General features: G+C 41.3%; 5 protein-coding genes and 1 non-coding gene across 9 annotated transcripts; 3 read left to right on the top strand and 3 right to left on the bottom strand.

Annotated features, from left to right (window-relative positions):
- Positions 1-1,542: 1,542 nt before the first annotated feature.
- LOC102722474 (probable 6-phosphogluconolactonase 1) lies at positions 1,543-7,702 on the top strand. Of its 3 annotated transcripts, none has more exons than XM_015835628.2 (4): positions 1,543-1,871; positions 4,176-4,422; positions 4,532-4,667; positions 6,768-7,702. In XM_015835628.2, exons 2-4 carry the CDS (start codon positions 4,238-4,240, stop codon positions 7,278-7,280), a joined length of 834 nt encoding a protein of 277 aa, XP_015691114.1. In that variant the 5' UTR covers positions 1,543-1,871; positions 4,176-4,237; the 3' UTR covers positions 7,281-7,702. The 3 variants fall into 3 exon arrangements, with proteins under 3 accessions (XP_015691114.1, XP_015691113.1, XP_015691115.1); XM_015835627.2 differs by having other exon boundaries at positions 4,113-4,422; XM_015835629.2 differs by lacking the exon at positions 1,543-1,871 and adding an exon at positions 1,911-1,927.
- Positions 7,703-25,240: 17,538 nt separating this feature from the next.
- Positions 25,241-28,757, top strand: LOC102718819 (COBRA-like protein 2). The gene is made up of 6 exons (XM_006651443.3): positions 25,241-25,479; positions 26,717-26,796; positions 27,117-27,576; positions 27,651-27,804; positions 27,885-28,162; positions 28,245-28,757. Exons 1-6 carry the CDS (start codon positions 25,395-25,397, stop codon positions 28,565-28,567), a joined length of 1,380 nt encoding a protein of 459 aa, XP_006651506.2. The 5' UTR covers positions 25,241-25,394; the 3' UTR covers positions 28,568-28,757.
- Positions 28,758-28,843: 86 nt separating this feature from the next.
- Positions 28,844-30,839, bottom strand: LOC102722195 (COBRA-like protein 5). Its single transcript, XM_040521924.1, has 3 exons — positions 30,686-30,839; positions 29,548-30,600; positions 28,844-29,464 (listed from the first exon to the last, which is right to left on the bottom strand). Exons 1-3 carry the CDS (start codon positions 30,750-30,752, stop codon positions 29,172-29,174), a joined length of 1,413 nt encoding a protein of 470 aa, XP_040377858.1. The 5' UTR covers positions 30,753-30,839; the 3' UTR covers positions 28,844-29,171.
- A 9,662-nt stretch (positions 30,840-40,501) lies between these two features.
- LOC102718535 (mitochondrial import inner membrane translocase subunit TIM17-1) lies at positions 40,502-43,512 on the bottom strand. Of its 2 annotated transcripts, none has more exons than XM_006651442.3 (2): positions 42,764-43,512; positions 40,502-41,126 (listed from the first exon to the last, which is right to left on the bottom strand). In XM_006651442.3, the coding sequence occupies exon 1, from the start codon at positions 43,416-43,418 to the stop codon at positions 42,768-42,770; it is 651 nt and encodes a 216-aa protein (XP_006651505.1). In that variant the 5' UTR covers positions 43,419-43,512; the 3' UTR covers positions 40,502-41,126; positions 42,764-42,767. The 2 variants fall into 2 exon arrangements, with proteins under 2 accessions (XP_006651505.1, XP_040378510.1); XM_040522576.1 differs by lacking the exon at positions 40,502-41,126 and adding an exon at positions 42,533-42,693 and having other exon boundaries at positions 42,772-43,512.
- Positions 43,513-53,181: 9,669 nt separating this feature from the next.
- LOC102721909 (PI-PLC X domain-containing protein At5g67130) lies at positions 53,182-55,973 on the top strand. Its single transcript, XM_006650133.3, has 8 exons — positions 53,182-53,313; positions 53,402-53,524; positions 54,130-54,267; positions 54,362-54,460; positions 54,546-54,849; positions 54,936-55,159; positions 55,286-55,372; positions 55,494-55,973. Exons 1-8 carry the CDS (start codon positions 53,245-53,247, stop codon positions 55,521-55,523), a joined length of 1,074 nt encoding a protein of 357 aa, XP_006650196.1. The 5' UTR covers positions 53,182-53,244; the 3' UTR covers positions 55,524-55,973.
- An 11,911-nt stretch (positions 55,974-67,884) lies between these two features.
- Positions 67,885-67,956, bottom strand: TRNAD-GUC. Its single transcript has one exon. It is a non-coding gene; the product is annotated as a tRNA-Asp (tRNA).
- Between the last annotated feature and the right edge of the window lie 3,079 nt (positions 67,957-71,035).

Genomic DNA, 71,035 nt, shown 5'->3' with positions numbered 1-71,035 from the left:
ATAAAAGAATACTATTTAGGTTTGTGTCAATGATACTTCCATAATATATATTCTCTTTGTTTCATATTATAAGATTTTTCTTGTCTTACCTAGATTCATATGCGTACTAATAAATCTAAACACATATACAAAACATATACAATGATATATGAATGAATCTAGGTAAATCCAGAAAGTTATATAATATGGAACAGAGGGAGTACATTTAAACTCTATTTGGTCCACAGGAGAATAAAAAGGGGAATTGAATAGGTTTACCTAGAAATACCGTGGATTCATTTTTCGACAAAAAGTGGTTTCCTAGTATTGATAGCCAAATTTGGTATTAGACCAAATTTAGGCTAAGTTTAGAGGACATCAAGAGCCTTTTGTAGGGTGTCGAGTATGCTACGATAGCTATAAATAAAATTTCAACCGCATCTACAGGGATATCATGTAAGTAAAGGAGTCACACATAGTTATCACTCGACATGCAGAGTATTAGAAGTAGAGTTAGGTCTAAGATCATGACTCGATCATAGTCATGGTTAATATGTTGTGATGAACGTTAGTTTACAAATTAATTTATTAATATAAATTGGTTTGAAAATATTTATAGTGTCGATGTTGCGATATCTAATGTGCAATGTGGATCAGGTTGTGATATCTATGCTTTAAAACTGTTTGTTTATCTCTGTGTGTGTAGACAACTTGAGGTCAACCTTCTTTAATGGTGAGACCAGGATTAGGTTGAGAGAGAAACTGAGGTCTAGACGGTCGAGATGCTATATGACATGGTAGACTAGTTGGTTTATTTAATTCGGCCATTTTTAATTAAGGCAATTGGTTTAACTCCTCGCTATTTTTAGAAAAGAGTAAATTACATTATCGGTCCTTAAGCTTGTGACGTGATAACATTTAGGTCTATAAACTTAGAAAATACACGTTTAGGTCCATGAACTTGTTTTAATTTACCATCTAGATACATAAACTTATTTTAATATACCATCCAAGTCCATGAACTCGTTTTAATGTACCATCCAGGTCCATGATTTTAGACATTAAAACGAGTTTATGGACCTAAACATGCATTTTCTAAGTTCATGGACCTAAGTGGTACTGCGTCACAAGTTTAAGGACAAGACATGTACTTTACTCTTTGGAAAATATTGTTTTAGATACATTAATATTAACTGATATTTAAATAAGAATGGTTTTCCATAAAACACTTAAACCATAAAACATATCCTGGGCTCTTAAAGGTGAGGAAAAAACCAAACTAACATATTTGCAAACGAAAAATAATTTATGAATAAAATTTTGGTATATGTATTTTTAGCGATATAAAAGTTAAGACTGAAAAATAAACTCTAATAAGAAACTCTAAATCAACTCTAAATTTAGTGTGAAAAAATAAATTTTAGCTTATAAGTTTAAGCAGAAGAAAAAAAAATAAGGACGTTAAACTTTATCGTAGATTCCCCAAAATTTGCTTGTGAATATAAAAAGAAGCCAACCAGAGAGAAATGAGGATATTGAAGAGAAAATAGAACCACCTCGAGAACTCTGGGAGCATCCCCGATCAAAGGGAGCGAGAGGGAATCACGAGGGAGGAGGGGTCGCCAAGTGGTGGTGATAAGGATCACGATCACCCGCACGTACGTCCTGCGTTTCACTGCAGCTGCCTGGACCGCTTCTTTACTCCAAACCGCACCACCACCACCACTGCCTCTGTGCGCGTGCGCTTGCGCTTGCGCTGTGCTGGACACACCGGAGAGAGATCGAGAGAAGCATACACACACTACTGCTGCTGCTGCTACCAAGCTCACGCCAGAGGTGAATCGAAGATCCCATGGGAGCCTTTCTGGGATTAAAATAGTGAGCGACACAAGGTTCTCTTCTTCTTCGTTCTTCTTCTTCTTCTCCGGTTGCTCCCTGATGTCATTAGGTCACACCCGCTGCCTTTCCTCACTGAATTCTCCGCTCCCTCGACATGCTGTTTATCTTCTTCTTTCACTTTAGTTTCATCATCCTGTGCACATGTATACCTGCCCCGTGCGTGCGTGCGTGCGTGTGTTTTTTTTTAAAGAAAATAAAACCTACCTGCAGCTTTCTTGATTCGCTTGGCTTCTTTTTATTCCCCAGCTTTGTTCTCTTGTGCCCTCTTCTTCTTCTTCTTCTTCTTCTTCTTCCAGGCAAATGCTCAGCGCAGGTGGGTTCTTCACTTGTTGGGAGTTGGGACATGTGCTGTTCTTGGTTTGGATGGTTGGCTGGTCAGGTCAAATCAGTTCCAGTTCTTTTGATCTTGGGGTTCATCTTGATCCGGGAAAACCGGGGCGTACTTGTGTTCTTCGCCTGTTTAATTTTCAGTTCTTTTTACTCTTCTTCTGTTGCAGCATTTACATGGCTGCTTAAGATTAATGGTGGTAATGCCGGCGAATCGGTGGCTCTCTACTGGATTAGAGGCTGATTTGCCAAACAAGTTTGGATTTTTTTTTCAGCTTGATTCGTGCAGCTAAGCTTCTTCTCGTTTCTTGAGCAATGGCTGTTGGAAGCAGCTCAGTATTAGTTTCCTATGGTTCACTTGTATTACTATTTTCTCCCCTTGGGATTTTGATCTGAGTAAAGTAGGAGTAAAGTGAGTAGAATAGTTCCTTTTTTTTCTCTCTCTAGTTACCAGTTGCTGCCCTTTTGGATGCTTTTTTATGTGATTCTCGAAACAAAAAGCTTGGAATCTTTGATGTGCTGAGGCTCTCAGCCCAAATGATGGCTGCTAGAGCTTGCAGAGTTGCAGTGGCAACACACCTTTTCCTTTCTTTGCTTCCCTTCCCTTTTTTTTTGGTCCAAGTGCTGGTCAGCTTTCCTCCCTTCCTTGAGTTAAACATTTAAGCAAATTATTCTTCTTTTAATCCATCATGCTATAATCTGCTGGTCAAAAAACATTACTGATTCTCTGGTATTTTTCAGACGTACACGTCTTTATTTATTTCTTCGTTACATCTTTCTCTTTGGAAAGTTATCCAGAGGAATGATGCTCATGGCTTCGTCCTAACCTGCTATTGTTCCTGATTATCATTTCTGCGGGGATATGGAACGCAATAGATAGTTGTGTTGTTGACATTGTATTGGGAGTTCAGATTTTGAGTTACACGATAGTACTTGCGTTTTTGTAGTTGGCCTTTCTTGGTAATTCTTTTTAATAAACAAAAAATATGTGTGTGTTCACCAGGTTAGCAGACAATGCTATATTGCTGTCAGTTGTCACATCATAATCTTGAACAAATCTTGTTCACTAGTGGCATGTATCGTCATGCTAGTTATTTAGCGATCTTATACTGCTGAATTTCTTTTAGTAAAACTTCTAGTTTTTTCTTCTCTGCGGATGCATATATTCGTTTAGAGACGTTTTCTATTTATCATTGCATATTATTTAAGCAGCTCTCGGATGCTGGGGAGAAGTATGAAATTCTGGGTAGAACTAGTGGAGATATCTTTTTGGTCTTGGCTACAATGCTCATATTACTAGTATTATGTTCAGTAGAAGAATCTCGATCGCAGGTTTAACGTTCTATTACTAATAAAGAAAATATGCTACTACCAGTAGTTGAATCGCTGATTTAACATTCTATTACTAATAAAAAAAAATATGCTACTACCATAAATAGATCCGATCCATTATATTAGAAAAAATAAACAGTCTAGATTAATTTACTACCAATAGAGAGCACCGTAAACAATTTCCAGACTCAAGAGGCACATTATTTTTATGTTTTGTTGTCCTGAAAGAAGCACTTTGTTGTGTAGTTTGTTTATTTGTTCAGTCTATTGTTTCATCTTGCTGAAAATTTCCAGATTTAACATTTTGATAGATAGTGATAAGCTGTTGTCTTTATCAACATATAGTGGAGTACACAAGCTGTTACATCTAGGGCTAATATTGATCAATTGAGATTGACCGCATACATCATGCTTGGGTTACAAATATCTGTACTGATGAAGAAAACTCTAAAAAATTATTCAAAAGGATAAACATGGAGGATATTTGGTAGTCAAAGTGTTCGACATAGTTTTTTTTTTGTTTGGCATAACAAGAAAATCCACTACATCTGTGACATTGCTTCTTACTTGTAAAGGATTAGAAGCTGGAGGGTGTTTGTTTATTGATGTTCCAAGATCTCCTCGTACTTCTTGCATAGGGTCCATAGGGATGCTCAGTTGAAATAATAGTTGGACTGAAACTTCAAGTGCAATTAGAACAATGGAGAGGGAGATTGTGACCTCATATGAACCCAAGAAGAACAGCGAAATTAGGATGTTTGAGAGTTCAGACGAGATGGCAACAGACCTGGCTGAGTATATTTCACAAGTTTCAGAAATTTCTGTTAAGGAAAGAGGTTACTTTGCTATTGCTCTGTCTGGAGGGCCTCTTGTCAGTTTTATGCGGTAATTCTGTTTCCATAAGCTTCACTAACTAATATGTCAGTTGGTGTTTTCACAGCATCTGTGCCTTAGACATTCTGTATCTAATTTGCCTTTTTGTCCCTTCAAACAGGAAACTGTGTGAAGCACCATACAACAAAACTCTGGATTGGTCTAAATGGTACATCTTCTGGACTGATGAGCGTGCAGTGGCAAAGAACCATGTGGATAGTAACTATAAGTTAACAAAAGAAGGATTTCTCTCCAAGGTAAAGTACTCTGGGGTACATGTGTATTTGCTGCATCAGTTATTCTTTGTTTCGTGGATCTAAGTTAATTGCTGAGGGCTGATACTATGCAACTTATTTGACTAACCTAATAGTTCACTCATGGTTTCTACTTTCTGGTATTAAGTAAAGGAATTTATCACTAATAATGAGGCAACACATGCCGCTATACAGTGGGTTTTTAGATAAGATTATGTGGAAATTTATATCTGTCAATCTGAATTATGCTTGTCCCCTGGTTCAATATGATAATAATTTACTTGCCCTTCGTGTTTCATCCAGACATTGTAGTTGCATCAACTGCATTTTGATAACCAATTATGAAACCAATATATGTGCTCTGATCTGGTCATGTAATACTGCAATCTGTTCGGAAATAGATGCAATATTGTTTAGGCTGCGTTCGATTCAGCTATTGGCTAAAGCTTTTTCTTTGACACAACATGTTTAATTACGTATTAATTATTAAAAATTTTAAAATTGTATTTATTTGATTTTTTAGAGCAACTTCGAAGTTTTCGTACGAAACACGTCGTGTAGCAGTTTGAAAATCATGCTAATGGAAAATTAGGTACTTCTTCTGTTCTAAAATATAAGGATTTCTAGAATTCATACCATAATATAATCATTTCTGCATTGATTCCCGTGATATCAATCATTCCAATGATATATTCTAGAGCCAATCAGATGCTTGAAAGAGATTTTAATCAATTCAAAATTTAAAAATTGACCACTGAAATTACTTAAAGAAAATATTTTGACATCTCTTTAGTCTATGTTAAACCTAGAAATACTTATATTTTGGAACGATATAGTATAGGCTAAAACAAACCTATAAAAGCAAGTACAATATAAGGCTATAAGCTACTACAAGCATATATGGAGGAGAGAGTGAGAAATAAGGAGTATTGGTTCCTATGTAAGAGCTAGCTCTACACATACTCCAACATAAATGTCATTAAATACATGAGAGAAAATAGATAAGAGAAAAATAGTAGAGCCAATCTTATAGCTAATATATTATACATGTGAGCTCTAATATAAGTTCATTGCTAGTAATTGGCTCTACTATTAAACTTGCTCTAAAAAGAACGTGTCCTTAGTCCGAACGTGAAATGCTACTATACAAATATAGTTAGTTCATTGACTAAGTTTGTACCATGGGTGCTATTCCTATTATTCCGACTTCTAAGCGATATGTTTTGTTTGACTTGGGATGTGGTCTAGTCTTTGCAGATCATGCAAAATCCTTTTCTCAACAATTAAGCCACATTAAGGCTGCCTATGGCCTACCAACGGTTGTAGTGGTTCCAACTACTCTGGCCTCTGGGAGTGCCAGTTGCATGCTTTATGCCTACCACATATTTGGTCATCATTTTATTATTATATCCAACATATGTTATCCGATTGATGAACTTATCCAAATGAGTGTGCATAACTGGGACAGGAAAATATCTTGTCAGTGAAACCACACTACTATATATTATATATACCAGTTATTATGGTTCTTGGTTTGGTAATTTTGTACTGATAGTGATGTTTATAAAGCTTACAGCACAGTGTTAGAGTTCATATCTATACTGCATATTGTTAAAGTTCAGTAACCTGCCTGAACTTACAGCTGCTTAAACAGGGGCATTTTGTCCATTTGCACATCAAATTTGGATGTTGCATGGTTTGTGTTTCGTTGTGGTTCTGCAAACAAATGGAATCATTTACATTAAGTGTTTCTGTATGTTGATCTTGGATTTTATGTCAAGTATGTTTACCTCAGAACTTCCAGCTTTGTTGGAAATGCGGCTTATTTGTGACTTTGTTATTATAAGGCACTCTCAGGGCCTGTTTGGGGGAGCTTTATATTCTGAGAAGTAACTGTTTGGTAGCCAGCTTCTGAGAATCTGGAAAAGCTCCTAGACCCAACTTCTCCAGCTTTTAGTTTATTTTTCAGAATCTATAACTATAGATTCTCAAAAGTTATGGACCGTTTGGGGCAGCTTTTGGTAGAAGCTGCAGCCGAAAGAAGCTCTCCTAAATAGGCCCTAGGTTCCTTTTTGAGTTAAAACATTTATATGGGTTTTGTAGGTGCCTATTCTCAATGGTCATGTCTACTCCATCAATGACAATGCGACGGTGGAGGACGCAGCGACGGACTATGAATTTGTCATCCGTCAGCTTGTCAAGATTCGAACAGTTGGAGTTTCAGAGAGCAATGACTGCCCCAAGTTCGACCTGATTCTTCTCAGCATCGGCTCTGACGGTCACATCGCCTCATTGTTCCCCCACCATCCTGCACTTGAGCTGAAGGACGACTGGATCACCTACATCACCGACTCCCCGGAGCCGCCACCGGAGAGGATCACCTTCACCCTTCCTGTGATAAACTCGGCGGCGAACATCGCCGTAGTTGCCACCGGAGAAGACAAGGCAAAGGCTGTGTATTTTGCCATCTCTGACGGTGCTGAAGGTCCAGATGCTCCATCGGTACCTGCAAGAATGGTTCAGCCAACGGATGGTAAGTTGGTGTGGTTTCTGGACAAGGCAAGTGCCTCGTTTCTTGAGGCTAAGAATGATGCCTGTCAGGACCCAGAGTATTGACGAACTTGTCTTCCCCTTTTTGCTGCCTGTGAAGAGTTTGATCATGTAGTTGATGTGGTTTTTGTGATGGAAGATGTTTTCCTCCATTGCCTTGGTGGTAGTTCAGGTGCTAGTTTTGAAGGTACTTAGCTCTAGGAAGACGAAAAATTCCATGTCTTTTGCAGTTCAGTTGATCATGGTTAAGAGAGATGTAGTGTGTACTTTATGTTGAGATCTCAAAGGAGTTACTGTGAGTAGCTAAGTTCAAATATTGGCCAAACCTTGTTAGTGTCGTTTGGTGTGCACTCCATTATATATGAGTTTGAGTTGCATTCGTTTGTTATAGTTGTTCTTATCCATGGAAAATTTGCCGTGTTCATCAGAACATGTTTGGGTTGGAGCCCTCAACTGGGTTGTATTTGGATTAAGCTGCTCGTTGTGTCATTGTTCTTTGTTTGTTTAAAAAAACGAGGAAAAGAAAATCCTGTGTCTTTTACCTTATATTTTTTTAGGAATTTACATAATTAGTAATTATTTTGTTGTGATTTAATTTATTACTAAAGGAAGTTTAAGAATGATTTATAATTTACATATTTACGTAAATTTTTTGAATAAGATGAATGGTTAAACGCAGAATTAAAAGTTGACAGCATCAAATAAAAAAAGAAAGATTTTGTTTTTTTTTCAAGTTGTTAGCATGTTTCACAGCGGAAAAAGTCCACGGGAGTTTCCTGAACTTGAAACCGAGTTTATTTTTCATCCCTTAACCGAAATATCAGAAATGTTTATCTCTAAATTTACATAATCCATTTAAAAGAGATCTCTCAGTATTAACTTTTATCTTTAATTGATTTTATTGAGGTGGCATCGGTAGGTCCTATATATCAGGTTTTTTTTTTTCTTTCCCTTCTCTTCCTCTCATCGTTCTCTTCTTCCTATCTCTGTTTCCCTCCCGTCTTGGGGCGGTGGCAGGCGGGCTGGGGCGGACGACGGTGGGCAAGCGGTGGCGGGGCAGGGGCGGATGGCGGTGGGAGAGCGACGGCAGGGGTAGGCGGGCTGGGGCGCAGCCGGCGGCGAACTGAGGCGTTGTGACCGCTGTCGACGGCGGTGGACGAGCGACGGGCGGCGATCGGCAAACGAGAAATATGGTCGTGCGTGCAGCCCGTCACCGCCGCCGTCCGCCAGCCTCAGCCAGCGTCGGCGGAAGCGCCCGGTTGCTTGATGACTACCTCGAGCTCCTCCTCGACGAGGTACTCTGAGTTGGGGAGGGTGGGAAGAGGGTATGCGTGGACGGCGGCTCCCTCGGGTGGGGCGTTGACGACGACGGCGATGAAGTTGGTGTTGGAGCGGCGGCTGCTGATGCTGCCGAGCTCGACGCGGAGGAGCTCCGGGAGCGGCGGGTGCGGGACAACTTGATATCCACAGTGCTAATACTGTAATACATGAGGTAAGATGAACATGATTTACCTTTTTGGGTAACTAATCCTCTTGATCAACTTGATATCCACTGCAATTTCTATCCCTTTCCTCGTAGCTATGCTTTGTATATTCTATCTTTTGAGTGGTTGGCATCACGGCTTATACTACAAGTTGGTTTCCAAAACATATGATTTATCCCTTCTGTTTTTCTTGCCTAACCTAGTGTCATGTACCACATATTTCACACCCGCCAGCATTCGAGGACAGTACGAAGGATGAGGCTGTAGGATCGTAACAGAGTAAAAGAACTACCGGGGTAGCTAGATAAAAAACCAAATTTTTTTGCGGAAACAAAAGATTACCTTCACAAAAGCCTTACCAAAGCCTCCGGTCGTACTGCGAATGTACCACCGGTCAAACCGACGTTATATGGCCGGTCAGACCGCTCGTATAACCTCGGTCAGACTGACGTTGTGTGGCCGGTCAGACCGTCAGCCTACCTGTGGTTAGACCGTCGGGATCCTAAAAAAACGCCGATCGACAAAGCTTCAAGATGTAGATTGAATCTCTCGACTTTTATTGATCAACCAGTGTTTACAAAGTGCATAGAAAGCACTCCTAACCAAAACTCTCGATCTAAAATCGAAATATAGTCGAAACCCTAACGTTTCCTCTCAAACGGCACAAAAAAGCTCTTCGGGGGCATACCCCTCGGTACCTATTTATAATCTCGATGTGGGTATGCAAGGCCCACGTATCTGGCACGAATTAGGACTCTCAATCTCGTGGGAAAGCAATCATTATCCGTAACTAACCATATCTCTATCTCTAATACAACAAATCTTCTCAAATCCGGACTCTATCCGAACTCAACTTTCATATCCCATACGCACACAATATCTCCATCGTATTCCACATGGAATCTTCACCACCACGTGCATTGAACTCTAGCCTAAGTATCCCGCATGATATCTCGACCGCCGGACGTCAACTTATCTCCAAGTTGACTCCCGATCCATCACCGGCAATACTCTCCCGAAGCATCAAGTCACCTACACATAAATCAAACAAAGAAACCATATTCCGAGACCAAGCTATCTTCAACTTGACTCATGATTAGCAAAACAGCAGTACCCATACGTATAGAAACCAACTAGAAGTCGAATTCACGAAGAACAAATCCGAAACCGAAAAGAAAACCGAAAGCTAAATCTTTCGGGGCTGACCTGCCGGTCTGACCGCCAAGATACCTGCGGTCTGACCGCAGTTATCTGAAAGGTCTGACCGCCCATATACCTACGGTCTGACCGTCCGATCAATTTTCACAGAAACATTTATCTCGCAAACCACCAATTTGTTTATAAAAAAACATAGAGTTCACTCCTTAATCTTACAGAGGCTATCGCCAGGAACCATAGCACAACAAAGGAGGCCATAGCAGTAGGCACATCAGCGGGAGCATATTGTACTGTGCGAAGTCGCTCCTGATCGTGGAGTTGTCGAACACGATGATTGTCAGGACTTTGGCCTTTGCCGCTGCCGGCTCGCCGGAGAGGACGACGACAGACGTGCAAGAAAGTGACCGCCAACGCAAGAAACCACATGCTTTCTTCACCGGTCGTGCATCTCTTGCATCGGCGAGTCGCGTGTGGAGCACGTGCAGGTTTTCTTGGCTCGCCATGTGCACCTTTGGGAGAGGTCGGCGAGCTAACGGAGATCGGCCGGCCGCCAGCCCGCCACCGCCGCTCACCCCAGCTGACCGTCCCAGCCGCCATCGCCCCATGCAAAGTGAGGAAGAAGAGATAGAGGAGAGCATGGGAGAGAAGAAAGAGAAAGAAAAGAAGAAAACATTTAAGCTACTGACATGTGGGGCCATCTTATGCCATGTCTGTGAAACTAGTCAAAAATAAAGTCAACACTGCTGAGAGACCTCTTTTGAACGGATTAGGTAAGTTTAGGGGTACACATTTCTGGTATTCCGGTTAGGGATGTCAATGGGTTGAGTTTGGGACGGGTCTCAGCAAAAACCCACCCATCATAAAACCTGTGACGGTAAGATAAACCATACTCGTAAACCTTTATAGATGCAAAACTAAATCCGTACCCAATGGATATCCACTGGGGAAACCATGTCAAACAAAAACATCTTAATCCCATGAGTATACTAAGGTTTCTCAATATTTAATTGAAGAGAATAAGCAAATAAACATAGCCAATTGATTAATATAGCAACAAGAAAATAAGAAAATATACAATAGTAAGCAAGTAAAACTAAGCTTGACGAATTCTAATATTCAATCATCCAAACATATCGACAAAAATGGACAATCATGCCTCAACAATATTCTAATGCTCTCGACTTATAATACTAGACAATAAACAGCTTCATGCCAAATATTTAAAGGTATCGCTAGATTTTTGAGGGCTTAATGAGCACCCACGGGTTAAATCTAAAACCTATATCCAACCCATAACTTCACGGGTACCCATACCATAAATACATAGGTACAAATCTTCACCCATACCCACACCCATTAGGTAAAAAACCGTTGGGCCCTGGACCCGTGGGTCTAATTGCTATCCCTAATTCCGGTTAAGAGAAAAAAAAAACGAACTCGGCTGCAAGCTCAAGCTCAGATACCTCTAATGGACAATTTTCCTTTCACAGCAAGTGCAAAAATTAGTTTTACAAAAAGAAACGGTCGAAGAACTCCGGAGAAGACAGCCTGCCGTTATTCGATATCCGGCCCGTGTCCAACCGGTCAGCCCAAATACAACAACTATCTCACTTTCAGAGCACAACCACTCGCGGTTTGTGTCGAATTTCGCTCTTGTCAAGTTTCCAACCCGAAACGAGATTGCAAGTCAAACCCCAAAACGTTTGTGCAACATAGTTTTACAAAAGAATTAAGTCACTGTAGACATTTAGAAGCCAGAAACAAATTATCCCCCTTCTCTTTCTCTAATCGTGGTACTGTGGTTACATGTGATGTGATATGAATATGGATAAAGAGATAGCTCGGTTTGTTTGGCCTTGTTATCTTAACGAGCCAGGCCGACTCTACTCATTAATCTTAGCAAGCTAAAAGATTAACATGGTTTGGTTAGCGAGCTAGCTCGTTAACGAGACCTCATTTAAATAATATATATGGTTTTAAATCTACTAATTTATCTTGTGTTAACATAATAATATACGCTAGCTCATAAGGACGGACTAAATATAGATATTTTGGATTTATTATAAGACTAAGCACTATATTGTTTATACTAAAGAGCTAGTCTAAGAGCAACTCCAACTGATTAACAATATCCATATGTAAATTTACCTAGTATGGAGATTTGTAAAAAGATAAAAAGTTTGTAAACAGGTGTATAATCCAACAGCCTATCCAAAATCAGGACCCTATATATTTTTAATCTATTCCACATTATCACTTGTGGGCCCATAGTGATTAACAATAACAGAAACCACTGTCCAGAACCGGGAGGCGCGGGGGAGGGAGGTGGAGCGGTCGCAGGAGGAGCACGGGAGGGAGCTGCCGCGTGCCCGGGAAAGAGGGAAAGCGAGCGCCTCTCACTCTGGATAGATGCCGAATGGGAAAAATTTTTAACCGAGTAGGATATGGAGCGAGACAAAATAGCAATTCTGTTGGATGCTTCTTTTTGGACATTTGTTATAAATTTAGCTATCCAAATTCTTATACACAATTTGTTGGAGTTGCTCTAACTTGGCTTAAGAGAACGAGTTTAAGTTAATATGAGTCGAGCTTAATACGAGTAACGAGTTGATACGTGCTCTGAGTTTTAAGCTTTTTGCCTACCCCTAGGTGTTATGTGTAGTTGATTATCACCATTAGAGTCTTTAAAATGGTATAGATAGATGCAAAAATCTTACTTTGTGCTTCATGTACAGAGTTTTTTTTTAAATACTCAGAACTAAAACTTTCAACTGTGATTATTTGAATCGTTTCACTCATATTTTAAAACTTTTAACTCATTTTACTATTTATTATATTCTAATCAAAAGATCATTAAATTTGAACGATGATAGTTAGTGCCAATTGTGCCGCTTGTCGTGCATCCAGTAGGTATGTGCGCATACTCGTACTCTACGGTCCTATAAAAACTAAATCTAGAAGAGGACGTGAGTACAACGTGTCTTGATAAACTACTGTTTAGATTCATTCTCATATAAATTTTTACAAATTTTTACACTACGGAGGGAGGGAGTAAATAAAAAATATTGCATCCATCATTTTGTCGTCTTGGGCGTGATTAGTGCGTGTGCAAATTAGCTGGCCCTCTCTCTCTCCCCTCACAACTTGCGTAAGTATGTTCATTACGTTATAAAAAAAAATTGAGAAAAATACATCTTGTACCACCAATTTAGCCCAATTCAATAATTTGTTAGTGACTTTGTTTAGTTCTACAATATAACATCAATTTTTTTCTTAACTTCTACGATATACATCGACGTCGATTTATCCTCCGTGAGTACTTTTTGTTTGTTTTTGTTATAATGATCAAAATACCCTTGGATCAAAAACTTCCAGAATTTGGAGAAAAATCTGAAATATTAAATTCTAACTTTTCAATCAAATTATATATGTTTTACATATATGTTTACAATATGAAATTTTAGAATATTTGGAAAATTTTGAAAGTTTTTGTCCTAAGGGTATTTCAGTCATTAAAATAAAAATGATGGACGGAGATGGTAATTATAGAAGTTAAGTAAAAGATGATGATATATTATAGAACTAAACAAAGTCGGTGGCAAAACGTTGAATTGAAACAAAGTCAGTGACATACAGCAGATTCTCTCGATAAAATTAGTGTGTTAGAGCATGCCAACAGATAAGGTAAATTCCATCCCTGAAATTTGTTTTTATCCTAAACAGAAATTGATATTTAAAAAAAATTATCCCTCCAAAAGATTAGCCAAAATTGACTATCTAAGAGCATCTTCAACAGACAGCCCAAATTGGACTCTCCAAATGTTTATTTAGCCACTCTTTATTTCATTTAGCCACTCAAATTCGTTTTTTACTCTAACAGCATCTCCATCCACTCTCTCTATTCCGAGTCTATGACAGCTGGGTTCCATATGTCAGCCTCTATCCATATTCTTCTCCCACGATTTCTCCCTCTTTCTCTCTCTCCTCTCCCTCTCCCTCTCTGCCGAATGAACGGACGGCAGCAGCGCCAGCCGCCGAGGGCAACGGCGGCGACGGCCACGGAAGGGGTGGCGGTGGCGACGACCGCCACAGATGTAGCGGCGGCGGCGGCCACTATAGATGCAGCAGCGGTGGGGGCGACCTCTACGGGCGGCGCGGTGACGAACTTCGACGGCGGCGGCTCCGGCGAGAGCTTGCGAACGACGGAGGTGGCGTGCGGAGGACGCTGGCGGCGGCCGCCATGGATGCCGCAGCGGTGGGGGCGGCCTCCACGGGCGGTGCAGCGACGAACTTCGATGGCGGCGGCGCCTGCGAGAGCATGTGAATGGCAGAGGCGGCGTGCAGACGACGCCGGTGATGGACTTCGACAGCGGCGGCGAGATTTTTGGCTTCGACGGCGGCGACAAGCAGCGAGGGGATGGGCGGGGGGCTGGATGGACAACGTCGGGGGGGGGGGTTGGTTGGCCGGAAGGTGCCGGCGGGCTAGCTGAGCACCGGAGCTGGCCTCTCGACTTCGATGGGCAAATGGCAGCTCAGGTGGGGTGGGGGGCGGCTAGGAGGAGAGGTGGAGTGGCACGTATGGCAAGTCTAGTTAGGTGGCCAAATTTGAAAAGTGGGAAGGCTGATTTGGCCATTCTATTGGAGTGTATTTTTTAAGTTCGAATGGCCAAATTTTGGCTTGGAGACGTAATTGGCAATACTGGTGGAGATGCTCTAAACGAAAAAAGTGGCCAACTCTCTAAACTAAGGGGTTGTTTAGTTTGCAAAAAATTTTTGTAAAAATATCACATCAAAACTTTAAATATACATTTGAAGTATTAAACTTAGTCTAATTACAAAACAAATTTCAGATTCCACCTGAAAACCGCGAGACGAATCTTTTGAGTCTAATTAATTCGTCATTAGCACATGTTAGTTACTGTAGCACTTATGGCTAATAACGTCCTAATTAGACTCAAAAGATTTGTCTCACTGTTTCCTCCATAACTGTATAATTAGTTTTAATGTTTATATATATATTTAATGTTTTATTTAGATGTCAAAAAATTCGATATGATGTTTTTGGAAAAAAATTAAGAACTAAACGGGGACTAAAAAAGTGCGTACATAAGTACGTAGTACTAACGTAAATAGAGATGGTAATGGGGACCCGCGACTCGAGACCCGATGGGCATTTACTCCATTAGGGTATGGATATGAGCTAAATATATTACCCGTAGGTAAGAAATTGGACAAATACTTTCATCCGACGGGTACGCGGGTATGAAAACATTCTTATGATCCCTATACCCGTTTATCCATGGGTAATAAATAACCGCAAGTTTAAATACATGTCATGGCCTAATATCAAATTAGGCCTAATTAACCAAGACCATAGGTATTTAAACCATCCATATATTTTCCACCACACTATATAAATATAAATATGTGATGTCCTAAGTATCTAGCGTCTATGCAATATAATATATGGAAACTGTGATATTTAGATTGTTTTGAACTTTTGCCGGTATATGGGTGATCCGACGGGTAAGGTTTACCCAAACGGATATAGGTATGGGAAAATTTTATTATCCGTGATGGGTATGGGTATTTTAATGTTATAAAATTTTACTAGTAGGTATGAGTATAAGATAGCAATACTCGATGGGTATTTATTCATTACCATCCCCAAACGTAAATAGGGAGGCTGACCTTGTGTTGGCGGCGTGCCGACAACCGACCTTCACCATTGCCCGTGGGAAAAGGGAGCAGTGGTGGCTGGCAGCCCGTCTGCTGGGTTGCCGCAGTGGGGGATCAGCTTCCGGTGGCACTGCCTGCTCGACTGGGTGCGATAGAGAGGACGACTGGACAAGGACGGCCGTGGTCTTTTTTTTTTTTTTGGTAGGTAACCTGCGTGCGCACAAAGTAATTGGATTAGTATATGATTAATTATTTATTAATTAGAAAAAAATTAAAAATAGATTATTATAATTTTTATATTAACTTTTTTAATATAGAACTTTTGCAATAATTATACCATTTAACAGCTCGGAAAATGTGTGAAAAAAAATTGGGTTAGTTAAGGTTGAAGAACACGGCCAAGGCCGTCATGGCTCTATTCACTAACGGTTAGGATAGATTCATTGGCGGGAGCCCTTGATTTGCCGTCCTTTGGCCTCGGGATGAACCACATGGAGGCAGGAGAATTTTTTTTACCGTGCGTGGGAACGACAAGCGACGGTTAATTGGAAGCGAGCATCGTTCCTAAATACTCCGTCCGTCCCGTAACAGCAATTATAATAATAGGTTACAGAAAGAGAGAGAGGAGTAGTGGGTTGTAATTTTATGGCCAGCTTAGATACAATAATTAAAAAATTATGTGGAAATAACATATGGGTCCTACATTAATGATAAAGAGCTTACTACTATATAGATGAACTAAAAGAAGACTATAAGAACATTATAGCCAGCTTGTTGGCTATATTATTAGCCTTCCTCTAAGAGCAAGTATAATAGCTGGCTAAATGCTTATGTGGAGCAGAGAGAGCAGTAGTGGGTTGTAATCTTATAGTCATCTTAGACACAAGAACTAAGAAATTTTATGAGAGAGACATGTGGAAAAGTCCTACATTAATGATAAAGAACTAACTGCTAAAAGAAGACTACAAGAAGCCTTAGGCCATCTCCAACGGCTATCTATAAGACATGTTATATAATTTTTTAATAGATAAGAGATAAAAGCTATATCCTAACTAAGAGATAGTCTATTGCACATTTTTTAATGTCATGTGTGAATGATTTGTGGGATTATTTATAGTACTAGCTTGCTATCTATATTGTTGGAGATGGCCTTATAATCAATTTGCTGGCTATATTATTAGCCTTGCTCTAATATATGGGATTTTGACTTTTTGTTTCTAATGTTTGATCATTCGTTTTATTCAATAAATTTAGTGTAAATATAAAAATTTATAAATAATATTTAAACTACTTTTAATAATAAATAAAATAATAAACAAACTAAATAATATTTTTAATTTTTTAATAAGATGAGTGGTCAAATATTACAAATAGAAAGTTAAAATCTCATATAATATAGACGGAGATACCCACGTAGACCGACTTTGCCGATGAATGGGCCACTATTTTTGGGGAATGATTAGTAGATATGTTATACATATATTTTTACCTAAAATCCTCTAATTTTAGGATTTAGAAGAGTTTAGAGGGACGGTTGGTCATGCTAGTAGCTACAAACTCTATGGGAGAATGGGATCCCACCCCTCCCTTTCTCATACACTTCCTCCCTATTTTCAAGTCAACAACTCAATATATAAACAATTACTTTGTTTGTATTTTTTAATAGAGAACGTTATTGACATTTTGGTACACGATTAACCATCTATTTTATTTAACTTTTTTTGCAGATATGAGAAAAATTAAGTTATAATTAAAATGTATTTAATAATAAATCCAATCACAACAATATAAATGATAGTTAAGTTTTTTTAATAAAATGAATGATCATACTTATGGCAAAATTATAATTTTTTAGGCATCCAACAATGTTCCCTTCTACATCATTTAATTTATTGGAGCATCATTAGCAAGAACCAGGGTGATTTGTTAGGCCATTCTCAGTGCAAGATTTCATTGTCTGATTTTTAATAGTGACATAACATTAAAACATATTTGAGTGAATGAATAAAACAAGTACAATCAATAAAAATTTACTTCACGGTTTCATAGGCTAACATATCAATTAAATATTACATTCAAGTGACCAGTAAAAGTCGATTAAATGCACATAGATAAAACGAATTACTTCAGTTAAGATTCCAATCTAGTTTGTTGTTTAATTAAGTGTGTACAACAAGTTTTATCATATAAAAGTTAACTCCTCTGTCTTATATAATAAATTACACACCACATCATTGTTTTTACGTATGAGCCATGTCATTTAATGAATTGAAACCTTCTACGACCCCATTCAACTTACGTGGTGTTTAGATTGAGAAATTTTTTGGAAAAAGTGTCACGTCAAATGTTTGATGGATATTGGAAGGGGTTTTTGGACACAAATGAAAAAACGAATTTCACAGCTAGACTGGAAACCGCGAGACCAATTTTTGAGCCTAATTAATCTGTCATTAGCACATATTAGTTACTGTAGCATTTATGGCTAATTATGGACTAATTAGGCTTAAAAGATTCGTCTCAAGATTTCTTTTATAACTGTACAATTAGTTTTTTTGGTTCATGCTTTATTTAGGTATCAAAAATTCGATACGATGTTTTTAGAAAAAATTTTGAAAACTAAACAGAGCCTTACTAGCCTGACGTAATAAGGGTCATATGTACTAGGGAATCTTGGAAAAAATATCCTATTCATGAGTTCCACTGTTACATGTTGCAAGAATATTTTTTTTCATAGTCATGATTGCGAGTGTCCTTTCAACAGAATGGCAGCCAACATTCAAAACAATCTCAAATAGTAAATCTTAAGAAAAGCTGGAAATAATTTACGGTCACCCAAAATTAAATACTCACATCTTTACTATGATAAAGGTAACGAAACATCAAATAATATTTCCGCGCCTCTTATTTGATGTTCAAGTAAAATCACTAACAAAATACACTTGTGTGTGTTTTTTCCTGGTTTTGAAATTAAGGGTGAAAAATAACCGATTTTGCAAATTGTAGGTCACAGTGAAAAATACTCTTTGAGCAAAGTTGAAGTTAACCGAATAGGGTGTGTGAATGCCTTACAAAAAAAAAAGAGAAAATCTTAAAAAAATACCATTGACAAATATCTAAATCTAAAAAATGACAGTGACGAATACGAGTTCAAAGAAATGACATGTTACAAACGAATTTGTCTGAGAAATACCATCGCCGTTAGGATTCCGTCCTTTGTAGCGTTAAATACATTGTTCATACTATAGCACTTAATGGAGAATTTTGGCGGAACCCTAACGGCGATGGCATTTCTCAGACAAATTCATTTGTACGATAGCATTTCTTAGAACTCGCATTCATCGATGACATTTTTTAAATTAAGAGTTTGTTAATGGAATTTGTTAGATTTTCTAAAAAAATAGTAGGGTGTGTGAAATTAAAAAAATGAAGGACGTACAATCAACAACCAAAACCTGTTCTTAAAGAAAAGAAATTATAACCGGTATCATTAACAAACACTTAATTTAAAAAAATACCATCAACGAGTACAAGTTTCACAAAATATCATTGTACAAATATATTTATCTAAAAAATATCTTCGTCCTTAAGGTTTCATCATCATTTCACCGTTAAGTGATCTAATATGAACATTATTTTTAATGAGAAATAGAAGAAACTATAATATTTCTCTAGCAAAGCCATTTGTAGAACTCATACTCATAACTGGAGTGAAGCAAACTATAGGTAGGTAGAGAGTTTAAACTGTTTCTTTCTGAGTTATGGAAACCCTTAGCACTTTCTTGGACACCCTGGTTTGCTAAACCAACTCTATCTATTAGCAAATACGAGAAAGAAGAACAAGATCTTAACAGATCCAGTTTTTTATTTTCCAAATTTGGCAAGTATCGCCGGGCCTAGTTATTCTCTTGCCGATGATCAGTAGCTAGTTCGAGAGGATGATCAGCCACAGTGGGACTGAGACATGGCCCAGACTCCTACGGGAGGCAGCAGTGGGGAATTTTCCGCAATGGGCGAAAAGGATTCCTTGAAAAATTAGGGATTAGTAGTTCTTTTTCGAAATCGATGATATTTTTTTGATTTAGATGTTTATAAATAATATTTTTTAAGACTGCCTTTTAAGAAAACAAAAACCCTCCCATAATCGAGATCTTGCAGTACCGCCTTTTCAGAGAGGGAGAGAGAAAAAACAGAGGCCCAAAAAAATGTCGTCCAGCGCGCTTTCCCGCCGGCCGCCGGCGCGCGAGGCCACGCCGCTCGGGACCGCCGTCCCCCCGGGGAGGGGGGTCCCACCAGCTGCGCTGCCGCTTTCTTCAAAGACGCACGGCGCGCGGTGGGCCCACCACCTCTCCTCTCCTCTGCGCTGCGCGGGGGGCGGCGTGCGCGGCGAGGCGCCGTGAAGATTTTTAATAACACACAAAGGATGGAGCACGAGGCCGAGGATAGCCACATCTCCAGCCGTAGGGGTGGCCAAAAATAACTAAAATGATCTTCACCAGGATTTTCGGTTAAAAATTCGGTTAGCATTTTTTTACTGACTGAAATTAGCTCGGTTACACGTTCAGGTTATCAACTTCATTAACCAGAATAACTGAACTAATAGAAATTAGAAACGATGTCATATATGTGGAGTGTTACTGGTGATTTGGAGTATAAGTCGGAAGCAAGAGCAAGTACGATGGATGCTATCTTGATTAATCATTTTGATTCGTATATTGTTTCTTTTTATCATATGCTATTCCAATTGACACAATATATTGTAAAAGACTGACACCAAAGTTTTATTTCCTTCGTGTATCACATATCTTGGTCACGACCGAGTATCGAACCAAACTAACCGTGAAGTTATTGGTCGTGAGCTTTATTCAACATAATTCAATTTCTAGTTTTAGATAACTGATCAAATTGAATTAACCAATAGACGGAATACCCACATTTATATAGAAAGGACTCACGTCCTCTACCATTATGACAATATCATTACAGTGACTAACATGTAGCCCTATAAATAAATGAGACCTACACGTTAGCGTTAATATGGTGTTCCTCCCTCCCTCACCATTGGCCAGATTGACCGAGCATCAATTCGACGACGCACGAGCTCTCCAGTGCTACGGTTAGTGCACTAGTGCTCCCCCTTAGGACAAGTATAATAGTATAGACGATCGTTGTCTATTTGATACACACAGACAGCTAAATAGATAGCTTATACATATTTGTTTGTCTACAAAACATTTAATTTATCTTTTTACACATAAATCAAGGTAATCAATGGTGCTAGTGAATAGACGAGACGCGGCGTACAACAGTGCTAGCGGTGTCGATTTTAACATTGGAGCATGCGCCCCTGCCATCTCTTCGCGAAGAGACGTTATGGTCCTCTGTTAGATGGGGCAGTATTTTTTTTACAAATTTTGTAACATATAGACGACTTAAAGGTAGGCGTTATACATGCCCTTAGCACAAAACCCATCGTCATCTAGCTCCATCGAAGATCATTAGGAAATCAAACTCCACGGTAGCAGCTCCAGCCGCACGTGGTTGTCGCATGCGTGGCCCTGGCACACTTTCCCTAGTTAATCTATTCATTTGATAGGCCCTTGATCATCATCTAAGCACCTAACCACTAGCAGTACTAAAATCTGCAATGTTGTTTCGCAATGATCCAACAGCTAGCGACAGAATCTAGAACGGATTTCCAGCCATCCCGGCCCCACATTTGAAACCTCGAATAGGCGAGACATTCTGCTATGGTTTTTAATGCTTGATTCAGTAACTTTTAAGAAACATCTGACTATTTATTTTACTTAAAATTTCTCTACAATAAGTATAATAGTAGACTATAAACCGACAAAATACTAATATAGAGGAGAAATGAGAGAAGAGGGAGGAGAAGCGGACTCTAAGTTTGTAGCTAGCTTGACCATAGAAAAAAAAACATGGGTCCTTCATTAATGAAAAAGAACTAGCTACAATATGGATGGGCTAAGAGAAGACTATAAAAAACCTTATAGCGAACTTGTTAACCATATTATTAGCCTGGCTCTAAGCTGGACTTAAATATTTATAGTAATAAGCTAAATCGCAGTAATATGGATAGTATTTGTGTATCTTTTAATAATATGAATAGTTAAAATTGTATCAGAAAATTATTGACATCTACCAATAAAACCTAGGATAGTATTTTATACTTTTTGAGAAATTAGTTGGCCACGAAAGCAAATTTGAGGCAAGAGGAGAGAGGTGTTTGCCGTCTCCTCTTTTTGAGACTCCTTGAGGGCATGCACAATACAAGGTTCTTGATCGAGTGGCTCTAGGGAAAAAAGATACGACACATAGGACGGAGATACACATAGGCCACCATGTTTACAATGCATGTTGCTTCATGTGGGTCCCACGAAAAAAAAAACTTTTTTACTTTTCCTTTTCCCTTCTCTCTCCTGGCTCTCTCTCCTCTCCCTCTCCCCCCTCTCTCTCCCTTTCCCGTCTCTCTCTCCCGTTCTTTATTCTCTCTCATCTACGGCGACTTCCTCCATTTCCGGTGCGACGGGAGAGCTCGGCACCGGCGACGGCTACGACCGAGGCGTGAGAGAGGTTGGCGCCGGCGGCGGAGGTCGGCGGCGGCCACGTCCGAGGCGCGGGAGAGCTTGGCGTCGGTGGCGGAGGTTGGCGGCGGCCACGTCCGGGACGAGAGAGTTCGGCCTCGGTGGTAGCGTGTCGGAGGTGGTCTTCGGCTGCGGATCTAGGTGGGGAGAGGGCTCGGGAGAGCTTAGTGCTAGCGACGGAGGTCAGCGGCGGCCACATCTGGGTGTGTGGAGTTTGGCGGATTGGACCGGAGTTCTAGCCCCTCTCTCCTCCGGTCGGCAGTAGAGCTCTCTTGCGCTTTTCTGTCCTCTTTCCTCTGCTATTTTTTGCTTCTCTGTCCTTCCTCTATGTAACTTTTTGCTACTTTTTTGCTAGGGAAACCGGTGCCCTCTGCAAGCTCGTTGCATCTCGGTGGAGACATTGTGTACAACTCCATGACAAACATGCTCCGACGTAGTGGACTAAAGCCACTCGCCATGTCGGAGCACTGTGTACGTCTTGAGGGCATGCACAATGCAAGGTTATTGATCGAGTGGCTCTAGGAAAAAAAGATACGACACATAGGACTGAGATATACATAGGACACCATGTTTATAGTGCATATTGCTTCATGTGGGTCCCATGAAAAAAAATCTTTTTTTTTAGTTTTCCTTTCCCTCTCTCTCCCCTCTCCCTCTCCCTCTCTTGTCTCTCTCTCGTTCTCTATTCTCTCTCATCTTCGGTGACTCCCTCCATCTCAGGTGCGCGCGGGAGAGCTCGGCGCCGGTGCCGGCGGCGGAGGTCGGCGGTGGCCACATCCTGGACGGGAGAGCTCGGCCCAGCAGCGGCGCGTCAGAGGCGGTCTTTGGCGGCGGATCTAGGTGGGGAGGGGGCGCGGGATAGCTCAGCGCCGACGGCGGAGGTTGGCGGCAGCCATGTCCGGGCATGCGGAGTTCGGCATATACGGCCGGAGTTCTAGCCCCTCTCTCCTCTGGCCAGCGGCAGAGCTCTCTCGTGCTTTTCTGTCCTCTCTCCTCTGCTCTGTCCTCCCTCTTTTCAACTTTTTGGTTAGGGAACCGGTGCCCTCTACAAGCTCCTTACGTCTCGGTGGAGATACGGTCTACAGCTCCATACAAACATGCTCTCACATGATGAGCAAGAGTCACTCACTACGTCGGAGTACTATGCATGTCCTGATACACAAACTCGTATGTGCCATATACATGTGGGTGGGGCCACGCGAGGCCACTTAGGACCCGAAGTGGCCACGGCCGGATCGGGCGCGCAACAGATTGTGCCCAACGCCAACACGCGGGCCCCACTGCCTCACGTACAACTGTACCAGGAGTATCCCAGCAGTATTAGTTTCTCAAAACAAAATTGCCTAACCATTTTAAATGCTATTCAAGTCGACATTTCTCAGCCACAGCCATCTTTGCCTGACTTCTCCCTCTCGTTCCCGCCAGAAACGGACTAGCAGCAAGGTAAATAACACAGTACTATTACGGTATTACCTCCTAGTATTACCTAGCAAAAATTAATCTCATAGATTAAGAGGTCATCTTTTAGAATTTTAATTAAAAACAAAATGTCACGTTTGCAAACGAAAAATAATTTATAAATAAAAATTTTACAAAAAATATTTTTAATGATCTAAAAGCCAAGTTGAAAATTAAATTATGATATAAAACCATCAAAGTCAACTTCAAATTCAAGACACAAATTTAAATTTTAGATTATAAGTATAACCATATAAAAAAAGATGTGGTGCAATTGTATATAATACTTAATATACTAATGTTAAAGGAAAAACTATAGGCCGGTATCCTATTTGGACGGTATAACTTCATTGAAATAGGTGAAAGACGGACCCTTGGTCCAATCCCTCGTTGTCTTGTGCACAAGACATGCATATCTTGAATATTTTGAATAACATAAGCACACGACATGCATATTTTGAATAACATGAGTACTGTCGAAGAAGCACACGGATAACACTTGAGCAAAAGTATACAGATATATATGGAGGATATAGTATAGATGTATTGTTAGACTGATAATTGATATGAAAATAAAATATATATTTAATGGTTATCAAAATGACAATTTACATGTGCTGTTGAGAATAATATAACAGCTTGCGCTGAAACATATTATGATAAGTCAAAAATTATATTAAAAAACAAAAAATGAACTTATTTTCCAACGAGGGAGTACATTCTACAGTCCACTTCACTTCTCTCCCGTGCTTCACCATAAATCGGAGATAACAATTATTATATCCTAATTATGTTATTATAGTGTATTCTAGTTCCGGTGAAATTATTATCTACTACTCCTATAAAAGGGAGTAGTGATGGTGGTGGATGGTAGTGAATCTGTCACCTACCCCATAACTCCTATTTTTTAAATTAATAAAATCAAACCTATATACCAAACCACTTTTATTAATTCTATTCTAATAAAATGCTAATGATATTTTTTAATAAAATTCCGTTGATAATATACGAGTATATATATATTTAAAAAAACCCACGATAGATGGATATACAGTAATTATACCTAGGATACCGCTCGTACGTCTGACGCGATTTACTAGGCAGAGAAACGCAGAATGCATCTCATCAGCGCGCGTGAAGGAGAAGAAAAAAGAAAGATTGAAGTGGTGCAGTGCAGGACATGCTCCCGGCCTAGTGCACTGCAACCCGGCCATCCTTGAATACGAGACCCAAGATGAAGAAAAAGCGAAACCAAAACCAAAACCAAAAGGGCTCAAGACAAGCAGCTGCCTGCAATCCTCCTCATGCTTTGCAGTTTTCACCAACTGCTGCACACAAGCCAACGCCCCCAATGGCCAATGGCCGCAGTGCCTTCTCTCTCTCTCCCCTCCCCACACCGTCGTCTCTCTCCTCACGGAGTCTGACTGACAGAGCTAAAGCAGAGCAGTCGCAGCAGCAGCAGCTCGCACCGTTGCAGCCTTTGCTCTCTCTCTCTCTCTCTTCTCTCTCCTCAAGCTGTGTGCAGGGGTCTCTGACGCGCTCTCCTAGGCGCGCGGGAGTGCCTCTCTCTCTCCTCTCTCTTGTCGCACAGATACAAAGGCCGGGCCCGGTCCCGCGGGAGCACCCCCGGTTTTAATCGCCAAGAAAGTAAATGGGAGGGGCGGTGTGGGGAAGAAGAAGAGCCCGCTGAGCTGAGACTGAGAGCGAGGAGGAGCGAGAAGAAGAAGAAGAAGGGGGGAGAGTCCTCTTTTTTCTCTCTGGGCGGAGGAGAGGAGGAGCGAGACATCATCCATCCATCCATGGCGATTGCGAGGCTGCTCCTGGGTGCCGCCGCCATTGCGCTGCTCGCCGGCGTGTCGTCTCTGCTGCTCGTGCCGTTCGCGGGTCAGTGTGCTTGCTGCTTCGCTTCGCTTCGCCCGCCCTAACGAATCGGTTTTAGTTGCAGGAGCTAGAGAATAGTAGTATTAAAAGAACATCTTTTCTCTCTCTCTCTTTTTTTCGAGTGTTCATTCTTTTTCTTTTGATCTTTCTGCGCTTGGGGGCTTATGCGTGTGCTTTGCTTTGCTTTGCAGTGCAAGGTTGATGCTTCTTTTAGCGATTTATGAATGTTTCTTCCCAGTTTAAGATTTTCCTCCGAAATGGCGCCATTTTGTTTTGAGCTCAAGCATTTCACCCATCCTTCTCAAGTTCTCCTTGCTGCTGCTGCTGCTGCCATGCTAGTACATTTCTCCTCTCGAAAGGCCAAATTAAAAAAAAATAGTGTCTTGATTCATAAGACGGAATGTTTCCTGAATCTTGAGTCAGGAAAGGGAATCTGAGTAGATAATTATATTTGCGGTCGGAATCACGTGAAATCGTGGCTGCGGTGTAGTTTTATTTCGCGTGGACACGGGTGGTGGAAAACACAAAGGGGCTGCGGGATATACTGTTCCATTGTGGCTAGCACACAACACTTTGAAAGAAGCTTGAAACATTACTAGGTGTCTTTTTGGTGCATGTGGCCATGTAGGTGTTTGTTTGTTAACTGTCGAAGGCAATGCTGTCCTACCACGACCTCGCGGTCTCATGGTGGGCTCTGTTTTCGATTCTGCTTGATGAGTTCCGTGCATATTATTAGTCCAGGATTGTGTACTTTGTAGTGAGAAAAATCAGAGCAAAGATTGGTCCAGGGGTCTTGACAAATTCGTGTATGTTGATTTGTTCATATGTAATCATGTTGCATGAAGTTGGAGCACTCTGTTGTCTGTTCCCCCACAAATGTAGCATTTTTACCTTTTTTTTAGTTGAGGAAATAGAGTAGGACTTTCATGAGTGCTGGATGTAGTTTTGGCAAAAAGAACAATAATGATGGATGTGGAACATGGGAACTGGACAGTTTCAGAGTTACTCCCCGTGGTTTCGTGTTGTGTAGATTGAATGCGTGTTTTTGTTCTAGTGGCATGTAAGCACCGGATTCGAACCCTGTTGCGTTAGTTTGTGAATCCGGTTACACGTACTGTCATTCAAAGTACCATTTCAGGATAGCGACGTTATTTGTTTCCCGTCAAGTTTATACAAGGTTCTATTTTGTGATATATGATACATTTTTCTTTTTTGTTGTGAAATTTGCCTGTCTCTGCAGAGGCATATGATCCTCTCGATCCAAATGGGAATATCACAATCAAGTGGGATATCACACAGTGGACCCCGGATGGCTATGTTGTAAGTTTACTAGATTGTGTCTGAAACTAGTAACATTTACCAGTAGTGATAAGTCGTGAATGCTATTTAATATTAGAACTCCGATATGATGTCAATTCCTATAGACGTCTCTCTGAAATTCACTTTAGAAGAAGGAGCCTTTATTTTGTCTGTTTCTCTTGTTTATGGTCCTACCTTTGGATCCTATAAAACCCCAAATTCAACAAATGCAAGTATTCTTCTAGTTACATTTTCATAGTTGGCAAGGCATGTTTTGTGCATAATTTAGCTATAACAGATGTTTACTGCCTCTTCATGTCTTGTATATGTACTTTCCACAGGCTGTTGTTACGATATACAACTACCAGAAGTACCGCCATATCCAAGCGCCTGGTTGGAATCTTGGGTGGGCTTGGGCAAAGAGGGAGATCATTTGGAGCATGGTTGGTGGGCAGGCCACAGAACAAGGCGATTGTTCGGCGTTCAAAGCTAATATACCGCATTGCTGCAAGAGGGATCCAAAAGTTGTTGACTTAGTTCCTGGGGCACCTTATAACATGCAGTTTGGAAATTGTTGCAAAGGAGGAGTGCTTACCTCATGGGTGCAGGACCCAGTAAATGCGGTAGCATCATTTCAGATCACGGTAGGGCATTCTGGAACTAGCAATAAGACGGTGAAAGCGCCGAAGAACTTTACTTTAAAGGCCCCAGGTCCAGGATATAGTTGTGGATTAGCGCAAGAAGTGAAACCTCCTACTAGGTTCATTTCACTGGATGGCAGGAGAACAACTCAAGCCCATGGTAAGTTCTTTCAGTGTTCTTCTGTCCACTGTCGCAATGATGACAACCTTTCTTCCTTCCTTTTTTTTTGGCAGTGACTTGGAATGTGACATGCACATATTCACAGTTTGTTGCTCAAAGATCTCCAACTTGTTGTGTTTCACTCTCATCGTTTTACAATGAAACAATTGTTAACTGCCCGAAGTGTGCATGTGGCTGCCAGAATAAGAAACCGGGAAGCTGTGTGGAGTAAGCACTGTTGCTTTAGGAAGTCTATGGATTAACAGAGTAATCCCACAAATTTAATTAATTATGTATTCTTTTGGCAGGGGCAATTTGCCTCATTTGGAGTCTGTGGTGAATGGACCTGGCAAGAGCAGCCTGACTCCTCTAGTTCAATGCACACCACACATGTGCCCAATAAGAGTGCATTGGCATGTTAAGCTCAATTACAGGGACTACTGGAGGGTCAAGGTCACAATTACAAATTGGAATTATCGGATGAACTACTCGCAGTGGAACCTAGTAGTTCAACACCCAAATTTTGAAAATGTCTCAACTGTTTTCAGCTTCAACTACAAATCTCTTAACCCATATGGAGTAATAAGTGAGTATTCGTTTCATTCTCTGAGTAGGTTTGATAATTTTAGTGTGCAATGTTTTGGCTCACAATTAGTATTTTGCTCCAGATGACACTGCAATGATGTGGGGTATCAAGTACTATAATGACCTACTTATGGTGGCTGGGCCAGATGGAAATGTCCAATCCGAGCTTCTATTCCGGAAGGACCCATCAACCTTCACCTTTGACAAGGGTTGGGGCTTTCCGAGGCGCATATACTTCAACGGCGAAAGTTGCGTCATGCCTTCACCAGATTTATACCCATGGTTACCCCCCTCTTCTACTCCAAGATTTAGGACTGTTTTCCTTCTCATGTCATTCCTCGTTTGTGGAACACTAGCATTCTTGCACAACCACCTAGTGTTAGACAAAAATTGTGGAAAGTGCTGACCATATTGGGCATTGGCTGTTGACATAGCGAGTCCTTTGTAAGTTTAGAGTGTGCTCTTGCAAGAAAAGCTAATCCGCGTTTGATTTAGGTTTTAAGCTTAGATTCCTCAAAATCATTCAAGTCTGGGTTGTACATTCTGATTGTGTGTATTCTTGGTCTGAAGTGTGAAGAGTAATTGGGAACCCTCCCCTAGTGCAACATTGGTCATCTAGAGAAATGTATTCCATCTGATTGCAAGAACTTGCATTTTGTCACTGGAAAAGGCTATCGGTTGTTCAGTAAATTGATTGTTTGTCTCTCCATTCCGATGTCAATATCTGCATACATTTTGTAGTCGCAACAGAATTTGTAGAGAAGTTTGTGGTATGGTTTCCTCAGGGCTGGTCTAACTGGGGACTGACCTGACCAAAACTCTTCCAGCCTGATTGTATTGTGCGTTATGGATAATCTATCAGGCAGTTTTATAGTTACACAGCAGCACAGATTTCCTCTGACTGAACATCCAGCATGAAATAGACCAAAATGCCCCTACCTACACTGCTGCTCCAAACATGTGTGAATTATCAAAAGAGAACATGATCGAAAATGGGACATTTTTTTTGATCATGCCACCAGGAGGAGCGCCACCAAGAACGCCGAGGCGGCGACGGCGGCTCCCGCGGAACGCGGCGGCGCGAGGGGAGCGGAGTTGGGCAGGTAGGGGTAGGAGTCCGGCGGCGGCATCTTGCACTCGTCGCCGTTGAAGTAGATCTTGCGCGGGAACGCCCAGCCCTGGCTGAAGGTGAAGGTCTTGTCGTCCTTGCGCATCAGCACCTCCGACTGCACGTTGCCGAACGGCCCGGCCTCCATGAGCAGGTCGTTGTAGAACTTGAGCCCGTAGAACATGCCGGTGTCGTCTGGCCGACACGACACCAGAGCTCAATTAGTACAGGTATAGACAGAGTTTTACGATCGAAATCGAAACGGAAAGGATGCTTACTGATGTTGCCGTAGGGGAGGAGGGGTTTGTACTGGAAGCTGAAGACCTCGGTGACGTTGTTGAGGTTGGGGTGCTGGGCGACGAGCGTCCACTGGGTGTAGTTCATCCGGTAGTTGAAGTTGGTGATGGCGATCTTGGCGCGCCAGTAGTCCTTGTAGTTGAGCTTGACGTGCCAGTGCACGCGGATCGGGCACATGTGCGACGTGCACTGCAGCAGCGGCGCGCCGTCCTTGCGCGGCGTGTTCACGCCGGCCGACAGCGCGCGCTTCGAGTCGCCCATGATGCACTCGGTGCCGGCGCTGTGGCCACCGGAGGTGCTGCGGGCGGCGCCGCGGCCGGAGGTGCGGGCGTGCCTCCCGCCGGCGCCGGCGCCGTGGTAGCCGTCGTGGCCGCAGCCGCAGGCGCACTTGGCGCAGGGCACGATGGTGCTGTTGTAGAAGGAAGAGAAGGAGACGCAGCAGGTCGGGTAGCGCGAGGCAAGCTGCTGGGAGTAGGTGCAGGTGACGGTCCAGGTCATGAGCGCCTGCGTCCTGCGGCGGCGGTCGGGGGTGAGGTAGACGGTGGAGGGGACGATGGTGGCCGGGCCGCAGGTGTAGCCGGGGCCGGGGCCGGCGAGCGTGAAGTTGGTGGGCAGCTTGACGGTCTTGTTGGTGGTGCCGGCGAGGCCGACGGAGACCTGGAAGGAGGAGAGCGCGCCGGCGGGGTCCTGGCCGTAGGCGGAGACGACGCCGGCCTTGCAGCAGTTGGCGATCTGCTGGTTGTAGGGCACGCCCGGCAGGAGGTCGACGATGGCCGGCGTGCGCTTGCAGCTGTGCGGGATGCCGCCCTTGAACTTGGAGCAGTCGCCCTGCTCCGTCGCCTGAGCTCCGACGATGGACCAGATGACCTCCTTCTTGGCCCACGACCACCCCAGTGTCCACCCGGGCGCCATGATCTGCCTGTACATCTGGTAGTTGTTCATCGTCACCATCGCCACGTACCCGTCGGGCGTCCACGAGATCACGTCCCACTTGATCGTGATGTTCCCCTTCGGGTCCAGCGGATCATACGCCACTGCAAAACATCATAAACAACTCGCCATCGATCAAGAACAACAAACCAAGAACAATAAACCAAGCTAGCTAGCAGGATAATCAACCTGCGAGTGATGAGCATGTCACTGCAAGCAGCAGAGCGAGCAGCGAGCATCTGTACTGCAGCTCCATCGCTCGATCGAGCAGGAGCAAGGTGAGGCAATCTGGAGGGATGGATGGAGCAGGGAGGTACAGAAGGCGCCACTGGCTGTCCAAGAAGAGGAGGAAGGAGAAGAAGAAGAAGAAGAAGAAGCCATTGGTGCGAGATGGCGGGTCACAACCCTGGATCGTCGGTTGGGTTTCTTGAGGAGGACTCATTTGCATGACGCGGGCGGTGATGGCTCCGCGCCACCTCGCCCGTCTCGTCGATCGATCGAACGAACGAACGACGCCGTGAATCTTGGTAGTTTGTTCCGTGCGTGCATGGCGCGCGGTGTTGCGCAGCTGATCGTCTGGACTGGCTGGAACGGCGGGCGGGCGGCATCGCGGCGGGGCGAAGCAACCGTGGTTGGTGACGGAGGAGGAGCGAGGGAAAGGGACGCCGGAGATCTCGTCTCACCCAGCCGACGATCCCCCGCCTGGAGAGAACACGTACGTAGTACGGTGTGCTGCTAGTCGCTACAGTTTAATAGTCCCTCGTATTTTTTTAAACGATACCGTTAACTTTTTTTTTATTTATATTTGACCGTTGTCATATTTAAAATTTATATTTAAAAATACAAAATTTCAAGACTACTTATAGTTCCTATGGTAATAAATTAAATCATATTATAATAAACAATTAATAATTATATAATTGTTTAATAAAAAAACATGAACCTAACCATGAACAGTGTTATCCGGAGCCTTATAACTTTACCTTTTATATTAAGTAAATAAATATATTACTTTATTATAGCACTATTAATAACTATTTAGTGTCATAATATTTTAAATTAAATATTATTAATTTTTAAAGTTTTAGAAGTATGATCGTGTCATTATTTAAAACAACAAGAATCAAGAAATCAAAGAAAGTTGCGTGTTTCTGATAGCGACATATGAACATTTGCCATTTATTTCCCCATTCGTGTAAGGTGCGCTGCATCTGTTGCGCCAGTTGCAACGTTTTGATCCGCACCTGTGCCGCGAGAGCACGTTCCCATTTCTTGATCGATCACGCTTAGAAAAATAATTACTCTCCCTTTCTCTATGTCGTATCACGCTTAGCAAAATAATTAATAGCTCTATCAAATCTGTGGCCGTTGGATTATTGCAGGCGGACGGCTGAGATCAACGTGGTGCCGCGCTACCTATGTACACTGTCCGTTTCATAATGTAACTTTTTTTCTTGTAATGTTTGACTATTTGTATTATTAAAAAGGTATAGAAATATTATTTATTTTGCTTATGACTTACTTTATTATTAAAAAAACTTTAGACACGACTTATCATTTTTTATATCTGTACTAAATTTTTGACAAAAATGAATAGTCAAACATCGTAACCAAAAGGGTCAAACGGAGGTAGTATCAAAGAAATTTAGAATAGACATTTCTTTGGTCAAAATAGGAATCTACTCATTCAAAATTCTCGCAAAATTCCTTCGTTTCGAACAAACTCTTAGGGCCCCTTTGAATCATATGAATGAAAAAATGGAGGAATAGGAAAAACGTAGGATTCTGACAGGAATATAAGTGTAAAATAGAGAATTACAAAACACAGGAAAAACATAAGAATGACCGTTTGATTGGACCGCAGGAAAAACACAGTAATTTGAGAAGAGATACGCTACTCTCAATGTGATACCCTATACCTGTCACGATTATTAATCATCTCATTAGATTCTGTTACTTGCTTTTCCATCATATAGGAGAAGTATTTGTTTGGGCCCAAGGCTGTAGTAGTAGTACCATCCCTAGCTTAGAAAGTGGACAACGATATTCTTCAACTAACCTAGTTGGCACGTTTTTGTCAACACGACCACCAACCTGATCGATCGCCTTGCTCTCTCATCCGCCGTACGCATTCCTCTGCATATGTAATGTACGTACTGGCGTGCCAGCTGCGTGACACACTGATGATGCATGCTAGTACTGTTGCTTCCATCGATCTTAAAATATACTATAAGATTTTTATTATGTATTTATATAGGTAAATTCTTTTATATTTTAAGACGGAGGTGGTATGTACGAAGACACCGAGGGGGTGTTTCTTTCCCTAACTTTTTTTTTCCTGTTACATCGAATGTTTAGATACTAATTAAAAGTATTAAATATAGACTATTAATAAAATCTATCTCATACTCTAGACTATTTCACGAGACGAATCTATTGAGCCTAATTAGTCCATTATTAGCGAATGTGATGCTACAGTAAACATTTACTAATCGTAGCTTAATTGGGCTTAAAAATTTTGTCTAATAAAATAGCTTTTATTTATACAATTAGTTTTGTTATCAGTCCATATTTAATACTCCTAATTAATGTCTAAAATCCGATGTGACAAGGGAAAAAAAATTCCTGGATCCAAACAACCTCTGAATTCCAACGTGATTGATGGTCGAGCCAGGCGTTAAGACGAAACATCACAACCGACTGACAACAATCAAACCTGGGATGTAAGATCTCAAATATTTTAAAAAGAGGAGAAGCTAAAATTGATTCGTGCCCAAGACACTTATGGAAGTAAGTGGCATAGAATGGTTCAACATTTCCCTGGGATGTAAGATCTCAAATATTTTAAAAAGATAGAAACCAGCAATTCAGCATCATCCCACATCCCAAGCTTCTTCACATTTTATAAGATTGCACTTTCCCTTTGTTTATTTATCCAGTATGCGTCTTAGTGTCTAGCCTCTTGAAAAGGCTTTCTGTGACACTAAAATTGCTAGTCATCTAGAAGCAGGACAAGTTATGCAATCAAAACTGTAAAAACCGCAAACAGCTCAGCCTCTTTTACTCCAATCATTATCATTATCTATTGTGTTCTATAAGATTCCTTAAAATGAAACCTTTCCCTTTTTTTTGTGTATATGACCATTTATCTGGTTAAAAATACTTAGATAATTATTATTTATTTTTATTAGATTTACTAGTAAATGTGTTTTAGTTATAACTTATATTTTCATATATCTGTAGAAAATTTTGAATAATATAAATAATCGAACGTAGTTAAAAAAAGTAATGGTGTTGTTTATTAAAATAAGAAGATAGCAATAATTTATATCTAACGCACAGGACCTCAGTATAGAAGCTAGTCTCATTCACACATATTAAAGCTAGGTGAGGTGGCAAACATTAAATTTTACAGCATTGTCATTTGAATTAATTTTAGTTCCAAAAAATGCGAAATACTTCACTATCTACATTAATTGAGAGATATTCCCTCTTTTTCATGTTACAAAGATTTTCTAGTATTACCGAGATTCATTTGTATGCTAATGAATTTAGACATATATACAAAGCATATATATATATATTTTGATACATAGACGAATCTAGATAAACCCAAAAAATTTTATAATATAGAAGAGAGAGAGAGAGTATTACATTCCAAATAATGCTTAAAATATTTCACAACACATCCACGCCGTACCACGCTGCTATATATGTCAATGAAATGTTGTATTTATCTTTATTAAATATACACAGTGAGGTGCAGCTAGTAGCACGCTGTTTGTTGAATACATAATATATGATTGAATCTCGATCTATTACTATGAATATAGACAGTATTTTGGAACAAAAGAAGTACATTAGTTAATTTCTCCTTGGTCTATAAACAATAATATCTCCGGTCTCAACCTGTTACTGCCATTCTGAATTCAGAAGATTATGTCGTCTTCGCTGGCAATGAAGGGTATAAACGGCTCATACGTACGGCAAGAAAGACAAGATGTGGAGCTGTTCGATTGTACGCTCTTCAATTCCTATTATAAGTCTATTACTTAAATTTATCCATTCAATATATTTATCCATTAATCAATATGTACGTATTATATATCTGTAGAAACAACTTGAAGTAAAACCTCTCTTATTTCCATGATTCAAACATTAATAGCCTTAACGCTATCAACATGACTCTCCCAACGAGTGGATGACAATGACTTGTGAATCTGCCCTGTTATGTTATCTTTTAGAATTTACCACCTTTTGGTAGAAGAAGCAAATATTGTATAGATGCATTGGATAACTCCAAAAAGTTATGTTTCCTTACGACAAGTTGCCATATCGCACAATGCCAAATTCAAACTATGACACCACAAGCTGAGTAGAAAGCTTTCACATTTAAAAACCTAAGAATGATTCTTCGATGCAAACAGAATCGGATATATGGAACTCCGGTTTTTAATACCAGAATTCATCATGCTTAACTGTACCAATCCCTGGACGAGTAGTTGGTACACATGATTTTGAGATATATCATCAAGTAGAACATACAGAACAGAGTCTCACATAATTATTACACCAGGGCGCTTGGACGAATAAAATGTCTAAGTCTAGTGGGAACATAATTATATAAAAGCAGTAGGATAGCATGATCTAGGCAGCATAACTACACAGGCAACGACTGCAAGGCAGAGACCACTAAGCATCTTCTCCTTCGGGAAATTGTTCATAGCACTCGTAAGGGCCTGTGACTGGGTCATCCTCAAGAGCTAAAGGTTTAAGTTTAGAGTGAGCACAAAGTACTGAGCAAGTCACCACGGAAACATGCATATGCAAGGCTACAACAAGAAAGGTTGTAGGGTTTTTTTGCATAAAAGTGACTTTCACGAATAGTTTTCACAAACCTTATTTCTAGCAATAGGTTATATACCATGATTGTTAATTAAATAGCCATACATAAGAGCATCTCCAACAGCTCATCTAAATTTGGTCATCCATATCTTTATTTGGATGATCATCTAAAACACTTTCATCCTTCATATCCCTTTGTACTCCAGCAGATCATCTACATATAACATCCTCTATATCTATTTGAAGGATTGGAGAGAGAACATCTAAATATAGAGTTTCTCTCTCCTAATATGGATGACATCCAAAAATAGATGATGAGATAGATGTTCTGCTGGAGCTCAATTTTTACTCTTCATCCTCTATTTCTAGGATGGAGGATGAGATGGATGAGTTGTTGGGGATGCTCTAATTCTCCATTGATAGTTTCCCTCCATGGCGTCAAATCGTCAATGTCATCTTCTAGATAGTCCAACCTTGCCTCTCAAGGAGCGAACCACCTAGTCATCACCTTTCAATTCTCATCATCCACAGCAGGTGACGCATTGCTTGCTAAGAGATACAACACTCCGCTTCCAATAAAATTGACGGAACTCTCCTAAATCCTTCATGGCCACTTGAGTACCATGACTTGAGTGCCCTTCCCGGGTTTTGAGAGAGTCCGGCAAAGTTAGCATGAAGCAAGGGTTTGGAGGCGATAGTAACGACGGTTAGGAGTGCATCAACACTGATGATGAGTACCACTCGAGTGGCGAGGGTCGGGAAGGCGGCGTTGAGCGCGACACCGATGATGGTGGAAACAAGGGTTCAGACGTGCCGGAGCAGGCAGTTCAGGTGGAAGGTCCCTGGTCGCAAATAATCTCTGCACTGAGTCTGAGGCAAGTGTGGTCAGGATTACGAGAGATGTGGGCTAGCTTTTGCTTTGCCATAGCCCCAGTGGTTTTCTTTGGGAGATAGGGGTGGATAGGTTAGTCAGAGATCAGATAGACTACCTGTGCATTGCCGTCATTCTCCTTATCATTTTGGCACCTATAGTTTTATGCTCCACGTTGGAGTTGATATAGTCGCGGTAAGTGTAGTGCTAGCGAGAGGTTTTGACATCTATTCCCCCTTTTGAAATTTCACTTTACCTCTGATTTATGCCTTCGGTGTCTCTTGCGTTTCTGCAAATAGATAAGGATACTCTCGGCAAAGGTAATCCTCTTGTTCCCATGTAGCTTCTTCAGCGGTGTGATGGTGCCACTGTACTTTGTACATTCGGAATACTTTGGAACGGGTCTTCCTTTTTGCCTCTTTCAAGATTTTGACTGGTTGGTTGTTCGATGTAGGTCAGATCACTGCTCAATTCTAGCCCTTCAACTGGTGCTTGCTCTTCGGGTATTTGCAGACGCTTCTTTAATTGAGATACATGGAAGACGAGATGTACATCGAAAAAATGCTGGGGCAACTCGAGTTGATAGGTGACATCCCCACATCTTGCGGTAATGGGGAATGGTCCCACATACATTGGGGCTAATTTCTATTTGACTTTAAATCTCTTGGTCCCATGGAGTGGCGATACTTTGAGATAAGCAAAATCTCCAACGTTAAATTCCATGTCCTGCCGGCGGTTGTCAGCATAACTTTTCTGTCGCGATTGTGCCACCTTTAGCCTGTCTTCCGTACTTTTTCTTTTGTGTCCTTATTAACGTCTGGGCCGAACACTGCACGTTCTCCTGTTTTAGCCCACATCAATGGTGTGCGACAACGTCGTCCTTGTAGGGAAAAAAAATGTGTGGCTAATGAGTAGCATGCATTTTTTTTCACTATTGCAAAAGGGTAATAGTTTTGATGTTGGTTGCAGAATGGTGAAAGCATGTTTACAAAAGATGGTTTCCCTAAGAAAAACTTTCCAAACCATTGGAGGGGTGAAAATGGGTTCTACTGTTCTGGCTTTTCAAGGAGAGGATTGGGTGGTATTTCCATGGATGCCAAGAATATTGCTGATCACATCGTGTCCACCATGGATCAAGTGCATTGTTAAGTTTGATTCCTTTTGTTTCCAAAGCAAGCTAGGTTAAACTAGTTTAAATATGATCTTAACGTGGGATTATGTTTGCACATATCCTGCATATGTGAATTATACAACTTTGTATGCAAAACTAGTGGAAACAGTTTGCCTTTTCCCTTCCATTTAAATCATCCTCTCTCTTTGTATGAATAAGGTGAAAGATATATAAGTGCGTGAAACAAGGGCCTAAGTACCTTTATTCCTTTATTGATATGGCCCATCTTGATTTGCACTATTTCTTAGTGCCATAGTTGTTTTGTCGAGTTTGTGGCAAATATGATTCTTCCACAATGTTCAAATATAAGTTGTAAATATTTTGAGATGATTTAGCACTATGCATGGTTGGAACATCCAACTATTCTAATTTGGAAGGTGGAATATTGCATTTTCCCTATAAGGTTACCTGACCTAGTGTAGCAGTCTTTATGGGTGCATAGTCAGGATCAACTAAAAAAAATGTAAGGTTTAAATCCATTTATGGCATATCTGGTGGTGTTAGCTTGTTAAAGTTATCATTTATCTAGCCATTTTGACATAGTTTGCTGGAGTAATAAACATAATTTCGAGAAATGGTTTTTTCTTCAGGAGCTCCTTTCCTAGAGCATAGGCACTTGTGAGAAGTGTGGTTCTCATATAGGATCTCTTTGTTTAAGAGTTGTAGCCACTCAAGTATATAAAACGTATTGATAGGTAACTTATGGTATTTCTAGGCTTTGCTCTTGTTAGTTAGTGGTGGGATGGCATCTGGCACCACCTTGGAAATCCAGACATATCCCACTAGAGCAAGTGATCACTACTAGAAAAAAAAAGCAAAACTAATGAGTGAGCATCAGTGTCGAAGAGGTGTGACCCGACACAAATAGCTTTTCGTAAATTTTTAAAAAAAGCCCATAAAAAGTAGTGGGTCTGAACCACAAATTTGTGGATCTAAACCACCAAGACTATATAATCATTAAAAGATTAGTGTATCGAAATTATACAACCGGCTCTGATCAAGGATATCTAGCGCACCTAATTCAAGAATACATGCTTAATTTGTTTGTCCTCTCCAAGCATGCGTACTGAATAAGTTAACTTATCCAACGTGTATTCCTAAAATTTGTGACCGTTAGAAGCAAGTTTATGTCTCGTGATGGAGTGACCTTGCAACGAAGAATAGGATGTGTACTACATAAACAACATAGAAAATCACTTAAGACGCGTTCGGTGGAAGTGGGAATAACTTAACTTATCCGGTATAAAAAACGTAGTAATAGATTATTACATAATTAATTAATTATTTATCAAAAAATATAAAATAGATTAATATAATTTTTTTAAAAAAATTTTCTATAGAATTTTTTTTAAAAAAATACACCGTTTAGCAGTTCGGGAAGCGTGCGCGTGGAAAACGATGGAGATAATTAACTTACAGTCTTGCCGAACGCGGCCTTAATTGTTTTGCTTATGTTCATATTTAATTTGCGAGTACAATTTATAAGCAACTAAAAGATAATTTGTTAATAAAACTTTTATACACATGTCCTTGGTGATTAAAATACAAATGTTAGGTTATAAAGTAAACTACTATGAGAACACCACGAAATCAACTCCAAAATTTAATTTTTTGGTTGAAAAACATAAGCGAAACAACCGAGGTTCTAAATGGACTATCCTAGGAACTCAGGGTGAAGCATAATAAACTATATACCTCGTAGTTGAGTCAATTAACACGTCCTGCCTTTGTTCCACCATGAAAAGACTTAATCTTAGCTAGATGCATCATTCATACGGATGCTAATAAATTTATGGGTCAATTAATGAATCCAGACAATATTTAATCTTAGCTAGACTTAATCTTAGCTAGATTCACCATGAAAAGACTTAATCTTGAAATATAAACCAGAGCAGCTAGCAGTAATAAGTTGGCTGCAAATATGTTGCTCAGTGATGCCAACGGGAAGATTCATCAAATCCAATTTGACAATCGGCAGAACGTATATGTACGTAGGTCCAGAATTCGCATGTCATGTCGTCGTGGTGGTGCTTCACTTCGCGCCATGTTCAGGCACCGGGACCTCCTTCACCACAATGGGCTTCGGCGGCATACCCAGGAACCCAACCGCCGCCGCGCCTGCCGGTTTGGGGTCGCCGGCGTCATTGCCATAGAGTATCCTGGAGCGGAAGGCGACGGCGCCACTCTCGAAGGCGGCCATGGACGCGGCGGCGAGGGGGCCCCGGCGCAGGCAGTGCGCCCCTCCCGCGGCCGCGGCGGCGAGGACGGACACCACGGGCTCGTTGTCCCTCGCGCGGGGCAGCGACATGGCGCACTTGAACGCGCCGTAGAGGCCGCAGCGGGCGGCCCACGTGGCGCTGACGCGGGGCACGTTGGCGAGGGCGGCGCGGCGAGGCGGTGGCCGAGCCCCCTGGCGACGTGGTAGGCGGAGGCGACCCCGCCGCCGATCAGGAAGCCGTCGCCCGCGTCATCGACGATGAAGACCGGGTACGGCTTCCACGGAGGGCTCGGCAAGTCCGTCCCCCGCATGGCCGCCCGCGGCGACGACACCACGACCGTCCGGAGGAGGCTGTGGGTTTTGGGTTGCGCTACAAGATCGGCAGCGAGATCGATCGATCGATCACCGGATCGGCGTCGGCGACTGAAGAGCGCCGCCAGCAAATTTTAAACGGAAACGTGACTGATCTGGAGTTCTGGATTCGAAACGGATGCGCATTTGGACTGGATTCAATTGAATTTGCACCTAGTTTTTTCGGATTCGAGTTTCCCTTTGTAGCGTAACACAAATCAAACCGGCCCCGCGCGATCCCCTTGATGAAGCTGAGCACGGAGCCCAGGCCAGCGCCAGCCTCGTCAACGGTGCCGGCGAGCCCATCTGGAATAGAGCGTCACGTCGGAGGCTACATGTTTCGCACTATATTCGTAAACAAAAAAATAATTTATGAATACAATTATATATATATATATTATCTAAAATTTAATGCTAAAAAATAAAAACCCAAAGCTACTCATAAATTAAGATTAAAATTTTAAATTTTGGCTTATAGGCCTAAATGAAAAGACATAGGTGCTCTTACGTTAAGTGTGACGTGGTGGCTAATATATTAACAAATGGACTGGTAGGCAGTGAGTCTACCATGCAACCGTAAATATAAAAATGTTAACAAATGCTAAAATTACATTGTTCCTGCGACAGGATTACGAACCCGGCCCTTTGGGGACAATTAATGCAGCTGGCCTGTTCGCTTGGCACACTTAAAAATTCACGTAACTATTGTATGAAATTTGTAGTTTTGTATGTAATACCAGGATAATAACAGATAAAAGCTTCAAGTCTCAACTCCGCGCTGTGCAAGCAGTACGACTGAAACAAGAAAATTAAGCCGACAACAAAACGATGAAAAATGATCCCTGAATATATTGTTGTTGATTTCACTTTTCAAAATTTTTGAATAACGGTGAAACACCTACGTACTGAATGGAAAATGGAGATATCTGGACTAATTTCACTCATAACATATATAACTATAATGGAAATAGCCTAGACTAATTTCACTTGTACCAAAAAACAAGTATCACTATGATAAAACTCACACATAAAAGGACGTCAAGTGGTCAAAATATGTCGAGTGATTATATGAATTGTGAGCTAAATTTGATGTTCCCTTTATCTAACAAAAAGGTCCCCTTGTCCCACGATTCATTTAAAGCTTCACATCCAAATTTGAAGATCAGATATATCCCTACAACAGAAAATTTAAAAAAGAATACACATGAGCTTGACGGATATATTAGGTAAAAAAACAAATGGAATGTGCCCACGAATAGATTCAGCCAAATGGATAGCCTCATCAGAAAGAAGTCACAAGCATTAAAACATATAAGAGTAATACGAGAATTCATGCGCTGCAACTCTAAAAAAAATTATCTGCTAACAGAAAAACAAAGAAACATTCGTAGCCTATGAAAACTAGCCTATGGAAACTTCCAAATTGGCTAGTTTCAGGACAGGAGGCACCAACCACCACGACATAGCTATATAATTCTCAAATATCAACTTTTAAGTATCAATTGCCTGACAACACAACTGAAGTAGTGAATCCAAAGTTCCAAACTGATGCTAGTATGAACACTAGAACTAGAAACTTAGTTCAAGAATTTATATTTCTTGAGTATAGAAAAAACACTTTGGAATATGCTTGACAACAGGGTACCATTAAACTGGACGCAATTGATTTTGTTCATGGAGGAGCAAATCTGCACCATGTACAGAAAACATGGTGTGTTGTACAGGGGCACGCGATCAGCAGGTGTGGCGAAGGATGAAGTACTAGAGAACGGTAAGCAGCAGTAGCAGATGCCAATGATTAGTTTGCTTGTCAAATTTAGTTAGATTTTCTTCGTTCTTGTTGAGAATTATTGGGAGCTTTATTAGGTGTTGCAAACCAGACTCTTCTACAAGGATAGCTATGAGCACGACTACATTTCACACAAACTTTGTCCGGAGAATCCCATATTTCCAGATTAACCTTAATTCTAGATTTGAATGATTCCATTAGTTTTGCGTATAGAAATCAGACTCAGAACAAGTTTCAAGAATTACATCTGACTGTAGCCTTGCACTGATCAGCTAAATACAGTATGCTATGATTCATACTTCTCTTATTTTTAAAAAATAAACTACCAATTTCACTACAAGGCATTTGCTTAGCGTTGTATCCGGACAAGTGCACTTATAGAGCAAGTCAATTGCAAGACATTTATCTATTGAAACTTATTATTCAACAATAAAATTCCATTTATACCAGCACAACAATCTGTGGAAGATAAAGATTCAGAAACTTCGTTTATTAGAGCCAGTTAAATCAATAAAACAATCAACAAGAAGCCAACACCTAAAACTTTTTATTATTACTATTATATTACCAATGCGTTGCAATTAGATTTTATTAAAAATATCATTAGCATATTGTTAAAGTAAAATTACTAAAAATTATTTGATATATAGATCTTAATTATTTAAAAAAAATATGAGGAAGTTAGTGGTGAGGATAGATGACAGATTCACTCTGATCCACCCATCCACCAGCACCACTACTTATTATAGATATAAAGGACAGATAAAAAGGGGTAGCATATGGAACAAGAATTGTGAGCATACTGCACACAACAAACATACGCACGTAGCACACCTATTGATCAATTCAAACTCGTACAACAAGAACTAACTAAATCTGTCGGAGGCACATATTTACTAACCTACGTTTCTCCATAACAGTGCATTCCTCAATACACAATGGTGAATTAAATCTAAAACAATGAGCGCAATCACGAGCCAAACTTGAAATAATGAGAGATAAAAAAAAAACAAGATATATACCTTTTCACCTGTAGTCGAAGGATGGCATGGGCGGGCTGGTTGTATCGAAGGACTCCAGCATGTCCGACTTGCGGTCACCAGCAGCAGGCTTCTCCTTCCTCCCAAACAAGCCCCTAATCCATCCAATGGCGCTAGATTCAGGGGGCGAGACCTCCTCAACGGCAACCGGCTGCGGCGGCTGCATCCACGGGAAGGCAGCGTGCGCAGGGTGGTTGTGGGAGTCCTCCGGGGGGAGCGGGGGAAGGGTGGCCATGGTGCGGGTGATCATGATGCCGGAGCCCTCGATGAGCGCGAGGATGGCGGCGCCGAAGAGCGCGGCCTTCCCGGAGGCGAGCATGCCATGGCGCAGGGAGAGGACGGCGCCGGTGGCGCCGCCGGCGAGGATGGAGTTCCAGGGGTCCTCCTTCCGGCGCGCGTAGACGAAGGCGCAGTCGAAGGCGGAGTAGAGGCAGCCCCACGCCGCGAAGCCCCCCGCGGTCCGCGGCGCGCTCATGCGGGCGGCCTGGGAGCCGCCGGAGAGGCGGTGGCCGTTGGGGGAGTTGCGCGCGCCCTTGATGAAGTGGTAGGCGGTGCCGCCCACCGCGCCCATCGCGAACGCGCCGCCCACGTCGTCCAGGATGCGGTCCGGGCACGGGTCCCTCTCCACCGCGGTCATCCTCGGTCGCCCGCTCGGTCTACGGCGGCGGCGGCGGCGGCGGCGACGGCGAAACCTAGGACCGCGGCGCTGGCTTGGATGAGAAGTTGATCAGAGGCAATGCGAAGGTTATTATTTGATCGCTCGCGTCGCCGCGTGGATTTTGTTCGCGTCGCACCTGTTGATGGGCCAGGACCCACCACCTAGCAGGAGCTATCGGGTTAGTCGGCCCACACAAACATTGACCGACCCACTTCATGCTAACATAGGATAGGGGTAAAAAGGTCTGAAACTTTCCGATCTGTTTTCTAAAACGGAAATCGTCGGTTTATTTAGAGACTATTACAAATAGAAACAGTTTTAAAATTTTTCTTTGATATGGAAAAAGAAACGGTAAAGTCATCGTCATTTCAACTTTTCATAATATTAGCCTAAATAGCCCTGTCCACTCCAACAAATTAACCTTAAGTGTTAATAACTAGTCAAGACATATACACAAACAATTTACTTGGTAATAAATGTGTAATTTACTTTGCAGTATAATATGTGAGCTTTATAATAATATGTGAGATGTGTACTTTCATTTATATTAAATTGTATCCAAGTAGGTACTCAGACAATCATTGAGAAAATAATGTATTAACTTATATTTAATCATTATGATATAAAGTGGTATTATTAGTAGCTAAAATTTGGAATTTTTGATGTACTATTTTAGAAAAAAAATTGGAAGCTCGATTTGAGGGTTTTTATAATGTGAGAAATTTTCGTTACCGTATTCGCTCCGATTTGTATTCTCCCTATTTTCATATTTAATAATATTCAATTTTGTTTGTGTATCCAAGGTTTATGGTTCCGATTTTGAAAAAGACTAGAAAATTGCACGTGTGTTGCTACGGGTAAAAATAATTTTAATTGTACACTAGTTCTCAGGGAAATATCTAATGAGAAACATGATATTGTGTCCCATTGCATGGGAACCTACACAGACAAAAAATTAAAAATAGAATAAAATTAGGTCAATTGGTTGGGTTTCTTATGGCAGAATATGCCCACTGAATTTAAATCCTAGATCTCACATAGATTTATGTATTTACTACTAATTATTCTTTCGGTAGGAAACGATATACCTATTGACATGGAGGCATCCATGGTGATTTCATCAATAATAACATACGTCGATTCACTCTTCAAAAGTTATCCTAGGGGTTAAGTGTGTGGTTGTGCATTCACAGTGACTAATTATGCATCATGAAAGAAAATACTTCAAACATGACGAAAATTATATACTTATTAGCTAATTATTTTGCTTAGTACAAAATTATCCAAACGTGCATGCTGGATTGGATAATAGTTACAAAATTATCCAAACATGCATGTATCGGATTAATTGCCGCGTACTCATACACACTCGTGCTGAAGAAATAGTAGAGATTTGAAAAGATAAAGAAGTGTGTTTATGCCAGTCTTATTTCATAATTCAATTCCTAGGTCAAATCATCGATCTGCACCACACAAGTATGGATCAGTGACTCAGTGTAGCGAAGTAGCGGCCCTATGCCGGTTGGGCCTGAACAACATGGAGTATACGTGCACGTGCGGGTGCAGGCTGCCGATCTTACGTGCAACGAAGGCAGAAATATTCCACTGAACCCGGGTTGCCTCGGTGAAAGCCGCTATCCTAACCAGACGCCGCAAACTCCTGGCCGCGGACAGGCCGGAGAGTGCGACGCGCGAGTGGGCCATGAGCCTGGCGCAGAAACGGCCCGACAGCCCATGCCAGATGAAAATTTGGCAGAATCAATACTCCTTAGTATAGATATGGAAACGAAAATGATAGAGGTAATTTCCAATCGTTTTCGATCCGTTTTCATTCTATGGGATATCCCTTGTTTTCTATGTTTATAATCACTATATAATACATAAAAAATAAATTACACTTTGGGCCACATTTTATTAAAAAAACTATATTGGACCATTGATAAACCTATCTTCTCACTAAATGAATTTATCATTACCGTGGTTTAGATAACTCTAAACAACTTTTCTAGCAATATATAACCTCTCTTTCAATAAATATATATACCTCTCTTTCAATAAATATATATACTGCATGTATATAGGAGTAGTGCAATTTGGCCTATGATCAAGTTTGAGCAGGTCAAATTGGTCGAAGCCAGAGCCTAGCAGCTTCTTACATATAATTACTACTACTAGTTATTACTCTCTTTATCCCAAAAAAAACAAAAACTTCATCCTTGATATCCTTTGTTTGTTATGAAGATTTTATTTGAAGTACATTTTGGTTATGTGGAGGATAAATGTATTGGAATTAACACTACTGGAAAAAGCATTATCGCAAACGGCCGAAAATGATCTTTGTAGGCGGGGCGGCCGCCCGCATGTACGAAAAGGACTGTGAAAATCGCCGATCTTCGCAAGCGGGGCAGCCATCCTCCTGCGAAGATAATTTTCGCAGGCGGGTGTTGATCCGCCTGTGAAAATAGAAAACTGCCGCCTGCGAAGATAGGTAGAAATTTTTTATATTTAATAATAATTTTCCCATTAATAGAAATTCTTGCAAGTAGATTATTATGTACATATATTGGAAGATTATCAAGCATTTGGTACTGAGAAATTTACATATATTGCATAACTCAAAAGTGTTGCCGAAATATATATTATAAAATTTTTGTACATTGTTACTTCAAATACATGTGTAACAACATGGAACCCTTCATTCTTTTTATTCACGCTTCTCTCGCACTCCCTTTTCTTCTTTGCTGACTATTCGCTTTTCTTGAAGCCGGTTATGTCAGTTGGGACCTCGTCGTCTTTGGAGGATCTTTTATCTTCGGCTACCGTTTTGATCGTCGTGGTGTCGTTTCCTACGAGAAGATATATATCAAAGTTTCGAATTAGCTCAGCTAATAGTTATCACGGTGATCAGTTTACATATGAAATTCACTTACCACTTCTTTAGAGGGAATGTAGTTTTTGTCGCCTTCTTCACCGTCACCCTTTCTCTTTCTCTTCGGGCTTGGGCTTGGACAAGGATAGCTTGGCGACGAGTACATGCATAATTGTAGAATGTTTTAATAAAAACTTGTGTACATAATTGTAAATTGTAATAAATAAGTACAAACTAATTGGCTAAATTAGTACGAACAAATTTGATAAATTAGTACAAACTAAAATTAGTACAAACTAATTTGCTAAAAAAATAATAAGGTGACCATATCCTCCACATGTTATAAGAAAAATTGAACATACCCTCCCAAATATTATTAAAATTTTCTAACAAATTCACATATCCTGCAAAAATTGAACATACCCTCCTAATTTCATTCACATATTACCCACTTCCCAAAATCACATTCACAATTAACATATGACTCCCTCATGCACATATATAACCCCCAATTTTATCCAGATATCACCCACATTCCCAAATTCACATTCACAATTAACATATCCAACGGCAAGACTAGTTTGGACCTTGGAGCACCGAAAGCCAAGCAACTTGTCATCCATTGGCGAGACGCCGACACGGCACACCTTGGTCGCCTCTCCCCGGTGCGTCAGCACCCGTAGCACCGTCACCCACCCCTTGACCACCAGCAACGAGTCGACCTCCATCACCGCTGCGGCTACCGGCTACGGCTGCTGTTGCTGCACGTAATTAAACCAAATTATCAGAAAACTACACGCTTAAAGTGTTAAGTCACAGAACTACAAAACTAACATCAATTTTATAATAATACTATGAATTTAACGTGAAGTATTGCAAAACTACATATTTAAAAGTTAAGTTAAAATAAAACTAGTTCAATTCCCCACCACCATTGTTTTTTTAGTTCTAAGTATTGTAGTCTTGAGATTAAATTGGAGTTAAACCGTATAGCGCCTGGCTGAGCTCCATGACGGGGAGCACAAGCCCGTAGAGCACCGCGGCGCTGAGCTTCGTGGCGAACCCGGCGCAGTACTGTGCGCGCGACACACCCGCCGGCCGGTCCCCCCCCTCCCCGGCGTTCATCAGCATGGTGGTGCCGACACTGAGCAGCACGACGGCGTTCACCGAGAACGCCATGAACCTCTGGCGCACGAGCAGCAGCGCGAACGCAGCCGTGAAGGCCAGCTGCGTGGAGATGAGGATGGAGGAGGTAGGCCAGGCCATAGGCGTAGAGGAGGTCGTCGAGGCCGGTCATGAGCCCGACGGCGACGGACGCAGCCAGGAGGCGGGGCGTCATGAGAAACAGTGGCGTCGTGGCTGCGCTGCCGTTCTCCTCCTCACGCCGGCGCGGGGAGCAGTAGGAGAAGCAGAGAGCCTCCTCCCCCAGCCCGACGACGTCGCCGCCTCCTCCTCCCCCCAGCTTGCACGCGGTGGAGGCCGGCGACGATGGATGGGCCGGTGGCGACGGCTGGAGGTCGAAGGTCGGCGCGCGCGGAGGATGGCGGCGGAGGACGACGGTTGGATGGTGATGGCACAGGCGGACGGCGGCGGAGGACGGCATGCGACGAAAAAATTGGCAGCCCGACGGCGCCAAAATTTTTACGGTTCCCGCCTGGGCTTAGAAATTTTGGCGTCGCGGGCAGGGCCTTATATAGGGAAACTATCTTTGCAGGTGGGCGGTCCGCTCAGACCGCCCGCCTGCGAAAACCCTTTTTACTATCTTCGCAAGCGATCCGTCCGCCTGTGAAGATGTAACCACTACACGGCATAACTATCTTCACAAACGGGCTGTCCACGTGCGAAGATTGTTACAGATGTGAATATATTTATTTCAGAATCATTTTTAGTTTATTTTTGTTATTTGAAAATGTCTACAGTAATTGTAATAAAAATAGTAATTGTACATACAAATATACAAACCTTAATATTATTAGTTTAAATTTTTTTACACAGACATGCCAAATTAGTATATTAGGGAAATCTAATCAAATCATATCATCGACATATTACAAACTAATATAATTATTATTTGATTGCACCAAATAAATAGACATTAAAAATTTTATTCTCTCTCATATTTATATGAGAGATCTAGATCTAGAACTAGGAGGTGGATGTGATAGCAAAATAAAAAAGATGAGAATTTATGTTACCACATTAAACCACTGCAACAAGAGGCATCAAGTATTACACATACATCTAACATCAACATATCAAAAGAAAGTAAATTAAAAAACATGGAGTCTTTCCTTCGCATCTTTGCATGCATAAATCCATCACAATTGAGGTCTATAAGCTTGAAATTTACATACCTAGTGTGAAAATGAGTAGATCTAAGCACCGTAGAAACATCCCCCGAAGATTTGAAGTTCAAAACCCCCCTATATTTAATTCACATTAGGAGAGAGAAACTTCGGGGAGAATAAACTTGACTCGGGGAGGAAGAAGACTATGTAGGGGTATCTTTGCAGGCGGGCCATATAAGCGGCGCCTGTGAAGGTCGATCTTCGTAGGCGAACGATGCCTGCCGCCTGCAAAGATCAATCTTCATAGACGACACTTATATGGCCCGCCTGCAAAGATCTATCTTCGCAGGCGGACCGCCCCCTCCACCCCGGATACATTTTTTGCCGGCGGGGTTTTGGCTCTAAAGGTCATGCTCGCCTGCGAAAATCGAACCCTTACGATGCGGAAAATGAGTTTTCTAGTAGTGTAAGAAACTAGAAAATATTACATTGAAATTTGACAAGTTAAAAAGTACTAACCCATTTTATATTGTAAGTCTTTCTAGCTTTGCCTAAATTCATTTATGGATGAATATATATACTTTATATATGTGTCTAGATTTATTAGCATCTATATAAATCTAGACAATGCTAGAAAGACTTACATTGTGAAACGAAGGGAGTAGTTATCTTTGAAACTTTGTTTAGTACGTGTGAGATAAGTTAAGAATTAAGTCTTTTAAGAAGCCTAATTCCTATTTGGGATCTAGCCGCGTGCCAATGAGTGCAGTTTTGATGGGGTCAACATGATCAAGTGGAATCTGCCTTTTTGTCTTCTATGGTGATCTTGACAGCCTTCTTAGCTGGCACGTCATCATTCAGACTAGTTTGTATCTCGACGCTCTGAGCGACCTTGCACCTATCGGCTTTGCAGGTGAAGGCTTGCTTGATGTCACTACGCAGAACGATAACACCATGAGGGCCTGGTATTTTTATCATAAGATAGGTATAATGTGAAACCGCCATGAACTTCGCCAACGTAGGCCTTCCGATGATGGTGCGGTAGGCAGTCTCGAAGTCGGCCACCTCAAAGCATATGTTCTCCGTGTGGTAATTGTCCTTGGCGCCAAAGGTGACAGGGAGAGTGATTTGCCCAAGTGGTGTAGCAGATTGTCTAGGAATGACCCCGTGGAAGGGTGCACTGCTTGGACTCAACTCGGACCTTGATATCTTCATGTATTCCAGCGTCTTGGTGAATAGTAAGTTAAGGGCACTGCCGCCATCAATCAACACATGCTTGACTTTGATGTTTTTTATGATCGATGCCAATACTAGTGGATACACCCCTGGATAGACCACTTGGTTAGGATAATCCGAGAGGTGGAATGTGATCGACACTATAGACCACTGTAGGTAAGTGTTGGAGATGTCAGGCGACCGACGTCTGGGAGAGCGATCCTGGCTTCGATTGCGCGACTACTCCAGCAACAATCTTGATGTTGTCCTTCCTCTCGCTCCCATCTTTGATGCTCGATTTTGCCATGGAGGTCGTAGCCCTTATTGCAGCGCAGTTGTTCTTGCTTTGCCTCGAGTTGTCGGTGTTGTTCTTCCGGTCGACGTTGCTCGTCATCCAAATGTCGTCGCTTTTCATTAAGCTCATGCCTGAGTTCCAATTTGATTGATTTGCAACATGAGTGGTTGACGCTAGCGGGCCGCTTGGAGGGAGGTCGCCTAGATCGAGGTGATCTTGATGAGTGGGCTTCTGATCTAGAGGGCGTGTTCCTGATGTGATGCTAGAATTGTTGTATTGCTGCAGTGGTGACCATCGCCTTAACCTTCTGAATGGTTCCCATGATCAGGTGATTCAGGATTTTTGGTAGAATGTCATTGAGTAGTTCTGCTACATCGCTTACGTTTTGCTGAGGGGTCCTGAAGACAGTGTAGCCCTCAACTTTTATTTGGAGGATGTCACGCCGTAGTTCGCATAACTGATTCCTCAATTGCTTGCGAGCTTGGTTCTCACATCGTCACCCTTAGTTGTCTTCATGCCGCTGACGCTCCTCATCTCGATGACTCTCCTCGGCTAGTAGGGCTAGTCGGGCAGCTTGTTCCTCTTGACGTTTCTTCTTAGCCTCGTCTTGTCCAGATCGAGACGTCACAAATATCTCCCGTGGGGGAACAAAGCTCCCCATACTGCCGCTGTCTAGTGCGCTGAACTGTACGATCGGCCCCGCGTCTATGTCCAACCCAAGTAGTTCAGATCCCATCTCAGATGATTGTAGCTTCGTGGATTGCAACCTAGACTGGATCTTATCCTTGGATGGTACTAAGGCATCTGGCTTGAAACGTCATGCCTCCTCTTCGGACTCAACAGATTCTGAATCCGCAAAAGAAAGAACACCATACTCGTTAGCCAGAAGTCGAATGCCGCCAAACTGAAAGGTTTGCCCTAGGGTAAACCTAGTCTTCATGGTCTTGGAGTTGGGATCCATTGATTTCGAAAAAAAAATCCTCGATGCACCCCTACCTTGGGCACCAACCATCGACAATTGAGATTGGCAGTAATTCTACGGGGTGGACAAGGGATTACCTAGATTTAAGCTCTCAAGATGAGATAATGCCTACTCTTGCTGAGATTGTATTTGATGAGAAATAGATCGCAACAATAAATTTGCCAATCTAACGTGTCATGGCCCTTGGGGACCGATTGTCCCCTTAGGGCACGTACAAAGGGCTCTCATTATCATCTCTATCCTTGCATGCTTGCTGACGTGGAAGAGGGAGAGGATAGGAGAGAGAAAAGTAGTTGTTTTGCATGGAGTCAGCAAAACATCAACTCTTGGCATATAAACGAGGAGACAACCAGAACATCTACTTTGTACGTATGCTGACTCTAATCAGAGGCGCTGATCAGATGTAATGTGAACGGAGAATTTATTAGCCTGTAATTATGGAGAGTTACCTTGAAAGACTATCTTTTGTATAAGAAATTTTTTTTCTGCTGACGTGGCTTGAGATAGAGCCCATAATCCATTAAACATGCCCTTATATATCAAGGAGCAGAGACTTAGATGTAGAAAATTAATTTAACAATATCAAACCTATCCGGTTCAAATATGGTAATATAGGGATATTATCATACTTCTAATCAACCCGATCTAGGATTAAATCTTCCAAGTTTTTCTTCCTAACTCGAGACAATCTTTCCATAAGTACGGTGCACAGAATACCCTGTATTCGGATATCTGGAAAATAATTTTGTTCTGGCTTGCTGCCCGTCGGTCGTCAGGGAACAACGTGGCATGGATGCAGTTGACCGGTTTCTTGAACGGGCGGTGGCATTGTTGTACGGACCAAGAGCATTCATCCTATCCTTCATTCTAGAAATAGAGAATGAAGAGTAAAAGTTGAGCTCCAGCAGATCATCTATCTCATCATCTATTTTTGGATGTCATCCATATTAGAAAGGAGAGAAAAACTCTATATTTAGATGTTCTCTCTCTAATCCTCCAAATAGATATAGATGATGCCATATATAGATGATCTGTTAGAGTATAAAGAGATATAAATAATAAAAGTGTTTTAGATGACTAAATTTAGATAAGCTGTTAGGGATACACTAACCAAAGAAACAAACGAACAAGCACGAAAGTCCACATCTTTGACGACCAAACAAACCACCACCTTGGAGGCAACGCCAACAGCTCGCTATCGTAGAATCGATCCACTTCCGATTCAGTACCCAAATCAAGAACAATTCTATGAAGTTCAAAAATTTTTTAAAAAAAGCAATTCTACCACTCGCACAAATTACGTTAATTTTTTTAATCTCTCGATAAATTTGTTCTTCTTCTTTCCCACATCAATCAATTACGTGCAGTACATTGCCCGTCACGGTAAAACCTTCCGATTTTGCTATCTGTGCTTGGAAACTGCACGGGCTCCTCTCACGAGCCTACTCGACGACGTCACATATGCATGCAGAGGGGGTCAAATTTGGCGTTTAATAATTAGCGTAAATGCACAATCATATCTATCTTATTATAGTTACCAAATCCACACCAAATACTGTAGTAAAAAAATTAAGGAGGCGTTTTGTTTGTACAAGGAAAAAAGTCATTAGAAGGCGTTTCGTATGTCTTACCATACAAGTTGGCGTCACACTGAATGAAGGTGCGATACACTTGCACACTGCAACCACCTCCGACTCCTCTTCGTCTTCGTCTTCTCCGTCTAATGATTAAACTATCCTGCTATTGATGAGTGATAGGAATCTTCGAATCCTCGGATTATTCTTTTTTTTTTTTTCCTCTCTACCTCTGACACCGGTACAATAGAGGCTATAAGCTAGTTATAAACATATTTTAAATAGATAAAAGAGGAGAGAGAAGAGAGATAGACTACTAATTTAGAGGTGAGCTACTAATTTATAGCCAGCTGTACACGGACTCTAAGACACAGTGTGTATATGATAAGTAGAACCATGTACTAATATTTTGTAGGTAACTATTGTATGAATTAGTTATTAGATTGACTAGAGAAGAATTGGAGCTACTGTTAAACTTGCTCTAAAGTAAGTAGGATTACTATCTAATCTAATCGCTTCCGGGTGCAAAGATATCAGAAAAGTTTGAAGCTAGGTGGGTAGGTAGTAGGCAAGTGCAAAGAGATGCGGGGCGCCTTTGCAGCGCCGGTCGTCTTGCTCGTCGCCGGCCTCTTCGGGGCGGCGACGGCGAATGTAAGTGGCCGGGCATCCGGGACCGATTGAATCCTTGGTAATCTTGCTGCTGCGAGTTGTGGTGGAGTTCTGAGATGGTGGTGTTCAGGTGGGGGACTCGTGCTCGACGGCGGCGGACTGCGGCGCCGGGCAGTGGTGCTTCGACTGCGAGCCGGAGTTCGCCGGCTCCAGCTGCGTCCGCTCCGCCGCCGCCAATCCCTTCCAACTCGCTGTGAGAGACCTCGCTTCTTGCTCCCTTTTCTTTCTTTCTCTTTTTTTCTTTCCAGTCTGTTGCTGCATCAACGAACGGATGAGTTGTTGGAGTGATGCATGCGTCTGGTTTGGGAATTTTCGATTTTGGTTGCCTCCCTCTCGTGCTTGTGGTTTCTTGGCCTGATAGATCGATCTGCTCCATCTGAAAGACGAACAGATTGGGAAATGAGCAGTTGTTTCACAGACCGGCAAAAATTCGGTTGGCGCTCTGTCAGTGTCAGGGTGTTCAACCTGAGAAAAACCGATGGTTAATACGGTTAGGTATCAACATTATTCCGTTTGTGATGAACTTGTGCGAGCATATTCGTTGGATGCTCTTCACTGCTACAGTTGTTCAAATCCGGCAAGAAATTGACAACTGGTAGTCTAGTATGAATTATTTTTCCCCCAAATTCTCAGATTGTTTAATTCAAACTGTCCATTAGACTGGATTAGTGTTTATTAAAAATGTAGGTTCCGTGAGTCCCATTTGTATTAAGTACTCAAAGGACATCATGCCTGAACTTTGAAACAAGTTCTGTTTGCTGCATCCTGACTAGAGTTTGCTTGTGATCTGTTCTTCAGAACAACTCGTTGCCATTCAACAAGTATGCCTATCTCACGACGCACAATTCTTTTGCGATTGTTGGGGAGCCATCGCACACGGGAGTTCCACGGATCACCTTTGACAACCAGGAGGATACAGTCACTGATCAACTAAAGGTAGCATCTGCATTATCTGTTCTCCATTGTGTCTACATGTCTGACTATGCATCTAGCCATCAGTGGTTCTCAGAAATAGCATACTGTTTTACAGAATGGTGTCCGTGCGCTGATGCTTGATACATACGACTTCAAAGGAGATGTATGGCTGTGCCATTCAAATGGAGGGAAATGCAATGATTTCACTGCATTTGTGAGTGTACTGGATATAGCTGTCTCCCTTGTCTTCGCTGAAAGAGTTTCAGTGCAAAACTGTTTTATCACACTGGCAATTGCAGGAACCTGCACTGGACACATTCAAGGAAATCGAAGCCTTCCTTGGAGCCAATCCATCTGAAATCGTCACGTTGATCCTGGAAGACTACGTGCATGCACCAAATGGCCTGACAAATGTGTTCAAGGCCTCTGGTCTGATGAAGTACTGGTTCCCCGTGTCGAAAATGCCACAGAATGGTAAGGATTGGCCTCTTGTCAGTGAAATGGTTGCGGGGAACGAGCGGCTCCTTGTGTTCACCTCCATCAGGTCAAAGCAGGCCACTGAAGGGATAGCATACCAGTGGAACTTTATGGTTGAGAACAACTGTGAGCCATCACTTCCTCCATATAAAATTCTTTGCCGTCCAACATTCCTGTTGCTTGTAAGGGATTGACATGTCCCTTGATCACAGACGGAGATGATGGTATGGATGCTGGGAAATGCTCAAACCGTGCAGAATCTGCACCTCTGAACGACAAAACCAAGTCACTAGTCCTGGTGAACTACTTCCCATCAGTTCCAGTGAAGATAACTGCATGCCTGCAGCACTCCAAGAGCCTTACTGACATGGTGAACACATGCTATGGCACATCTGGGAATCGATGGGCTAATTTCCTCGCAGTTGATTACTACAAGGTAATTCAGCTTGGTTGTAGTGTATATAGAAGCAGAGTTCAATACTATCTGTTTTGCTACAGTACAAGGTTATGTTGCTGTTACAGATCAACTGATTTCTGTGTGCTGCAAACTGAACTAATCCAGAGAAGTGATGGAGGGGGCGCATTCCAAGCGACAGATTTGCTCAATGGCAGGCTCTTGTGTGGATGCCAGGACATCAAGGCTTGCTCGGTGAGCTAAGACACGCTTATTTCTTCCAAGTGCATGTGTTGATTCTTGATATGATGCTATTTGATCATGAATCGTGACATGACTTTACTTTTTTTTTACCTATTATTTCCAATATTTGCAGGGAGGATCTGGTGTAGTATGCTCTTCATGAGCCCTGTAAATGTAGGATTTGATATGGAATGGCACATACATATAGGACAAGAAGGTTAGCTCATAAAAAAGATCTTTTATGGTCGTGGTTTATTTTATTTTTTGCGGTCGACTGATTTCTCCAAGAAATTCCAGAAACTTGGTGGTGATGTGATGATTTAGAGATTTAGCCTCAAGACAACACTGTAGGGTGCAGATTACCAGACTCAAAAGTGATGGACTGGCCTCTCTTGTGAATATTGGATTCATTCATATAATAAATCTTTATTTAAAGGGGATACATGGAAAAGATGTTATATTTTTGCACATCTGTTGTTGTGAAACAATATTTTTTACATACAAATTATACTTGTAGAATGGAAATACTACTTTATAGTATGGGTGTTGGGTGTTATCCAAAAAATAAAAGTATTCATAAATAGTAAGATTTTTGGGCCACGCCATGATAATATGCCATTTAAAGACACTTTAAGTTCCAACCAAGGTGAAAAGTGCACTGTTTTGATGGCTATTAACAGGTTTCGACGTTCAACATATTTTTTTATATTGTAATGAAATAGTTGTGTTTTTTTTTTTGAAAAAGCAACTCTTAGTTGTAATGGCCTTGTTCATTAAACATGATCAATTAACATATGTAATAGGGCATTATTTTCGGGTCTCCTATGAGCTTATTGGCACCTAGGTAAGGTGTATGTGGGACAACACGCGATGATGAGATAATATCATGTCTTAGAGCGAAGAGATCACATGTGTGCCTTGACGGGAAGGGATAACCAACGATCTGGTTTCAGTGGAGGCGACGCGTGCGATAAAGTCTTTCGGTTAGTTTGATTCGGTTACAACGGAAATTCAACTTTTAGGAAGTCAATACCAAAATTAGTTTGGAAAAAGACAGAAATGAGTATTTTGGCTTTGGTTTTGTTAAAATACAGATTTTTTTTAAAAAAATGACAACACCTCCCCTCTTTTATGTTTTTTTTAGTTCAACGACCGAAACTCACCAAATCATAAATATATTCTCAAACATAGCATTATAATTGCATGGTTGATAGACTTTGTAAACTATTGGGCTTTGATGTACAATTGTTTATATTAGTTTAGTTATTTCGGTTGTTTTGGTTAACCGGTAACTATAACCAAAATTGTTTTGTATTCACTTTTGCACTAGTTTTCCAAAAACATGGTGCCCTGCGCCTGCGCTTTGGCCTCTCCTTCGTCAGTGGATACTTGCCTAGTGACAATCCAACGGGCAAAAAGACTAGGTTAGCTGATGATTTGTCTTAAAACAAGTATAGCCATATGAGAATTGCAGATTACCCGTTGTATATTATACACTTAGTTTTCCAGGCATGAGACCTGTGAGATCGGATTTGGCTATAGAGGGGGATGAATATAGCTAAATTGTAACTATCCCCGAAAAGAATAAAATTCCAATTCGATCACAAAACTCCAAAAATATCTCCATGAAAATAGAAGGACAGGAATGGAGAGATCAAAAATAGAGCAGAAAATATCGACAGGAATTTAAATGCGGAAAGCGTAAAATTTAAATGCGGTAAATAAAATTTCATTTCACAAGTAAACTTCAAATTTCATTTGAAGTTTACAAAGCTTGGTTCACAAGCTTAACAATAATAATTCATGAGAGTTATTGTCACCTCTAGCCAACACAAGCTAAAGTAACAAACCACTCTCGAAAAACATTTTTCATTCCATCATAAAAGTTGCAAATTCAAGCAACCATCTCACCCCTATTTATAGGGCTGATCCTCCATTAGAAAAAGACCAAAATACCCCCAAACTTGGCGGCTACTCTAAGTCTTCACAGTCGTTTGATCTAAAATCGGCGCTCCAGAATAAGCCACGTAGCCCTTTTCTGTTCTGCCACAGGGGATCCGGATGTCACAGAAAATCCACCTTACAGCTGCCTCCGTGCGCGCGTGAAGACGAAGGTCTTGCCACGCGTCGGCCGTAGGCTGGTTTCTCGTGTGCACCGAATATTCCGACCGGGGCCCACCCGTCAGCGGCTGCTGCATCGCACCCGAGACCGAAGCACTAGTTGTTCTCAGTGATTCCCTCTGCATGGCGTGCATGCATCGCCTGGGCCCAGCCGTCAGCGACCACTGGCCCGTCTCCCGAGTGTATGAGCCATGGCGTTGTTGCTTGCCATCCATCCGCAAGCTAGCTCACCGATACATGCACGCATGCAGGTTGACCAAGCCCGAGCAATCCAAGCCAGCCATGCTGCCTTGCACCAACCAACTAGCTAGCCATCCATTCTTTGCACGTACGTATGCATGGAGGCATGTATGTGTGTTCCTCCCCCATCGATTTTCTTCGCGAACATCCGATTGTTCCGCACGATGTTCGTACATTGCGTACGCGTCTATGTCTCACCTTGTAACCCGACGTCCTCGACCGTGCTAGACCATAACTTCCCCTGAGTTTGATCCCGATCTACCGTTGACCAAAGTTGACCCCAAACACCTGCATACAAACAATCCGAACCACCGTTTTGCGAGCACAGATTTCACGACCTGACCCTCGTTATTCAACACACACGCTTTAACCACACTTGCCAATTTTCCATCACAATTAATACAAATCACTCTTGGTTTCACAATCTCCCCCTTGATGGAAACATTGGCAACACTAAAGAAGAATTTTAATAATTTGAAAATTTAAAAGCAAAAGATTTGCCAAAAGTCAAACTTGGTCAAAGAGATCAAAACTCAAAAACCAAGTGACAAATACAGAGAAAAACACTTTTTTTAAAAAAATTTTCTCAAAGAAAGCATATATTTCTCCCCCTTTGACAATGAGGCCATCAAGGTAAAAAGAACATATGCATAGAGATGCAAGATGCACAAAGTAAATGTGTAAGCTTGGGAAGTTATCTAAAAACATCCAAACGAGGTGCATGGTCCACACAAGAGCAAGAAAGTGCCAATATCTAGCTATGTATGCGCAAAAGAAGTATGAATCATGGCATATAGAAGCAAGATTGTATCACAAGCAACAATAAAAGCTTTCAATTGAAATAAGTAGCTTAGTGTGCAATGAAAATTCTAAAAGAGATTTAAGAAGAAGCAATCGACCTCATAAGAATGCAATGAAGACTCCAACTCCACAAAATGCCCATGCCTGACGTGCTAGGTCAAAGTCCATGAAGAATCATACAAGATGTGCTAAGAAAGCACACGTCATCATTTGAAAGCATTTTTTTTCATTCATTTTTTTCTTTTTTTTAAATTGCACACATACATTTTTTTATAGCACAATCGCGATGGTCCTCCTGATTTGATCAACCAGGACATCCAGCTGGAGTTCCTATTATAGGCAGTCTCTATGCTATCTTCGGTACTACTCGCACGTAAACACACTTAGTAGTCCGGACAAGAGCAAAAGATGACATAGATAACATGAAAGATTCAAAACATGGACCATAGCAAAGCTTTCCGATAGCATGTACAGCTATTGCAAAGAAGGAGTAAAGCATGGCATAAGTATGAGAAAGAAGCTTCAATTTAAGCAAACTCTTAGAACAAGCACTTGCACAAGATTTATGTTTAAGTGAAAATTCAAGTTAGGTAAGTTTCAACGCACTTGATTAAACATGGCAAGGTCGTACAAGCTACTAGAGCACATCAAAGCTAGACAAGGAATCAAACTAGCACATATGTAAACCATGCACAACAAAGTGATGTGAAAGAGATAACATGCAAAGCTCACATGCAGGAAGACATGATAGAATGCAAAATAGATATTTGTAAACATGATGCACTATGTACAAATGTTGAGAAAAGCACATAACTCCCCCTCAACTCAAGCCATAGGGATGAATTATCCCTAACTCAGCCCTCAAGAACTCAAACCGAGAACGATCAAGCGGCTTGGTCAAGATATCAGCAAGTTGCCTTTCTGATTCAACAAACTCTAGCACAATGGTACCTTTCTCGACATTATCTCGGAGAAAATGGTACCGAATTTCAATGTGCTTGCTCCTCGAATGTTGAACAGGATTTTTTGCAATGTTAATGGCACTAGTGTTATCACAAAGCAGAGGAACACTCGAGAAAGACAGCCCATAATCTCGTAAAGTTGAGATCATCCAAAGCGCTTGACTGCATGCACTGGAAGCAGCCACATATTCGGCCTCAGCATTAGATTGCGCAACGGATGATTGTTTACGAGACGACCAGGAAACCAAAGAAGTCCCTAAGAAATGGCAAGAACCAGAAGTGCTTTTTCGATAGATTTTGCAGCCAGCAAAGTCAGAATCAGAAAACGCTCGAATAGACAAGATAGAAGAACAAGAGTACCAGAGTCCATATTCGAGTGTCAACTTGATGTAGCGAAGAATGTGCTTGACGGCTTGTTGATGAGAAGTCCTTGGAGAATCCTGGAATCGCGCACAGAGGCATACAGCAAAGTGTATGTTTGGTCTTGACGCGGTCAGGTAGAGGAGGGAGCCGATCATGCGTCGGTACTCACGCTGGTCAACTGCTTTCCCATCCTCATCTGGTCCAAGAGTAGCAGTTGTGGCCATGGGAGTGGCGATCGGCTTGCAGTCCGCCATGTCAAACTTCTTCAGGAGATCTTTAGAGTACTTGGTTTGGTGCACAAAGATGCCTTCCTCAGTTTGCTTGATTTGAAGTCCAAGTGAGTAGGTCAGCTCACCCATCATGCTCATCTCAAACTCCCTGCTCATAGTTTCTGAAAACTTGGCCACAAGATGGTGAGAAGAGCCACAAAAAATGATGTCATCAACATATATCTGAACAAGAAGGAAATCAATGCCATCTCTGAGTGTAAAAAGAGTTTTGTCAACCTTTCCCATTTCAAAGCCATTTGAAAGCAAGAAATCTTTCAGCCTTTCATACCAAGCACGTGGTGCTTATTTCAAACCATACAAAGCTTTGTCAAGTTTAAAAACATGGTTAGGAAATTTTGGGTTTTCAAAACCAGGGGGCTGTTTGACATAAACCTCTTCTTCAATAACACCATTTAAGAAAGCACTTTTGACATTCATTTGAAAAAGTTTGAAACCTTTAGAAGAAGCAAAAGCCAAAAGAATTCGGATAGCTTCTAACCTAGTAACTGGTGCGAAAGTTTCCTCAAAGTCCAAGCCTTCGACTTGAGAAAAACCTTGTGCAACCAGTCTGGCTTTGTTTCTAACTATGGTTCCATCCTCCCCTTGTTTGTTTTTGAAAACCCATTTTGTGCCTATGACATTGTGCCCTATGGGAGGTTCAACAAGACACCAAACATTGTTTCTCTCAAAATTTTCCAACTCCTCATGCATGGCATTGACCCAATTCTCATTAGTTAAAGCGTGACAGACATTTTTGGGCTCAAAAGAAGCAACAAAAGCAGAATTAGCAATTTCATAGGATCAATTTCTAGATACCCTCTCATCCAGGCTTCCGATCATCATGTGAGGCGGATGTCGATTCTAGATATGCCGGGGAGCCGTTGGTCCTGAAGTGCCACCATTCATCTCCGTATGATCAACTGATGATGAAGATGTTGCAGTTGCGTCTGCCAGAGGTGAAGTAGTGGTAGGAACTCCATCATCTTGCTCAAGTGCCACCTCACGAGCTGGAGGTGAGCGATGAAGATCATCATCATCCTCATCGGACTCCTCTTCTATAAACAAAGTCTCTGAAACAACTGGAGTCCCAGAAATACCTGGTCTAGCACCAGGGCTAGCCTCATCAAAAGAAACCTCACAGGTCTCCACAATTTTGTTAGTTTCAAGAATGAGAATTTTATAAGCGCGTAAATGATCAGCATAGCCAAGAAACACACCATCAGAAGAGCGAGAGTCAAACTTGTCCAAATTACCAGGCTTAAGAACAAAACACTTGCAACCAAAGACTCGAAAGTGAGAAACACTAGGTCGGCGACCAAAACGCAGTTCATATGGAGTCTTGTGCAAGGAAGTTCTTAAGAAGACCCGATTTGAAATGAAGCAAGCAGCCGAAATTGCTTCGGTCCAAAACCTTCTTGGAGGAGAGTACTCATCGAGCATGGTACGCGCCATTTCCACAAGTGTGCGGTTCTTTCTCTCAACCACACCATTCTATTGTGGAACATATGGCGACGAAAATTGATGCTCAATACCAGAAGAATCACAGAAGGTTTCAAAAGAATCATTCTTGAATTCCAACCCATTGTCACTGCGAATTGCTCTTAGGGCTCCAGGAAATTCAATGGCCAAGCGACGAGTAAGATCACAAAAGAAGCCAAAAGTTTCACTCTTTAATTCCAAGAGAAAGACCCAAGAGTATCGAGAGTAGTCATCCACAATGACAAGAACATACCACTTCCCACCCACTGACTGAACCCGAGCAGGACCAACTGTATCCATGTGAAGCAGCTGTCCGGGTCCATCTGTCATGACCCAAGTCACTGGTGGATGTGAAGTAGCAGTCATTTTGCCATGACGACAAGGAGCACATACCAAATCCTTAGAAGCTTTCAGTTTTGGCAAACCACGAATCAAATCCATGCCACTCAAACAAGACAAGTGATCAAAACCAATGTGTCCAAGTCGTCGGTGCCAGAAAAATAGATCAGAAGAGCTAGATGCAATGAGACATCGAGAAGGACCAAAAGAGTGATCAAAATCAGCAAAGTAAACTCGGCCGACTCGAGAAATCTCAAAGACATGAGACCCACAAGAATCAAGCACTTTAGAATCATTCTTTTTGAAACTGACTTCTAGATCAACATCACAGAGCTGAGAAACAGAAAGCAGATTGTATTTGAGTTTGCTTACCAAAGCCACATCATTCAGTGTGAATTTTTCATTTACTTTGACTGTTTCCTTGCCAATCACAGATCCACAGCTTGCATCCCCAAAAGTGATCGTCTCATCACCGGATGCGCGAGTGAGAGAAGTAAAACATTTGGCATCACCTGTCATGTGACGAGAACATCCAGAATCTACAAGCCAAGAGTTACTTCTCCCACCTTGAAGGACGTAATGCAAAGAAAAATCAGACCTCGAGAAATCAGTACTGGGGTTAGTGAGAAGGGACTTAGGAATCCAGTACTGATTCACTCGAGGGGTAGAGGTACTGTTAGAGTTCACCAAAATTTTACGCACATGCTGATCCCACCTGTTCTGCCCCAACCCCGCCAAGTCATGTCGAGGGTGCATATCTCGACAAGGAAAGCGAGATACACCACTTGAACGACAATGACAAGCGCACTCAAACCTCTCAGGGACTCTAGGCTGACTACGCAGGGCTCTCAAAGTCCTAAGATGCTCTTGTCGCTCTTTCTTGGCCTTTCTAAAGCAGAACCTAACCAAATGACCAGACTTATTGCAAAAGGTGCATTCATATTTGGTTTTCTCTACAGACTTGTGTACCTTGGTAGGTATGGGATTTTTCTTGAGTTGTTAGCTTTGGCTCCTTAGGTTTAGACTCTGCTGATTCTAGAGAGATAGGCTTAGGTTCTTTTTCAGCTTCTACAAACTTAGTCACTTTCTCAGCTTCTGTAGGCTTGGGTATACTAGAGCTAGAGCTATCTAAGAAGCCAGCTGACTTGAAAACAGTAGGTTTTTTAGCTAACTCTATAACACCACCCTGAAAGCCAAGAATCTCATGTCCACCTATCCTCAAAGACTCAGCAAAATCATAACTTATACCTTGGATGAACTTGCTCACCTTGGATTGGTCTAGGATCATATTGAGCTTTTTCTTTCCCTGGGCAAATTTTTCTAAAGATTGCTGCAAGTAGATTTTCTCTCTCTCTAGGATACCTAGGGACTCATCTTTCCTGACACACTCTTTCTTAGCAGCTACCAGATCATGCTCTAGAATGGCTAGCTGCTCCTCCTTTTTAGCACATTCTTTCTTAACAGAACTAAGATCTTGTCTAAGAGAGATGCAAGAAGCACAAGAAGCATGAGACTCAACAGCACTCTTAATGTCTTTTAGCTCAGCTTCTAAATTAGCACAATTTGAGCAACAAGTTTCAATAGAAGTTTTAGTTGTCATGAGCTCTGGCAAATTGTTCCTAATCTTAAGGAAACCAAATTTCTTTTTAAGTTCATGCAAGATTTTGACAAATTTCACAATTCCTAGACTTATCATGATCAAGCTTTTTTTTCACTTCTTTTAGCTTAATTTCAAGCAAACCAATATCGAGTTTCAATTCATAGCATTTTGAGCAAGCATTTTTAACACTAGCAGTTATCCCAGCTCCTAAAGCACAAGAATCATTTCTAGACTTGAGAAGAGCAATTTCAGCAAGATAGGTTTTGCAAGAAGAACACTCATCATCTTCAGGTATCATGGACCGAAGCCTAGCAATTTCTACTAATATATCATCTTTTTTAGATTTTAGTTTCACAATTTTAGTACCACATAGCTTGTATTTTTCAGTGAGAGTAGTCATCAACCTAGCCATTCTTTCTCTACTAATGCCATCCTCATCCAAGTCAACACTCGAATAATTCTCATCACAAGGCAATTCATTCATATCATTTTCAGAATCATCGAGGGAGAGGGCATCATAGGGTCGTACCTTAGAATGTTCGGTTGAGTCATCTATGTTCTCAAGTGCCATGAGACACATGTCGATGAGGTAGTCGTCGGTGTAGCAACACATGCCAACGAACTCCTTGTCCTTCTTAGACTTGTCACGGTCATTGTCGGAGTCCGAGTCGACGTCGCTGAGCTGCACCTCCTCGAGCGCGGCAAGTACCTTGTGGATCACCTTCCGCAATCCTTCCTTCCGGCTCCCACGTGCTCGGCCCTCAGGCCGTTTGGACGTATTCTCGCCTTTCTTCTTCAGTTTTGGACAATTAGCACGAATGTGATTTGGTTCTCCACACTCAAAGCATGTAAATGATTTTGTGGATTTAACTCCTTTCCTCTCTCTCACATTGTTGTAAGCCTTAGTAAATTTATTAGCAAAAAGAGCCAAATCATCTTCAGAAAATTTTTCCAACTATTCATCGGAGATGGAGTGTAATGCAGAAAGGGAGATGCCACCACACACCAAAGCAGTTTCATTAGCACAAGCGCTACAAGAGGGCTCAGCTACAAGTACCATCGAGTGCTTTTGCCCTTTGCGATGGAAAATTTCCATCTCGTGGGTTTTTAGCTTAGAGTAAAGCATTTCCACGGTGAGAAAACTCAAAGGTGCACTTTTTGTGATGGATGTAACTTTCATAGCCCAAAGTCCAAGATCGAGATTGTTGAGTAGGTGTCGAGCCTTTGCATTTTCTTCAAGCTCAAGACCGACAGACCTCATGTTTGAAATAATTTTCTCAAATCTCTTAAAGTACTCATCAATAGATTCTCCAGGGTTCATCTCAAATCGCTGGTATTTCCTCTCGAATTGGTTTTGACGAACCAATTTAATCTCCTTGCTTCCTTCACGGAAGGAGCATAGATTTTTCCAGATTTCGTTAGCAGTCTTGAGGTGGTTCAATCTGCTGAACTCCCCAGACCCTAACCCAGCAAGAAGTGCATTTCAAGCTCGATAATTTGCCTCCCATTTTGCAACGACGTCTGCCGTGAGATTTGAGGTATCCTTGGATATTTGGTAGGCAGTGGTAACACTTTGACATTCCTTCAACCCTAACCCCTGGAGGTAAGATTCTATTCGAGCCTTCCATAACATAAAATCTGAGCCACCATCGAAAACGAACGGCTTCGTTGAGTACTTCTCCATAGCCTAAGTACAGTTCGTTGCCACGGTTAAGTTACAACGAACTATAACCGGGCTCTGATACCAATTGTGAGATCGGATTTGGCTATAGAGGGGGGGTGAATATAGCTAAATTGTAACTATCCCCAAAAAGAATAAAATTCCAATTCAATCGCAAAACTCCAAAAATATCTCCGTGAAAATAGAAAGACAGGAATGGAGATATCAAAAATAGAGCAGGAAATATCGACAAGAATTTAAAAGCGGAAAGCGTAAAAGTTAAATGCGGTAAATGAAATTTCATTTCACAAGTAAACTTCAAATTTCATTTAAAGTTTACAAAGCTTGGTTCACAAGCTTAACAATAACAATTCACGAGAGTTATTGTCACATCTAGCCAACACAGGCTAGAGTAACAAACCACTCTCGAAAAACATTTTTCATTCCATCACAAAAGTTGCAAACTCAAGCAACCATCTCACCCCTATTTATAGGGCTGATCCTCCATTGGAAAAAGACCAAAATACCCCCAAAACTTGGCGGCTAATCTAAGTCTTCATAGCCGTTTGATCTAAAATCGGCGCTCCATAATAAGCCACGTAGCCTTTTTTGTTCTGCCACAGGGGATCCGAATGTCACAGAAAATCCACCTTACAGCTCCCTCCCGTGCGCGCGTGAAGATGAAGGTCTTGCCACGCGTCGGCCGCAGGCTGGTTTCTCGTGTGCACCGAATATTCCGACCGGGGCCCACCAGTCAGCGGCTGCTGCATCGCACCCGAGACTGAAGCACTGGTTGCTCTCAGTGATTCCCTCTGCATGGCGTGCATGCATCGCCTGAGCCCAGCGCGACCACTGGCCCGTCTCTCGAGTGCATGCGCCATGGCATTGTTGCTTGCCATCCATCCGCAAGCTAGCTCACCGATACATGCACGCATGCAGGTTGACCAAGCCCGAGCAATCCAAGCCAGCCATGCTGCCTTGCACCAACCAACTAGCTAGCCATCCATTCTTTGCACGTACGTATGCATGCAGGCATGTATGTGTGTTCCTCCCGTCGATTTTCTTCACGAATATCCGATTGTTCCGCACGATGTTCGTTCATTGCGTACGCGTCTGTGTCCCACCTTGTCACCCGATGTCCTCGACCATGCTAGACCATAACTTTCCCTGAGTTTGATCCCGATCTGCCGTTGACCAAGGTTGACCCCAAACACCTACATACAAACAATCCGAACCACCGTTTTACGGGCACAGATTTCACGACCTGACCCTCGTTAGTCAACACACACGCTTTAACCACACTTGCCAATTTTTCATCACAATTAATACAAACCACTCTTGGTTTCACAGGACCCTTAATCACTTGTCTGGACATGATTAATGCCAGATTGAATTGAAATTGTCAAATTCAGGACAGAGTGTTTCCTTGCAGTTTCATTTGAACAGTGCAACCATTGCTTTCTAAATTACTAAATAGTTTTTTTAAAAAAAACTTTGTGTATAGAACTTTAATAAAAAAACCATTTTTCATGTTTAATGTAGTTAATATTTAATTAAATATATGCTAATGACCTATTTTGTTGGCGTGCGGCTAATAAACCGAGCATATAAGCAGAATCGAACACTACCTCAGTTTAACTTCGGGTGTAGCCTTAGTGAACTGACGATTACAAAACTTTCTGGCCCACACTAACCTGTTGTCAACAAGGTCAGTTTTATTTCCAACAAGGACGATGAGCACATCGCCACCTCGTTGCGTGTTTACCTCGTCAATCCATTTCGATGTACTCAAAAAATACCCCCTGTCTGAAAACAAGGACGATACGAGGTTACATATCAAGTACTACTAGTTCAATTTTCGAAAAAAAAAAACTACTAGTTCAGTGATTTGATTAAACTATCTGATGAAGTTTGTGTTACTAATTGTTTATGTTTATTGGCAAAGATCTACATTTTAAAGCTTAAAATTATTTGGATAGGTCCCAATTAGTGACAGAAGAAAGTCCGGTTTCGGTTCACTTGCTTCGGTTTCCGACAGTGCTGCCGCCATGGTAGGTCATTGCCGCTGTCTGTACACTTACGTCTTCAACTCCATGTGCATTCGGCACGGAGGGTGCCTTCGTTCGGCGGAGGACGGCAACAGGGAGGAGAATTTGACATCGTTTCCTATGTCTACCTGTCTAATTTGGTTTAACAACTTCTCGACGAATTAACAGCCATGAAACTCCGAAAATCATCGGCTATCGACGATGACACGTGATATTGCTGCTATGGAAACGGAATTACACTTTAAGTTGTATTTTTCTGCCCAAAAAATCAAACCGTGAAGTCAATGGGTGGTTGCATAATACCTGAAGCAGAATTTCAGTTTGCGTTTCTTTGACTGGAAGAGAGATTACACAGAAAGTTTTTTCCAAAAGAAAAAAAAAATCAAACTGTGAAATCAATGGGTTTGTGCCCCATTGTGCTCGTGCTTATGCTTACAAACCAAAATTTAAATTTAAAACTTAATTAAAATTGACAGCGATGTTTTATTTCAGTCCAATTTATTCTCTAGCATTCTCCACTGAAAGCATGTATAAGAATTTTAACTGAAAGTACCTATAAAAGTTTAATCATGAGTAAGTTACCTTATTAGTTGGAGTATTTAACCAAAATTATATCTGAAGAACAAAGAAAAAAATATTAATCGCCGTTGCCGGGGATCGAACCCGGGTCACCCGCGTGACAGGCGGGAATACTCACCACTATACTACAACGACTTGCGTGCTTTTAGGATAAGTTACGTTCTATACCACGGTTTACAGTATTAAATACAATGGCGTCAGCTCAATTTTTCATTCTCCTCGCTGATAGTAAACATCTCCGTGCTGTTGTGCCTAATTAATACTCCCTCCATATTTTTTTTAATATGACATCATTAACTTTTAAATCTACATTTAACTATTCATCTTATTTAAAATTTATATTTAAATATACAAAATTATAAAGCATACTTAAAGTTCTAATAATAATAAATCAATATTATAATAAAATAATTAATAATTATATAATTTTTTGAAGAAGACCAAAGGTCAAAGCTCCTCGCTGATAGTAAACATCTCCGTGCTGTTGTGCCTAATTAATACTCCCTCTATATTTTTTTAATATGACGTCATTAACTTTTAAATCTACATTTAACCATTCATCTTATTTAAAATGTATATTTAAATATACAAAATTATAAAGCATACTTAAAGTTCCAATAATAATAAAATAATATTATAATAAAATAATTAATAATTATATAATTTTTTAAAGAAGACCAAAGGTCAAACATAAACTTAAAGGTCAATGACGTCATATAAAAAAATATGGAGGGAGTATCTCCTGTGTTCATTTTGAGTCATGTTTACAAATTTTGAATCAACTGCCAAGTCTATCAGGCAAAGGTGCCAGATAAAGGGTAGGACTTTTTAATTATTTTTGCTACCGAACGTACCCCTCATAAAGCATGTATGAAAAGGCAGTGACTTCTGTCTATTGGTTGATTAAAGGCAAATTGTATATTGAAAAATAATAAATAATTTTAAATAAAACTTTTATTCCGCTTCCGTTTCATTTCGTAAGACTTTTTAGACTTGTCTAAATTCATCAATTAATAAATGTATATGATTTATAGGTGTGTCTAGATTCATTAGCATCTATATGAATCTAGGCAACGCTCAAAAATCTTACATTATGAAACGGATGGAGTATCTTAACGATCTAAAAGTCAAGGCTAAAAAATAAACTTTAGGAGAGAACCCAAAATCAACTCTACATTTAAGGTTAAAATTTCACAAGTAAAAAGACGAGACTATATATGTATAAACAAAGCACATTCCTAATTAGTTATACAAATAGACAAAAGAGTTGAACTATATGCTACTTGATTTTGAACCAGCTGCATGTAAAATAATCCAAGAGGCTGCCCATGGAAAGAGCTCCTCTCATTTAAGTTAGAGAAAAATGATGGCCGATAGTGGACCCCACCGCTCATGGACCACATGTCAGCTGCTCTAATTTAAGTCAGAGGAGTTCTGCTACCCATGGTGGTCCACCTTGTTGAACATGCATGCCACTACTCTTAGTCTCATCGCTATTGTCCTTCTCGTGGGAGTCTAGAAATGACAATGACCCGTCATTAAAAAAAGTGTTCATCATTAATGTACCACAACTCATCCCTGGGACAAGGCAACGTTACTCTTGGTTTGTTCCCCTGCTAATGCCTCATGGTAGGCCAAGAAAACCAGCCATGTCTTCCTACTTGTTCCTTTGAATATATCTTTTTTTTTTTGGTTGTCTCATCGGATTTGGTACACTTAATTACTTTGGAGTATCTTGAATCAGTCAGATCTCATGTCACTTAGCTCCCACCTAAGTGAAGAGAACTCTGACATCCCTCTTCTCCTTTGGATCAGGAAATGATCTTTCTAATTCTAGCACTTCTATAATACCTTTGTTTTAAAATAATTTAACTTATAGAGTTTAAGTTTGTCCTACTATAATTCTATTTGTACTTTCCAAAATACTCTCGGTCCATAATGTTATAAAATTGGTATCGATAAAGCATCGATAGACAAACACATAAGAACATGAGATATCCAAACATGATAATGGTACAGAGGCACGATGTTTGGTAATGGAGTTAAGTCATAGCCTACATTTTTGGAACCCTAATTACATATGCTTCTCGTAGATCTAGCATAATTATAACATATCAAGGTATCAACTATTCTCAACCGGCTACGCTCCTGTCCTATTGTTCCCTCGTCTATGCTATAGTTACTACCATACGATGACAAACCAAGTTTTTGCTCTAAGATGCAAATCAAGAAATGGTTTCCCTCAAAATGTTTTTTCACCTCTTAACTACCCACTCGTCGGTATTGTTTCTTTATTAATAAGGAATATTCTAATTAATAAGAACTATTTTGGCCTTTTATTTTCCTCCTTACACATCTTGCTTTTTTTTTTGGTCTAGGGGACAAAGGAAGTGGACTAATAATAGACCATTAGTATATTAATTGGCTTCAAGTACTGTTTACTCATGTAATGATTACTTTATCCACCAATCTAGACTTTTAGTTTTGCTCCAGCAATAAAAACAATACCACAACACAAAGACAATGTTGAAAGAGTAAGAGCACGTACATCGTCTAGACAGCTATCGTCTTTGGGTGTGTTTGATTACTCGTATCGTCTTAGCCTGGTTTATCTCTCTTATGCAGGTTGAGTGTAGCATGGTTGTGAGGATGTATATATAGTTGTTTGGTTGTTCGTATCAGTATAGCTTGGCTGACATAGGATTATGTTTAGTTATTTGTATCGGATATACGGTTAAGTAGAGAGGTTGTTTAGTTGGCTACCATTTGCATGTGTAACTATGTATACTACTGGTTAAGATGATCAATTTATGAAGAAAAATTTCTATCATAGACAAAATTACATATATGAAAATGGTATTAATGGACATGTCATTTAATTAAATCTATGTATTTTTTTATAATTTACACGGTCAAATTCAAATGGTAAAATTAACTAGAAAAATCGATGTAGCATTGTTCACAGTGTACTACATACATGCAACATAATATTTTTAAACAACAAACTGACGCTAAAACAAAAAAAAAAAAAGAGAAAAAGCGATGTTGAAGCGCAACAGCAACAGCTGCGTCAGAGACGAGCCAGGAGCTGAGCTCGGAGTCGGCGAAGCTCGGCGACGGCAACGACGGTCGCGCGTGCGTGTGGGGAGCTCGACCTGCGTCCACCGGCATCAAGCGACGGTGACGGTGGATCTAGGCGCATCGGAGGTGGATA

This window comes from Oryza brachyantha, chromosome 3 (assembly GCF_000231095.2).
Source record: "Oryza brachyantha chromosome 3, ObraRS2, whole genome shotgun sequence".
In the NCBI taxonomy this organism is placed as follows: domain Eukaryota; kingdom Viridiplantae; phylum Streptophyta; class Magnoliopsida; order Poales; family Poaceae; genus Oryza; species Oryza brachyantha.
This window is presented reverse-complemented; position numbering and strand designations above follow the sequence as displayed.

Bases quoted from the DNA above. Each gene is read 5' to 3' on its own strand.
- LOC102722474 (XM_015835628.2), top strand. From the start codon at position 4,238: ATGGAGAGGGAGATTGTGACCTCATATGAACCCAAGAAGAACAGCGAA. The intron at 4,423-4,531 runs GTAATTCTGTTT...CCCTTCAAACAG, and splicing joins CCTCTTGTCAGTTTTATGCG to GAAACTGTGTGAAGCACCAT. The intron at 4,668-6,767 runs GTAAAGTACTCT...TGGGTTTTGTAG, and splicing joins AAGAAGGATTTCTCTCCAAG to GTGCCTATTCTCAATGGTCA.
- LOC102718819 (XM_006651443.3), top strand. From the start codon at position 25,395: ATGGCGATTGCGAGGCTGCTCCTGGGTGCCGCCGCCATTGCGCTGCTC. The intron at 27,577-27,650 runs GTAAGTTCTTTC...TTTTTTTGGCAG, and splicing joins GAGAACAACTCAAGCCCATG to TGACTTGGAATGTGACATGC. The intron at 27,805-27,884 runs GTAAGCACTGTT...TTCTTTTGGCAG, and splicing joins AAACCGGGAAGCTGTGTGGA to GGGCAATTTGCCTCATTTGG.
- LOC102722195 (XM_040521924.1), bottom strand. From the start codon at position 30,752: ATGGAGCTGCAGTACAGATGCTCGCTGCTCGCTCTGCTGCTTGCAGTG. The intron at 30,601-30,685 runs GTTGATTATCCT...GATGTTTTGCAG, and splicing joins GACATGCTCATCACTCGCAG to TGGCGTATGATCCGCTGGAC. The intron at 29,465-29,547 runs GTAAGCATCCTT...CGTGTCGGCCAG, and splicing joins CCTCCCCTACGGCAACATCA to ACGACACCGGCATGTTCTAC.
- LOC102718535 (XM_040522576.1), bottom strand. From the start codon at position 43,418: ATGACCGCGGTGGAGAGGGACCCGTGCCCGGACCGCATCCTGGACGAC. The intron at 42,694-42,771 runs GTGAAAAGGTAT...TCATTGTTTTAG, and splicing joins ATGCCATCCTTCGACTACAG to ATTTAATTCACCATTGTGTA.
- LOC102721909 (XM_006650133.3), top strand. From the start codon at position 53,245: ATGCGGGGCGCCTTTGCAGCGCCGGTCGTCTTGCTCGTCGCCGGCCTC. The intron at 54,268-54,361 runs GTAGCATCTGCA...ACTGTTTTACAG, and splicing joins CAGTCACTGATCAACTAAAG to AATGGTGTCCGTGCGCTGAT. The intron at 54,850-54,935 runs GTGAGCCATCAC...CCTTGATCACAG, and splicing joins CTTTATGGTTGAGAACAACT to ACGGAGATGATGGTATGGAT.